We start from the raw sequence: 72,089 nt of genomic DNA, 5'->3' as shown, positions 1-72,089 counted from the left end.
TGCATTCCTAATCTATACATTCAAACATTTTCTTTGTATATCTGTTGTGAATCTCATAGTACAGAACATAAACCACACAATATAGCTGCAGTCATGGTCTCATTAGCGTTATACCATTAATCTTATGTACTGTGCATTTGATAAAGCCTGCTCAATTAGAAAACTTTTGGGATTTGCTGTTTTCTAACCTGCAATGGATCAAGATTACTTGAAATATTCTTCTTTGTTCTTTTATCTTCCAGGAAGAGTTTCAGCTGTTCCTCCAGCCTTCTCATTTTCTGCTCTCTGAATTTTTTCAGTTCATTGGCTGTGATGTTAGCTTCATCCACAAACTACAGAATGTATATAAGAAAAAAACAAAACAACAAACCACAAGATCCTGGTATTGTTCTGGAAAGAGCAATATTTGGAGAACAGAGTCCTTTGCACAGTAACAATAGCAATGAAAATTATTTAGCATTTTCTAAATAAAATTGCTAGGTAATATATTTTTAGTTTTACCTTCTCCTGGATGCAGCCTTTTAGGCTTCTGACTATTTCCTTAAACTGTGTCTCTCTCAGTTGTAACAATCTAACACTTTGTATAAATTCCAGCACTAAAAATATATACTCTGTGTTGTCCTTCAGGAGATGTGAAATGTCCCTGGTGTCATCATCAGTCAATAATTCCTGAAAGGTAGAATTGTCACATGAAATATAACATGAAATGAGCGACACTTCTTTGGTTATCTTACTTTCCATGCAATACATTGAGAACAGATTTAAGAGTCAGAGTGTTTGAAAGTGCCATCAAAGTTAGTGGAAGCTAGGTAACAGTATTTTGCAGTCCTATATATCCTTTATTGTTGTTGTTCATAAATATCCAAATAACAAAACGCAACTATAAAAAATAAATTTAAGGTGGTCAAAGGAGCCTTAAGTAAATCTATGTTAAGAAATGGATCTGAAGTGTCTGATCTTTAGTAGCTAAGCTCAAGATATTGTCAATTCTTTTTGGCATAAAAAACCCCAAACAGTATAATATACTGTTATCTGGAGTTAGCTGTCCCATTGCTATAAACAGGCACAATTCCTGAGAAGTTTGTAAACTTTAAAGTTTTGTAACAACACGCTGGAGGAGTTCCAGATTCTAAACCAAACTATCAAGAGATTTTTACTTCTACAAGTTGTTCCAGGCCAGTGCCGTCCTTTTGGGACCTCAAGGCAATCTTCTTGAGCTTGTAGCAATCTTGTAGCATAATGACTGTTTGCCGCAGGTGTCTCTGAGATAGGATGAAATATGCCACAAGATCGCCTATCTTCTTTCCTTTGGTCTCCTGGATGACCTGCATTTCTTTGGCTTGCATCTGGCAAGAAAACATTACACAGTCTTACAGATTACTTGTAGACTTGTGAAACTATGGAAGTATTCTAATTCTCACTGCAGGCTTTGAAATAGGAATCCAGAGGGGAAAAAATTAACTACCCTGAAGAACACAGAACCCATCAATTTTAAAAGGGACTTCTAAAAGTTTCCCTTGACAGCATGAATCAAATAGTTGTGAACCACATAAAACATTGCTGAACCTAAAATAACATGGCCAGACACTTCACTAGAGTCTTGTCCCTCTGTATAGCTGTTAGCAAATCACAATACCAATGTTTTAGATAATGTACCTTTTCCTCTGTCTGTGTTTGAAGTTCCAGTCTAAATTGTGCCTGCATGTTTCTCAGCTCAGCTTCTGATTCTTCCTTTAAACCTTTAAGCAAATCCCCTTCCTGATGATGCTTGTGAAGAAAAGCCACTGCTCTTGCTACTTGCTGTTTCTCTTTAGTCTGGGCAACCTCTCGGGCTACTTCTTCACCAGTATTTTTGTAGTCAAAACTGTTCAGAATCCTTGTCACACCTTCTGGGCAAGTCAGAATCTGAACGAGGTAAGCATAGTGATATGAGCAAATGAATTTTGTTTATAGAAGTGAACTTGTTTCCAGTGTTGGGTTTGTAGTGGGCATAATTGGCAGGGCTTTTGATAGCAGGGTTCTGCCAGCTTGACCTGTGTAGGAGGCTACTGTAACTGCACTTTGCTATGTGTCTGCACATATGCCCCAGCTTGTGTGCCCTGCACATCCTGTAGGTTGTCAGTCAGGATGGGCATCTGTATGTTTACAGGTTTTGTAAATTACCATGAGGCTCATGCAGGGAGGGGGAGGGGAGGCATGAAAAGCATGAAATGCCTCTACCTGAAGGTTGCTGTAGAGATCCAGGACTCTGTACAGACATGCTTGCCTCAGAGATTCCAGCTTTACTATCTTCACTGCTGAAACTTGTAGTATTTGAGTTAGAGAGTCTGGTGAATGCTTGACTTCCCAAGAATGTAGTTTCTATTAAACAAAAGAGAATAAAGAGTAGGGATTTTCTACACCAACAAATAGCTCTGTGGTCACCAGAACTAGTGAAGTCCAATTTCCTACAGAATTGTAATGGGAAGGGCAAGTCAGTTTGGAATAGTCTTTTCTCTAAGATTATAGAGGTTCCAAGGGAAACTTTTCCTACCTAGTAAGGCATGGAGTCACACTGCAGTTTTTCCTCAGAGGGGTTTGTAAAGTCTGTATTTATGCTCTACCTGCCTGTTTGTTTTCATAAAATTTGTAAGTGCTTTATTTTCCAAGTCCTCTATGCCCCTGCAAAGTTAAGTGAAATCAGGAAATGGATTAAAAAGTTTGGTATTAGCTTAATGACAGATAGGCAGACATCTGCTCCCGGAACATATTTATATAATCTGACTGTAGAATGACTCCCTGCCGTATTAAAAGCTGCCTGTATAAACAAGGTTATCTCAGAAGTGGAATTTACCCACAACAGAAGTACTTTCTATAACTTGCCTAAATACCTTTTAAGCTTTCTCTAGCAACATTTTCCTGTCAGACAGTAGCATGAGATCTGTGGGTATGTGGAGTGGTAAGAGCTAAAAGGCCCCACTATTGGTGGGCACTCATATTGCAGAAATGGCAGTGGACCCTTCTAAAAAGTGAACGAGTGTAAAGGAGATGTTAACTCAAAATATTTTGAGGAAAAATTGCTATTAGAAGAGTGAGCTTTTCTACTTTCAAAGCTTCAGTGGTTGTCTCTTAGCGTTACGCTCCAGCAAAACCCAGGACATGCTAGAGGAAAACCAGCATGTTATACTTGTAGATTCATCCTATCTAATAAAATCCTCAGATACTGGAGGACAGAATGAGGACCATTAAAGCACCGAAACCCAAAAGACAGGTTGTGAAGAGAAAAGAAAAACTACATTTAGGCATGTGAGCAAAAGAAATAAACATGGGCAGTAAACACAGTAAGCAGGCTTTTAAAAAAAAACAAAACCAAAACAAACAAAATACCCCTTCATACTGGTAATGTCACTTACTATTTTTTCTTGTGTAATGACAGTTTAAAACTTAGAGTTGGTTTTCTTTGATAAAGTGCTTTGCCACCTCTACTCAGGCGGTAAAATATATAGTCCAGTACAGGGAGACCTGAAACATTTAAGTTACACCTGTAGCTGCTCTGATAATACAGCCACCCATGTAATGCCTAAAGCTAGCGGGTATGTTTGTATCACCCAGTGAAGATTACATTCATTCTTACAAAGCAGTGAGGTGAAAATAGCAGGAGTAGCATAAGGAAAATGCCTTAAACTCACTTGCTGTTCAATGAAATTAGAATCTGGGGTTTGTAAGCCAAGAAGACAAATTGACAACTGATCTGGAATTTCTTCCAGAAAATGTAGGGTCTGTTTGGGCACTGTTAACTCTGGGATGAGGCCTGAAGGCTTGATTTCTTCCAGTTGTTTCTGACGGAGGGCTTGTTCAGTGTGGTGGTGGTGTTCTGACAGTTCTTTCAGAAGTGAATTTTTTGTGGTGGTTGCTTCTGTTCCTTTACTGGTTTTCATCCCCTGAAACTATAGACATACCAACTGAAACATCTTCATGATCAGGAGCATCAAAGGAATGAGAATTGAGTCATACTGAGCCCGAGATCTAAGAAACATAGCCAGAAACTAGACGTCCATGTTCATTTAAGTAACATAAGTAGCCTGATTTACTCTGGGATTAAGTACTCAAGAGTTACTGAAGATAAGGTCACTGCTTCTTGTGCCTTAACATTGAGAAAGGAAAACTAATTTAGTTTCTGTTTTACTTTGCAGTAGTCAGAATAGAAGACTTCTTTCTTCTTTAAAAAACTCCTTTTTGCTTCAATTTCCCTTTCTGAAATGATGTGGGAAAATTGAAAGGAATTCAAAAAGGAAACGGAAAACTTGCTTTTCCTATGTATCAGCTGAGAACTCTAAGCTGACGCAATGCCAGCCTTACCCAATTTCCTTTATGGTATTCCTTTTCCTTAGCCTTGGATGATTCATAAAAGGAAAAGATAGAGTTTATTTCTTCTGTCAGTAAGGACAGTTCCAGATGTGCCAGTTCACAAGCATGCTTCTCAAAGAAAAACCTACAACCAGATATCCATGAGACAGGAGTGAAGATAGATTGCTACTTTTTATATAGTCATTACTGAGGCATTTGTCATGTGCATACATACATATTCAGGAGAACAAGCAGTAGACTGTAACAGGTATCTTCTGTTGAGCCACACACAAACCCCAAATATAAGCCTTCTGGGCAGAAAACCTTCCAAACGTGCAAAGAAGATATTTTTGTAACTAAAAATGCAGAGGCAATTAAACAAGGCAGAACAAGGATTTCTTACCTTGTATGGATTTCTTGTTGTATGTGGCTGATCCTTTCTGAATGTGAAGTGGGTAGAACAGGTGATACTATGGAAGCTGAAGTGGTTTCCTGACTTGCTTCAGCCCTTAATGCCTCTGAATGAGCATTTAAAGTGCTCCTTGATGAGTAGCCTGTAGAAGAAACATGAGAGAATGTATTTATTGCTGAATCATTAATTTCAGGTACAGTCAAACCCTGTTACACACTTCTTAGGTCCCGTGTCCCCCCACCCCACCCCCCACCCCCCTTAACTCTACAGCATTCAGTAGTTAAAGTAGCAGTGTTTCTGGCTGGAAGGAAACCAAATGACCTTTTAAAAAGTCATTTATCAGTCCATTCTAGTTACATTTCCACAAAAGAGTGTTTTACCAGAACAGGATTATATTTTTAACAAAAAAGCGTGTTTTATCAATAATTCCTTGAGTCGTCTTGATCTGGATATGAGAATTCTGAAAGTGCTTATATTGCTTATTGAGAAAGGAAACCTGGTTTATACCACTTGTTCCTTTTCAGTTGCAAATAAACTTCAACAACAGAAAAATTTTAACTTGATAGAATCTTCTTGCTGCTTATCCAGACAGTCATTTCCACTGTAGAATCTGCCCCAAGCATAAATGAGTAGATGGAAAAAAACATAAGGGCATACCCACCAATTAATGTTTTGGTGCAGATAGATAAATTAAGAGGTGCCTGCAGTTGACATAGGAATTTTACAGGGGATTATTTTAGAGGAAAAAAGGTTGAAAGTGCACATCTCTATTCTGGTTAATTTAATTTTTGTTAGTAATCACCAATGCTAGTCTACTGGACTTAAAACTGATGATTTCATAAATCTTCTTGTACTGGAAATATTATAATGATAATGCCACCCTTAGTTATGCTGGAAATAGTCAAGTTGCAGGAGCTAAAATACTGTTTCTGAAATGAACGGCAATACTGCCTCAAAAAAAAAAAAAAAAAGGTTATTTAATTCTGTGTAAAATCAATTATTTTAATGCAGTCCTGCTGCTTAAATAGCCCCTAAAGTGCTGACAAATCTGCAGGCTTCTCAATTTAGCTAAATTCAACAATGTTTTCTAAAGGAACCAGTGGTGACAGAAAAATGGAAAAAGTAGTAGCAGCATCATGAAAATACTGTTACTTAATTCCTGATTCTCTGAAGTACTTGACAGTGATACAAGGCTATATGCTTAAAAACAAATACCCCATTTCCATTGTGCATATTTCCACTGGCAGTATGCATGCTGAATTTGTGTTTATCCACTGTGTATTTCCATGAAGACAGCAGTCTCCTGAGTTACATCACCACTAGATCTGATAATAATGAAGAGATCCTGTATGAAAAGATCTTTGAAGCACTAATGATTCAAAATCCAGCTGTACAGATAGTTGCCTTAGCAAAGACTGTGCCTGTTCAGTATGAAGAAGGAAATGCATTTTTTTGCAAGTAGTACTTTTGCTGGAACATCATCAAAGGAACTTCCCTGGAAATTCCACTGTGCTTTTTGTTTCTAGGGTTTCAGAAAAGCATACTTCATAATAACTGCATGTTTTTCATACTAAAATTTCTTCAGCAGTTGAACAGCTTGTATTTTTCACCTCCATTTGCTCATATATGGCAGGCAGATCTGTACATAACTAAAAGCCTGGTCACAATGTAACCTATACTTTTAATATTTTCAGCAGGGAAGTAAAAGCTTTGCTATTGATTTCCAGGTTTCTACTGCATTTTCTGTTGTCAAACTGAGGTTAGATTTTCCATTTTGCAGGACTAAAAACATGGAACTAGTTGTGGTGCATAAACACAATGCAATTTTTTATTTCCAAAGATTAAAGCATCATACTTAAGTTTTCCAGGTAAACCAGCTCAACTCTGATGCATAGAAAATGCAAGAATTCAAATTCTGTGTCACCCTTTTCTCAGTCTTCCCTTTGAATTTTAGCTGCCTTTCAGCTTATAACTAATTAGTCTAATGAAGTTGCATTTATACCTATAGGAACACTCTAAATGTGGAGAAAGACAATAACTGTTTTGCAAAATATACATTAACTTTTGTGAGGCCTGGCAAGAGAAACTTTGAGCCTTAGAAATGACTTCAGGGCTGATCCCACTCTGCAGAAAGTTTATGCAAATGATAAAGGACTTATTCATTAAGTCCCAGGAGATCTTTAATTCTTAAAAAATGGAACCAAAGTCTAATTTTCAGCTGTCAGATGGGAGAATCTCCTTCTAGATTTTCAAAGTTGAAAGGTTCCAACAAGGTGTTTTTCAAGGCCAGAATAAAATAAGGTAACTGACAGTACCTTTTTCTTCTCTCTTACCTGATGTCTCAGGTGATACACTATTGCTATTTTCCTCCAGCATCTGAACCGTAGACTTGAGTAGTGGGATCAGGTTTTGTTGGATGACCTTGCATGTACTATGTGAGATCCCATTAATGCCATAAAATTTGGTTGTCTGATAGTTTTCAAAACACTGTTGTGACCCAGAGAAAAGCATCTGAAACAGCAGCACAAAGCAGACAAAGGCCATTTCATGCCTGTCAAAAATATAATTGAAAAAAAGCATCCTGGCATTCTTTGCCTTCTCATGAAAACCTTATATTGTCAGTTCATACCCATCCTATGCAAATTGTCCAGTGACTCAATAAAATGGTACGGCACTTTGCCTCAGCAACTTAAAAGCCTTTTGCAATGGTTATGGTCCCACAGTTGTCCAGTCAGATTTTTCCACATCCTTCAAGCTGGTGTAAAATTTGTAAGATATGATTTGAACTGCATTTCTTGTATATAATGTCCTCAGTTTCTCTGGAATCCATTTGTAAGTGCCATACATGTGATAAAATGTTTTCTGTTCAACATTGTGGTCTAATAATCCTCATTTGGACTAATAAACTGAAATTTAGTTAATAGTGATAGTCTCATGGGAATGGAAAAGCAGAAGAGGAGGACAGAAACACCTCCCAGGGAACTTTAAAGGAAGGACACCGAAGAAAGGGGAAGAGGATTAGGAAAGTGCATTTATTTTAATCTTTTTATTGTAAGTAGTCCAAAATGGAATGTGGAAACCAGTTAATGTAAAGAGTAAGGATCAGATCCTGAGACCATTGAATTAATGGAAAGATTCACTGACTCTCTTGTCAAAAAGATTTGGATCTACAGTTCTTGAGACATTATAGATTGCGGGATTTGAAAGGTCCCTTTAAGAGAGGAGGACTTCTGATCCTCTGCACTTATGCATTTTTGAAAATCATTTTGCATCCAGAAAAAATGTTTGCAGGAGTTGTGCTGTGTCTAATATCTTGCTTCTTCCCTAGGAAGTACAGAACTTCAGGTGTCCCGCTGTTTAATATCTCTTTGCAAATAGACAAACTGACAATTTGGCAATTGCACTAGATGATTGTTGTAGGTCCCTTCTGAGTGACTATTCTATTCTATTCTATTCTATTTTCCTAACACTGCTGTTGAAAAACTGCCTTTTGAAGTGAAATTTAATTGAATTTCCAGGTGTCAAAGTCTTTGATATGTACTTTATAAATCAACTTCTACAATTCTCATTTAAGTTTTTTGTTATTTTACAGGGCTCTGACTTCTTGAGGCAGTGTTCTTGGATAAATAGTCTCAGAACATGGCAACTGCTTATGCTTTTGTTAGAAAGTAAGTAACATGATTGCTTTTTATTTGCCTTAAAGTGAAGTTGGTACCTTTGCCTGCTGCATCTGGATATTTGACAAGTCCCTCAAATATTCCAGTTTGGTGTATGCAGTCTCCACACTAGCTTGTTGTTTCAGTATACATTCCTGAGACTCAGAGGCTAGGGCAAGTATGACCTGGAAGAAATGATACAAAATGTAAGCCCACTTCAAATGAATTGCAAATCCTGGCTTTCATTTGCTTTCTTACACATAATCTGGCAAGTCACTAGCTACAGAGCCAGTGTAACTGTAACGGCTCTAGAGCACTAGTATCTAGGTAGCCCTTAAAGAAATAGTTATGAAAACTGCAAATGGTGTCTGGAAGGGCCAAAAAAAGCTTCCTGGCAATATATTTCAATAAAGTCTATCTGACGTCTGTTCAGTCAGTAAAAAGCTTTGTGTTTAGTTCAGCTGGTATTGCTTGGACAAAAACAGATGCATTCTTTATAGTACTAGGTAACAGTTATTTGGAGAAGCACTGATGATGTTTTCAAGGGCTGAATATGGATTTACCTGTGTGGGAGTCTTATAAATCTTTAGATCTTTCTTAGCATTCCCTGCAAGAAGGAAGAGTGTAGGAAGAGAAATTCAGCTATGCAAATACCCTATCTGGATTTCACCTGGATCCAGCCCTACAGGGGATATGAACTGCTTTTTGGCAGAATGGTACTTTCTGATCTCCTAGATCTGTTCCAGCTTTAACAGCTGTGATTTTATATGGTAGGTTGCATTTATTCTCTGTCAATGAATGCTCGGCTCCTGATATAAGGAGAATCTTCTCCCAGGAAAATAAAGGTCTCTTCTATAACTGCAAAGTTCAGCCTGTGTCCGCTCCTAGCTCAGCCACTGCTGTTCTACAATTCCATTGGAATTCTTTCCTTAATGAAATCCAGCTTCAATTACACAGTTCAATGAGACATTGTTGTTGCCAAAAGTCTATCATTAAATATCTGAGTGATGGGTGTCTAGGATGACTGGGGTTTTCACCATTTCTTTTTGTTGTTGTTCTTGATGTCTGTCTGTCTACTTTTTATTTCTTTTTTTTCTGATTGGGATTGAGAGAAGGCCGGGTGGGAATGGGGAAACTCTTTATAAATAGCAGTTCCTGGAACATTTTACAGTGCCTCTCAAAGGTAGATCAGAGTGTTCTGTGGACTGAGACCATGGATGTTCAGCCCAACCCAGCAGAGACCTCACCTTTCTGAGCTTCAAGTTTGTTACTGTCTCAATACTTGAGATGTGGCTCCTTTGCTTTTCTCTCTCTATCAGCTGCATGTATATTCGTTCTTCTTCTAGTTGCATCTTTTCAATGAACTCCATCAGATTCTCCAGTGCCTTTCTGATCTCCAACAGAACCTGTATTTCCTGTTCTTTTTCATCTCTGTCAGCTGTAAACAGCAAATATTAGCAGTAGCACCCATCTGATAATCTACTGGAAATTCAGAGAGCAAATCTGAAGTAATATGTCTTCTCAATGTGCTTCACCACATCTACATTCTTTATCTTTTAGAACAGCCCAATTTTTGGATCCTACCTTTGTATTGTCTTGCCTCAGGAGGACTTAAGTAGTTTGTAAGGCTTAAGCTAACATGTCAGAGGTAGCAAACATCACAGAAAATGATGTATGACTCTGCCTCCCTCTCTTCTGGTTGTAGCTACCCTTTTGTACCTTTGAATAGTAAGGATAGTTCGGTGGCCATCTGGCTACTGAAATATTTTGAAGTTTGTCTCTCAGCTTCCTGCACAGAGGACCCTTTAAGAAAATGGCACATTTCGTCAATGTCTTTTACTTTTTCCTTGTATTTTATCTGTAAGAAATGGAAGAGGAGAAGGAGTTTTAGATAATACACAAACTTGTGAGATACTGACCTGTTGTGATACTCTTTGCTCTGACAGATGAGAGCAAGAGGTCGTCTCATTTGATTACTGCTTTTTCTTAGCCTTTTAATTATTCTGATTGTGTAGAAACTGATTGCAACCCCCCTGTTACTGATACTACTATGAATTGTGTTGTCCTTGCTGTGTATAGACAGATGATGAATTTAAACTGTTGGTTATTCTGTTAGGGCACCTGACACCATTCCCTTATACTGGGAATGATTGCACTGAAGTCACAACATCTCCATCTACATTTTTTGGTTTGTACCGTACTGGGGCGATGAGTGACTTGGATTCAGAACACCACCATCCTGGGTGCAGGTTCAGTGATATTTGAATTTGATATGTGTGAACCACATATTCCTTAAGGAATTTTTAAAGAACCTTCCTGAAGCCAGCTGTAAAAAGAAGGCACCATACCTTCTGTGCCTTTCCCTCTTTTGCAGCATCAAGGACATGAAGAATTAGAGAGATCAGCTTTTTAAGAAGCCCTTCTTCCTTTTTTCTTCTGCAATTCCAGTATATATGCTTTGAATTTATTTCCTTTTCTAGAAAGTCCAGCTGTAAAGCAATGACAGACATAATAGCTCAGATTTGCAGGAAACTGAAGGAAGATTATAAACTTCATTGAAGCTAGCGATGAAATTTCCATTCAATGCTTTTGACAGCATATATCCAACTTTGCTACCGCAGGGAATGAATACTTAGCAGTCCTATGTCTGTGCATGTTATAATTCATGTCTGAGTGCAATGTGTGTTTCAGGGTAGGGGAAGGATATGAAGTAGAAGGTACAAAGATCAGCAGAAGAAGATACAGATAGAAGGGACAGAAAAAGCAGATAATGAAAAGAGGAGAGGTAAGTAAAATGACATACATATATTTCAGCTCATCTTGCACTGTAAAAGAATACTACTTGTGGGGCATAGAAAGTGAAATTTCCTCTCAGTAGCGGAAAAGCATCAGCGAAGAATTTCGCACAGATATCAAACCCATAAGTAAAGATAGTTTGCTGGAGCTCTAATTACCAGATCTGGATCTGTAGCTCTTCTTGGTAAAACTCCAAGAGACTGAACAGTAGGAATTACATTGTGTGTCCAGGGGTTGGTTTGAGCACCTATAACAGGCCCAATTTCACCTGTAATTGGACTTATGGTTCTGGCACCAATAGTGATGGGGACAAGGCCTGTGGATAAAGAAAAACTAAGTATAATGCTTAGAATTTAGATAATTACTTCCAGCCACAGCCCTAGTAAGCAGTTTTTATTAAAATTCAAAAGGAAATGACAATGTTTTCAAGTTGCCTAGTGAAAAACAAACTGAATTTTCCTGAGCTGTAAATGCTATGTACCAAGTGTTGGACCAGGGCACTGCAGAGCTACGCCTTCAGATAGCATCTATTTATGGCCCCATCACTGAGAAGAACATCAGAATAGTTCTCCTAAAGAGTATAGTAGATTTTTGAAGGGTTGAAAGCCACAGTATGATTTGATCTCAGTCCTAGCTCTTCTTCACCGTTATTTTGGTGTTGTTTGTTTTGAATGTATGCACCATGAAAATTGGTATTTTCCATTCAGTGTTGAGGTAGAAACTGGTCTGTTTTGGTAGGGTGATTTCCTCACTCTGAAAATAACATGTTCTTGTCTCTTTATTGTTTATATCACCCAATTGAATTTCCTACTCTACCTTTTCCGTTTCTGTCTTCCATCGTTCCTGCGAGTGGGGAAGGCTGCCTAGTGTTCCAGTCACAGTCTATTCCCAGAATTGGCACCATCAAACTGGACCCACCAGGATCTGGGATTTTCATTCCAAACACTGCAGGCATCCACATCTCTGTGCCAGGATATTTGATCATACCTAGTTTGTTCAAAAAAGATGAGAAACATAGATCATTAAATAGTTTTGTGATGAAAAGAACTGCTTTCACTTTCAGAGTCTTACAATGCTGTTATTTCTGCTACAGCTTCCAGATAATACCTGGCTGAGTTGATCATAATATTTGCTAGAGTGGCTATTTTGACAAAAAACTTCCTAGAAGTTTGAAGTGCAGATGTCTTGGCCAAATCCTGTGATGGAAATGTGTGCATTGCTGTAGCCTTCAGTGTAATGACACCTGCTTACTCCTTAAAATAGGCTGGTTGGTTTATACCTACCCAGTTTACCACCGTTACTCTTGAGACTTGAAGCTATTTCCCGTTTTTTCTCCAGGCTTTGCAAGCAATGTATTGCATGATAAAACCTAGTGGTGAAAGATTTCTTCATATCTTCTACTGAAGCCTTTAGTGCTGCTAATCTGTCTGCTGCTAGACAGTTATCTTCCAAAACTGATGCCTTAAACTGCTTTAGAGCATTCACCACATGGGTTTGTGATACCAGCCAGTCAGCTTCCAACACTGCTTGGTAACCTCCACCGTGGGGCAGCACCTCATCTTGCCAGAGGTGAGCTCCATGTACCCGGGCTGTTTTCCCACTCAGAGGTTCTGTGAAGGAATCTCCGAGAAGCATTAGGTTTCTGGAAGGATCCACAAGCCCACCTAGAGGTATAACTTCTCCTGCAGTCAAGGAATAGGAAATGAGTTTCAGAACATCACCTGGCAACTCATCATTCTGGTCCAGTCCTTCCCATTCAGAAAAAGGCACAATGATCATTTACTTCAATGGAAGCAGAAATAGGTCTAATAGGACACATGGAGTGGGGGGAGGTTTGAGGTTGTTTATATAATAATTTGGCTGACAAAACATGTTCTGCTTTAGAAGAAGATTAAGGTCCCCAGTCCTTTTTTTGGGTCTAGTATATCTTCGAACATGAGCGATAAAGAATATAGGTATGTGAAAATGCTTCTTAAAAATCTAGAACTTCAACCCCCCCAAGCCTCTAAATAATGCATTTCATACTACTTTTAATATTTTAGTAGAGCAATTGGACCATCTTTAAGAGTCAAATCAACTTCAGTAGTTTGTGTCATAGTTAATGAGTAATGACCTCAGATGTCTCTCACAGTTTCACTAGATGGTTTTATTGACCTTTGAAGTGATAAATTGTAAAATAAAACTATAGAAAAGAGAAGAATTACTGTCTGTAAAAGCTAAGTTGCACAACTGCTTCACAGTTGGCTCGACAGGAAAAGGCAAAGGTGTGAGGTGAACATAAACTTTTTAGGCTCATTCTGGCCTGTGCCTCAAATCAGTCAGGGGCAGGTTAAATGAACCACACTTATCATGAAGAGCATTCACCTACCAGTGTTACTATCCAAACCGACTCCGAGTATTGGAACAATCTTGCCTCCCTCTGGCTCAGTCATAGGACCCCCAATCTCCAGAGGTGTCAACATGCCAGTAAGAGGGTTAAGGTATGTCCCACCAACAGTCAGCTTTTGTCCGCTGTGAGGATGGATTGTAACCCCAAGCACTGGAACTTCTATTTCTGTCACTGGATCTAGCATGAGTCCTCCCATACCAAACATTTTTTCAGGACACAGGACTGGAAGTTTTGTCTTCACGGGTAGGCCAGTGTTGGGACAAACTGGGTAAGGAATGTAGGGAAATATGGGCACTTCAGGCTTATGACGCTTAGCACCTACATGTAGAACCAGAAGAAATTTAACATGGTTATGCAAACTAATGCTAATGGCAAGGAAACCTTAGAGCTCAGAATGGAGACTATGGAGCTTTCAGAGGATGCTGATAGTAAAGGTTTGCTGTCTTTAGGTCCAGAATTAAATGAATGCATGTAAGCCCTTTCTGACAATTGTATGGGGTTTTTTAAATTTAATTTTTTGCTTTGGCCATTCCCTTAAAGTTGCAAGTTTCTCAAGATATAATGGTTTTTATAGTTTAATGAACAGAGGGGCTGAAATCTGTCAGAAATGAGGAATACCTCAACGCTTCCTTGTATACAAGCCTTGTAACATCTAATACATCTTATCCACAGCAAGTCTTATATCTAGCTGAACACCACTATCTTCTAATGTCATGCTAATGAGAAGTTTTCTCAGATTTTCTTTAGGTTTTCTTATGGTGAAAGTACATGCGAGTACAGCAAGTTAAAGGGTTTTGTTTGATTGGTTTTTTGTTTTGTTTTAACCAGTACCTCCACTATAACTGTACTGCACAAATAGACAGATGGATCAATTGATTATTGCATTGTGGCACTTACCTGAAGCAGAATCAACAGCACAGACCAGCCTAGATCTGATGGGATCATAACCAACGTTACCAGCTACGTGAAGTACCTTTCCAGTCTCAGGATGCAGAAAATGATTGCTAGGTACCGGCCCAGGGCACTGACTGGTCAGCAGCATGGTGCAGTGTGGGTAGGGAGTTAACAATCCAGTGACAGGATCCACGCAGACAACATCAGGTGCTCGGGCAGTGCCATTTGAGTCTAAGAGCAGTTTACAATAGACAGGGATGGGGGAGAAGAAACAGCCTGTAAGCCTTGCAGAAGGAGGGTGGGGGATTGCTAGTTTTTCAGAAATCATATGTAAGGGCAGAGATGGAGTGAGAATAAACTGATCTTTCTACTGTCTTTTACAGAAGATGTCTGTGGGGAAAAGTCTATAGTACATGGCAATTTGATTATCTCTCTACCATGTCTGCATGAGTTTCATAACAGTGAGGAGACTGATGTTTCATGAATGTTCTTTCAGGAGTTTAGATTTCATTGCCTCAGTCTGCAACATTCATTTAAACATCCAAGGTCAGTTTCATTGTCCTTTTTTTGCTTCTGTTCCCTTTAGAAGGGTGAAAGCAAGAGGTGTCTTGGTGTCAGGGTACCTTTTACATTTTGTCATACCAAAACACATGCAACAATATTAGAAAGCAGACAAACACATAGGAGCAAATCAATTGAACTAATTGAGACTTGCCTACAGAAGAGTTCATTTCCCTCTCTGTTGCTAGCAGATAATTAGCAAGTACCCAGTCAAAGATCCTGATGAGTGCAAATCTGACATTCTTCCTAAGAAGCAATGTAGAAGAGTTCTACTGATGACTTTGCTTTTGTAACAACCCCTTAATTCACAAGTTGTTAGTGGGAACTCAGTGAGGACATAGTTTTCTATGTACAGTCTCTTTTGACTTTGCTATTAATTCTTTTGTGACCTAGCTATTTTTTGTGACCTATATTTTGTATATTTTGTGACTTATGCTACACCAGCCTGCCTACACTTCCTTACACACTAACAATTTTCAAACAAATTTCTAGAGGTTGTAGTTACCCACTAGCTCTTCCTTGGTAAGTATCCTGGTTTTAGCTTTGTTAAGAAGGTGAGCTCCTGTTCCTTCACCCAGTACTCCCCATGCTTTGAGGCGGTGACTCTCCTTTATTATTATGCTTGACATCTTGCTGCTTGCAGCCTCTATCTGGGCTAATAGGCTGGAATTCAAGAGATAAAGATGGTTACTCTACTTGACATCTGAAGATAAGGTAAAACAATGTAAAGGGACCAGTAAAAGAAGAATTTTGATGGACATGTAAATGATATCTGCACTTTGGCAATTAGAGAGCTTGATGAGTATTTGCTTTGGCTAATGCAGTAAAAAAGATCACTTTCCTGTTTCTCTGTTTTCTTGTTAATGACATCATTCTGATTCTGACAGTGATAAGACATGTCAGAGCATGGACGGCACACTGTCTAGAACTTGTCTAGAACTGTCTAGAACTTAGATATCCCAGAGCCAAATCAATTGGTAGCATGAGGAAGGACGCTCAAAATATTGTTGTCCCTAAGATTATGATGGGATTCTCTTCAGAGTTTATGTCTCTGTTTGAGATTTTCTAGGCTTGCTTTACATAAACATGAAAATTATGATCTACATCATCTGACCTTCTGGATCAAGAATCAGTTTTCAGCTTCCAGATATATGTACTGCCAACCACAAGACAACCTAATTGCTTGCCACAAATGCTTTCTAGCTAGCAAAAAGAAAGTTGTAGCAGAATTTTTCAGTATGTTTATTACCTTGCACAGTCTGGCTGAGACAGTGTTGTTTGGTTTTCTTTACAAGCCACCTTATTTGTCAGCATCTCTGCCAATCTCACCACCTCTCTCAAGGAAGAATTGAACATGACACAATGCTCTTCCTGACATTTCAGATCATGCTGTAATAAGTGCATCTGTTTGTTCACACTTTCCTCATATTCAGCAGCCAACTGTTTCCTTTGCTGCATCTCTTCTTCTGCCTGGGTGGGATATAAAATCTAAACATCTCTTCTGTTTGTTTAATCCAAATGTAAACAGAGATGGCAACTTTTCTGCCCTTTATTAAAGTGGCAAAGATTAGAAATTTAAAATAATTTTGATGTGTTCATTTGAATTTGAACATACACATGCTGACAACTCTAATATGCTGAATTACAATTATCTAGTGCATCAGTGATCAGCACGCATCCAGATCTGAGTAAGCTAATAACTTAGGGGTATCCTTTTAACAAGTGATGTTAAGTCCATAAGAAAGAATTAGCTTTTGCAACTCCTTACTGTGTAGCATACACATTTTCCCAAGTGAGACAATGAGTATATTTCTGTTTTCAAGACATGAAATCTATTGTTCTTATAACTTCTGTAACAATGTAAACAAGTACAGTTCTAATGTGGAAAAAGGAGTTGCAATACATGCTCAAACATGCAATTTATGTTGTTTTCAAAGCTGAAACCTCTGCTACCGAAGCAGAGAGACAAGAGCTCCCAGAAGAAGAGATGGGATGCATGGATGTATCAGATGATGAAAAGAGAAGAAAAAAAAATGAGTAATCTTTCGGAGATATGTTTCTGTGTTAGCACAAAGCAGTAACAGCAACTTTAAATGCTTTAAAGGCCCAGTGTAGCCTGTTGCTCACAGACATTACAATGTTAATTGTTTTGCAGCCTATGAAATGTCTACAATTCCAAAAGTGAGGTTTTACAGGACCATGCCTATAATTACGAAAAGAGAGTACTGAGAATTTAATTTGTTGCTCCATGTGTAAATGTTGCTGAACTGAGCTCTACCTGCTGTTTTGCTTTTAAGTAAGCCTCTGTCACTGTGCTCTCATAAGCCTCCATCTCTTCTGGGATACTCAGTGTCTTTATCCAAAGGTTCTTCAGTGAAGATATTTCACTTGTAAGTTTGCAATATATATTTTTCACCTGAGGTCCAAAAAAAAAAAAGAAAGAAAAAAATTATATATTAGGACTGTAAGAGATGGTTTCTAGATGGTGAAGTCTCTCTTCAAAATAGATGCCTCTTTATGTAATTAAAACACATGCTGGTGACTGAGTTTTCAGTACAAAACACATTAATGCTAGTTTGTCTCAGATTAGGGTTCGATGATTTCTCTACAATACTCATCTGTTAACTGTGTGCTGCAGTGCCAGCTCCCTTTACTGTCCTTTAAACCACAAATGAAGTTAGATGAGCATTACAGGTAGATTCATCATTACGGCTGTGAAATGCTATCCCATTGACTTCAGCTGAAAGATTATTATAAAATTCAAATAACAGAATGAGGGTCCATATCTGTGTTACTGTGTATTCATTTATTCATTTATATTACTCCTCAATTTAATCTGCAGCTCTCAAGTGTTTGACTAGGAAATCCATATTATTTTCATTTTACATGTGAAAAGTTGAAGCTGGAAGATGAAGTCACTTTCCAAAAATGGTATCAGTTCAGTTCAGAACCATAAGAAAACCAAAATGTTCTGCCTTAAGGTCACTACTCTTCCTACTATGTTACATGGTATACACAACATGCTTAAGAATATGGGTACATATTTGTGTTTCATGTTCTAATAAGATGAAAATTTAAATAAAGCATGTACCTAATAACCAAAGGCTAATGAAACAATGGTAACAGACAAAGTTACATGTTTTAGGCTCTTTCTACATAAATATGAGTAGACCCATAACACAATTTACCTCTTCTTTGAAATGGCCCAGTCTGGTTGTAACAGATAGTGACTGTCTCAGCAAAAGTTCAAAGAAAACATTGGTATTAAATGATTCAAGGTCTATCTGTTCTTCAGGCTCCCAAACATCACCTCTTTTCAGGAAGCAGGCTGAAACATGAATATTCACTTATTAGTGTTGTTTTTTTTTTCATTTAAGACTGTTTTTTGAACAAAGGATGCTTGTAAATCACTGAACTTAGCAGCCATTGCACATTGCTAAACATGGGATTCTGGCTCCGTTATATGCAAGTAACCAGGTAGACCCACTGTTGTTTAGCCTTTTTGTTATCTGACCTGTTCCACCAGTGTTGCAAGAGTCATCATCCATACTGCCTTTGTTCTGCAGTGAGGGGTGACATTTTTTAATGGAAAAGACTGTTGATACATTCGAGGAATAGCTGTCCAGATTATACTTCAGCTGCTGCCTTCGAAATGGAGGGCAGGTAGTGCCTTTCTGCGACCAGCTAAGTCCCTGACAAAGAAGCTGCAAAAGACAACAAAATTAAACAAATAAATTCCTTTTCTTATTTTGACATGTTGTATTAATGTGATTCACACCTTATTCACTCAACAAGCAGAATGCATCATCAGCTGTTAGGCAAAGACCCTGAGAGTCTGTTTTCTAAGTACCTCATTAAAGTAATCTGTTCTAAAACAGAAGAATAGCAATCCCAGCAGATAAGGCTGAAACCAAGGGGAGGGAAGTATAGTTATCTGTTGTTTGGACCTGCTGGATGAATAAATCATATTTTCTATCATTACCTCTGTAGTCTGGTTACAGAAAAAGCCGGTTGATTTCAGAACATGCTAGAAACATAAAGGAATGGCTGTCTGGGGGATTAACAATCTGAAGAGCCATCCTGGTTTTTAATTGTGAAAAAGCACATCTGATTGCAGGTATGCTGTGGTTACTGGGACTTTTGTCTGAATAAGGAGTACAAAACTGAATGTCACATGAATGACCATTGGAGAAACTTGTTCATGACTGACAGTTCTTCATACTAGCTTTCCAGGACTTATCTATGTCTTCTTTATTTTGAGGCAGGCTTGGTCAGATGTTAAAGAAAAAATAATTATCCTCTCATTGATGATCTCATTCCTTCCCGAAGAGATGTGGGTTGTGAAGAACTTTATTATGGTTTGATCTAATGAATCAGAAAATAGGAATTAAATTCACCTATACCTTGAGTGTCTCAAAGTGGCCTATGTAACAGGTAAATATACTGGGGCTTTGGTGGTGCTGGATCAATTCATAGGGATGAATTTTACCCCATATATAAAACATGAGGTTGAGTTACAATTTATTCTCATTTTCAGCTTTATAGGTGATGCCTAAGGGAATAGAGAACTTGCAGGTTCATTGCCCAAAATCTTGTAATATCCTTTAAAAACAAGTTTTGTGTAACTATTACTTACTGCCAATACCACAGAGGCAATAAGCGATATGAGAAGTCCTGTGATTACTCCAGTAATTGCTGTCCAGTCAGGTTTCAGTAGGAGGTCTCGGTTTTTTGCAATGCCCACCTGTACAGCATATCTGGGTGTTGTGGGGAAGAATGGTCCCTCTTCATAACACTGTCCTCCAAGTGGCATGACCCTAACATACTTAATGAAATGAGCATAAATAGAAAGGCCAGTCACATATCATTGCATCTGCTTTAAATATGCATGCTGATTTAAATATGAAGTGTTATTTTGTCTGTTACACTCAGTCAAAGCTTTGCAGCAGTTGCACCATTTTCAGCTCATACACATAGCACACATGCATGCAAACTCACCTATTTATTGCTGTACTCACCTGTACAGTATCATGTAAAAAATGAAAAGATGCTCACTATTATTTTTAAAATTTCCTGTGTTTCCAAACATTCATATGGAACAAGAAATGCTTTACTAAGAGGGACATTGTAAATGCAAAGACAAAATTCCTTAATACAAACCATTCTTTTGTGCCTATTGCTACTCAGCTGTAGCACGTAGGTACCAGGGTACTGGAACTGGAAAAGGAAGAAGAAAAATTTTTGGGAGGCCTCTCTTACTTCCTCTCTGAGGCTTCGAAGGTCTCCCCAGTCAAATTCAGCATTTGTGTTGTACAGGTTGTTTCTAGAAGCAAAAGTACAAAAGTTAGTTCTTGTCACTACCCCCTTTTTTTTTTTTTTTGTGTAGGCTCATAATTACAGCAGAGGTTTACTAAGGCATAGTTGTCACTCAAGATTCATCAACACCACTAAATAACTGAGGATCAGTGTGAGTTTAGGCACTGAACCTCTAATTGCCCACACAGCTCTACTGTTTACTCACCCCCCCGCTTAGTTTTGGGCTGCTCCAATTAGTTCTCTCCAAAACGAATGTGAAGTAGCAGGAATTAACCCTAAGCAGCATGGACATTTATTTAGCAGTGAAGAAATATGCACTGGACCCCTTACAGGTGTTTAATCACCACAGATGTCAACATGGAGAACATGGAAACCACGTGTAGTTTTTATTATTGATTACCTGTCCCTGGTTTTATTTGTATGCTTTGAAACTGGTTGAATGACAGAGTTGAAATAAAAACAGGCCATAGGGGAAGAAACCCACAAAACCACCCACACAAATAAAAGCCACAAAGGGAGAGCTCCTAAGGCTTTCAGTGCAGTAGGAACAACTTGTTCCCATTTGGGCTAGTTTACCAAAACCTAAATCTTAGCTCCATTAAGATCCTAAAACTCAATAACTACAAGAAAGGAAAGAGAACTTAAGGTCAGCTAGGGGGACTATACAGCATAAGTCAATGAGAAGTCAAGTTGCAAAGAGTGTGAACACAGGTCAGAAATAGCATCAGCAAGACATCAGGAACAGTATGTATCTATTTAATTTTGCTTATTTTAATAAGTGAATGTTATTCTCTTAACAACTTACATGTTGTTTCCTACTGTGCCACAATGTCTTTTCTGTCAAAAAGACACTGAAGTATGTTTAATAACAAGATTTCTACTTTTCCTAGTCATGTTTTCTCTTAATTCTATGTTGAAGAAAGTGAAAGCTTCAGCCTTGTTTCCTAGCTTAAGTGCATTAGCTAAGTTCTTCTACATTCAGCATTTGTACTTACACATCATAAACTGGGTAGTGCTCCTTGGAGACAATGAACATGATGGTAACATTAACATTAATGCACGTGGTAGGATTTAAGATGCCAGTAAATATGATTTTTGATGTGGAGTTTGAAGGTCTCAGGCTTTGTACCCGGGAAGGCCTGCGTTCTTCATGGCCAGACTTAACTGTAAAAGCACAGACCTCGTTAGGTTTGGATCATTACTGATCATTTTCTCTCTACAGAACAACTGCAGAATATAGCATTTCCCTTTCATTTTTATGACTAAGCTTTATACATGCACATTTGGTTTCTAGAATAAGGTTTACTGTCAAGACAGCATGCAAACATGCCACTGGCATTTTCCTGACATTGAATAATTGTGCATCACGTTTTCTTGTCTTTTTGCAACAGCTCTGGTGAGGTGCATCTGGTAAAGCAGCAGCACTTCTTGCAAAATCGGCAGCCTTTATAAGGGATCTGTCCCTTTATGCCTATAGATTTGATGGTATCTCTGCAGCCACTAAAGGAGGACTCAAGTCCTGCTCTCCAAGAGGAATGCAAATGGAAGGAATAATAATTGATCTGACGTGCCCAAAGCTAAGGAGAGGATGGTGTAAATTAGAACTGAAGAATGGAGCTAGTCTGCAGATCAGGACTACTAAGCAAAAGGAGAGATGTGGGAGGAAATGAGGGAAGTTCAGCTCTGGTAGTTGCTCCTGGGCTCTGTGCTCCCTGCATACCTGTGGACATGATGGTGGTAGCAGTGTTAGCAGGCTGTGTGCCAGGTCATGTGCACACCCAGGTGGAGGCATTCAATAGTTGCCCACACAGTTGTTCCTCATTGCCTGGGGAAAAGGCAGGGGGCTCGAGGGAAGCATTCTGTTGACCAGTGGGTTTGGGCTGTGATTGTAGAGGTTCTGACTTGTGGTTGTAGAGAAGGTAAAGCTTTTTGTCTGACTTCACTATGCTTAGTGTGAACAGCTTCTCCAGGAATTCAAACATGGTGAGGTCTGTTTAATTTAACTGTTGTTATTTCCTATTTAGGTTAGCACTGGAGATGGTTGATATGGCAAAGGGCAATTAAGTCTTAGAGAAGCTGTAGTAAATACATGCTTTGGAGCTTTACAGGAGAACTTACCTGGAGCTGTTGCTGAAGAACGCCTATCTTTGTGGCGTGATGAAGCTTCATTTAGCATGATGAAGTTGTGAAATAGTTGCGGGTCAGGATTATATACCCCTAAAAATCCTTTCCCTGAAGTTGTATAAAAAAACATTGGTCACTTCTGGTTTTCAGTATGTTGGACTTTGCTTTTCCTTCTAGTTCATAGAGTATCCGCTCACCAAAGACCCCAAGTAAGACTTACAAAATCTAAACCCAAACGGTATACTTTTTAGTACATTCCTCTTACTCTAGGGCAATGCTTTAAAATGCTTGGGCCTTACTCAAAGCCTTTAGGGTTTGTTTGGTGTTGCAAGACTTGCTCCTTAAGTAGCAACTGGTTTAATTCGGCTGAAGTCAAGGAAACAGTGCAAAGGTACCATGGGCAAATGATTCTATCCTATTGTTATTACTAAATTTTCACGTTTGTGCAAATAGTGCTCTTGGCCTATGGCTTGGTTCTGGAATCCTGGGGAAAAAAATGTACCTACTTCTAATTCTACTTGGTAAAAACACATTAAAATCTGAAGCCCAAGAGAAAATCTGTACAGATAAAGGACCTGGGAAGGGAGTCCTTTGACAGGCAAAGATACTCTTCATCTCCGTTTATCATTATTTAGGGAATGGGAGGAAATGTCTGAATATCTGTCCTTTCCTGTAATACTGGAAATATGCAGATTTCAGATGAATATTCTGGGATTGAGTGAGATGAATTTTGCATGGAACGATGAATTTGTATTGCTGCATGCTATCAGGATATAAGCATCGAGATTTCTTATTGTTTGTGTTATAAATATCATGGAAAGGCTTGTTACGTATAAAAGCCATTTAATACCCAAATATTACTATAGCTCTTGTTATTCTTTCCCTTACCACTCATTTTCACGATGTATGTTGGATGGGTATATTTGCTTTGTTCTGAAGTGCAGATGCCTTTTAAAGAGAAATATGGTCTTAGTAGAACTGTCCTTAATTCTTCTAAGAAAACAGCAGTCTAGTAGAAAAAGAGTTCAGAAATTTTTTTTACATTATTTTTTCACACAGTTGTAATATAAGAGCAGGTACAAAAATACACTATGCATATAATAGAATAGTGTCTGGGTGTTTTTTTTGTTGCTTTCTATAATTTCCTAAGAAAAAAGGGATGAGGGTGTTCTTTGTTTAAAAGACTACTAAAAGTCTAGAAAGCCTAGCAAAAATAGGTAGATTGTGAAAATAACCACAGCTTTTACCTTGTTCCCATTTCTGTAAGTGATAAAAAGCTGAACAATTTTCTCTGCACAAGTGACCTGCAGAGTATCTCTTTGTTGTCTTCTACACTGAGAATTACACACACTCTCCAGACTGTCAGTTTGACAAATGCAGAGGCCAAGGCCCTTGTCATAGCCTTGATAATCTCTGGGGACAGTACAAACCTGTGGGAGGAAAAAAAAGGAATTAAATAGCAGTACAAGTAATGTCCAGGTGTTCCTGAAGTGAGCAGGGAAATCTGGGCTTTCTATTTCAGGCTGGAGAAGAGGCAAAACCTCCTGTGAAAACACTAATAACACTTGTTTGCCATGCTGTCTGTGCCTTCTGAAGGAAGAGCTTGGGAGTTTGCTTTTAGGGCAGTTTCTGCACGGTCTTTGGATTTAATTTATGCAAAAAATTGAAATACCTTCTCCGAGCAATAATGAACCCATTCTTTCTTGGTTAAACACTGTCCTTCCTGATTTCGGGAGGCTGAATCTCGACAAATATCATATGCTTGTCTAACACAGTGTCTTCCATCACCTAAGGACCTCTGATAACCTGGAGGGCATGTGCAGCGAGCATCACGGGGCTGGAAGAAAAAAACAGGTATTTGTTTAGGAACCTATAGTCTCATGCAAATACTGTTCTGTACCTTGCTGCATTAAGCATTACACCTTATCTAACGAAGGTCAGATGGAACTTGATGTCCATACACATACCCTTTACCTTCCAGCAAAGGGGGAGAATTGATGTAGCCCTGAAGAAACTCAGAACATATATAAATCTGGTGTCCCCCTCCCCCTCCCTCTGGTCTGTGTAGTTGGAAATGAGGTGTAGGACTGAAGGCTGTCAATGCTAAAGAAAGAGACTGAATAGGGCAGTGCAGCTGAGGTAAAGAGAATGAAGAACAAAGTGTGAAGTAATATTGATGTGTGTAAAGACTGAACAGCTTTCACTGGGCCTGCTCCTGTACCTGAAACACCTGCCCTTTCCCAAGACAGATGCACGTCTCTTGCCCTTCTGCAGGCTGCACTGCCTCTGAGCCACATGGAAGACATGCTTTTTGGCCAGGCATGGGATTAAAGAAATCCACTGGGCATGTCAAGCAGCTGTGTGATATCAATGCTGCTCCTTCTGAACGAAAAGTTCCTGGGGGACACGGAACTGGTGTGATGCTTCCTTCAGGGCAGAAAAACCCTTTGAACAGCAATAACAAAAATTCTTGTCAATTTTTCTTACATAATGCAGCTGTATTATGTAGATGGATGAGTTAGTGTCTTTCCAGTTTAAATATCGAAGCTTATTTATGTCATAACACTCAAATCAGTTCAATTAATCCTGCTTCAACAAAAATATTCCCTCATTTCCACATTATTTTACCATGCAGTACAGAAAGGAAGTCTTCTGATAAGCAAATCTTATTAGAATAAAATTGAATGCTCTATACTTGCTGTTTAAGCTTACTTAGCTTTTACAATATGAATTTCAGCAAGCCCAATTGATTATCTAAGGGCTCCTGTAGCATTCAGTAAAATTAAAGTCTGACAGCATTTTTATTGAGCAGTATGTGTTTGAGAAGCATTCTAAAGAAGCTAATAATCTGTGGTAAATTATCTACAAATACCTGCTGGACAAATTGGCACATTCTGTTCTCTTCTTTTGCAGTAAATTCCACTTGGACAGTCCTCATCTTTTTGAAGTTGTAGTTCCCCATTGTCACAAGGCAAGCTTGAAAAAATATAGAAAATAAAGAGGAAGAAGGCCATTTCTCTATCACACTGAATAGCTTGAATTGCCAAATGTGGGTAAGTATCAGACATGCATAAGGAGAGCTTTCCTTTCAGCCACTGAATATTTAATGGTCAGTGAAAGTTAAAACATGCTAATGTATCGATGTAAAATATTCATGGAAGTTACTTGAGCCTATTGTACTCCCCTACAGGTCATATAACAGAAGCTGTACTCTGTCCAGTCTAAAAAATTTACATCCGAAATATTACTGTTGTAGCACAGATAAGTGCTTATTTATAACTATAGACAATTTGCTACTGTACCTTGTAATCTGAAGTTTTCATGGTCCCTACAGCAGTCATGATTTTTCCAAGTCTATGAATCCTTATTTACCACAAGGGATCATCTGTTAGTATGGGATATGCTAGGTTTTATGTTGGGGATAGGCTGCATAGTTTGTGACGAGCATAAAACAACAAAAAAAAAAACCTGTTAAGCAATTTGTGTCTTTTTGGTGTTTACTATAGCAACTGTAATTATTCATGGCAGTTTTGTCCCCTCTGTTTTTCAAGACCTGCGGCAAATCCTTGAACACAGTTCGGGGCCCTGCTTTTGAACGCTCTCCACTTTTTCCGTTCTTCGGGGGCTTTAAAGGTGGCAAACCCAGCAAGTGCTTCTAAATCCGCTCCCCAGCAGAGCCAGGCTCTTGTCCTGGCAGCCGAGCACCTTTTCCCACGGCAGAGGGCAGCCGGGCTTCTCGCCAGGGCCGGGGAAGCCGCCGCTGGCTCCGCAGCCCTGCGGTCCCCGGCACCCGGCAGCCGCTGCCTTGGGCTAGGCACCTCCAGGCACTAGCAAAAGAGTCGGGGTGCTTCCTTCTCCTTCAGTTGCGCATAAAATGCGTTGCGCTCTTCTCGACGTGGACAAGGAAGTGATAAATTTCTCGGTCAGGTGAGAAAGCGTAATGAGATGTGGGTAAAGGGAGTTAATGTCACGTCTTATGTTGCTGGGCGTTTGAGGCGCTTCTGAAACCTTTGCCCTTGTAATGAAAGGCAGCTATCCCAGGCCCCTACCTGCACGTGTCATGAAGGGTGTGTCATATATCTGGCAAATACTTCTGTTTTCTTGTGAAGTAAGTGATCAAGAGCGTTTCTGGATGACCTTTCCCATTGCTATTCTCTGTTTGTACCTTCTGTGGCACTAGTAAATGCACATAGGTTTCTTAAAGAACTTTCACACAACTATTAGTTCAAAGACCTGTAGTTGGGTGGACTTTCTAGGGACACAATAAATCAGTGGTTTCTAGATGTATTTTGAATGTCAGTCATTATTCCTCTGGCTAGTCAGCCTGGGAAGAAAGAGAGGGGTGTTCAAAGAGAGGAGGTGTTTATTTATCTTTTTGCAAAAGTTAGGACTGCATCTTAAGTGGCAATATGCAGGTTGCCAGAAATTGTTGATGGCCCTTTGGCAAATCTTTGATTTCACAGTGAAGGGTTAGTTGGTATACCTTTTTTTATTATTATTTTATTTTATTTTATATATATGTATATATGCAGTAATGGCTGGAGTCCCTAGCCAAAGTTGTGCTTTATAGGGGAATGTGCAAAACACTAAAACAGTTTGGTTCCTAAAGTAGGATTTAGATCTGAGTTACCTGCACTTTAAATTACAATCCAAAACATTCCCACTTGGTGGCTGTCTAATGCTGGAAGTGCCTAAACTCACCTCCCTGTTTGAGTTTGCATTCCCCAAGCATAGAGATCTGTGTCTCTGAGCATGCCTGGAATTGCCTCCATTGGAGAAATCCTGTGCATAGGTCCTGCCTAAAAGAGATTGGAATGCAGGAACTAGCTGTTGATTCTGCCTATTCTCCTGTCCCCTGCAGGGCTTTGCTTTGGTGTCTAGTCTCAGAGCACACCTAGTAAGTTCTGGTAATTGCAAATTAAGGGCAACCATTTCTTCTTCTTCTTTGTCGTTGGTGTTGTTTTTTTGTTTGTTTGGATTTGTTTTTTGGGGTTTTTTTGCGGGGTGGTGGTGGTGTGGTGTATTACAGATAAAGCCAGAGCCATCTGCCAGTCAACATCCATGGAGCTGAAACACTCACACAGAAATGCACTTTCAATTCCTTTCTCTCCCAGACAGGTTTCAATCCACATCTCATAAAGTCATTATCTCATAAGCTAGTGCCTTGCTGCCAGTCAGTATCTGTGAGCAGAGGGAAGAGAGCAAAAGGGAGATCATAGGGGAATGACTGCCTAATCTAGTTGCTCTGTTCAGCTTGAGCTGTGCAGTTGCTAATGTCATAGTCTAGAGAAAGCAGTGAGTAGTTCTGTGGTTGTATTCAGCTCCTTCCCTCCAGCAGTGCATCTGTATTTCAGCCAGCTGCTGTGAGGCTCTGGATCCACTGTACGGCTAGAAATTCTGGTGCTGCAATCCCCCCCCACTGGAAAGATTAGGCTGGGCAAGCCTCCCAGTCCTGGGTCTGATAGAGTTCAGCCTTTGGGAATGCAGCATGCATAGCATTGTGGAAATGACCCCAGAGATTTCCCCAAGGCGTTAGGTTTTGTAGGCAAAGAATATGTGAGGAAGTTAGTAGCTTCCCTTCATATAGGAAGTATTTTATAGTCATGTATCTGACTGCTATTTGCTACACAAACCAGTGTCCAGTGGCGATGGGCCTAGAATAAAGAAATAGCTTGTGATAAAATTTTCCCTGTTGACTCTTAGGTTAGTGATTGCTCACTGTTGTGAGCAGATACACAACTTCCTTTTTCCACAAAATTGATATACAATGTTGCTGTGTGTGTCAAGCTGTCATTTTCCTGGCAGGGACTGGAGTTTAATATCCCCACAAAAAGTTTCGTGTCTGTAATCAAGACCAAGAATTAGTGCCTGAGTCATTCTCAAAGGCCTGGCTGACATGGTGACCCTTTAGTCATTACCTATCTTAACTTTTCAGTCTGGCAAAAGGACAGAAAAAAGAAGAGGAGGGCAAGTACAACAAAATCCAGTTTTTCTATTTAATTTTTAAAGAAGATGGAAAAATGAGCAAGCTATTGGATAAATCACCTCTAAAAGCACCATATTATTGACCACAGAAATTGGAGATTTCACACCTTCTCAAACAGCTCCTGAAGAGAGCAACGCTGTCTCCTGCTGTTCTTCTCTTCTATGGAACTTGTAAAAGCATCCCTGATGCACATACAGTTTTTTAACTCATGTAATTATTGTGGCTAGGAGTGCTATTTCCGCGCCCCCCCCCCCCCCCCTCGAACTTAATCACTGGTGTTTTCAGTCTATGCTACACCAAATTCATGTTACAAACTGCATGTTATTGTTAGGTATTTTTCTTCCTGGGCATTGGAGTTTGAGAATTATCTGTTATTGTAATTACGCTGTATCTGAATAAGTAGGTGCCAATATGTTTGTAAGGCCCATAGTGAGGCAGTCAAGCAAAATTTTGGTCTTATTTCTCTGTAAAATTGAATAAAGGGTTCTAAACAAAGGGAAGGCTGTTTTCACACAGCCACAGGTGGTGTATGTCCTGCAAATACTTGACCAACCTACTCCATAGTTATATCATGTTATTATTTTTTCCACATAAACTTTATTCTCCAGATAATGTTTACAGTAACCTTTGACTCTGCTAAAGAAGGCCAATTACTTTTAGATAATGTTTGGTTTACAACCATATGAGTTTTCTGAAGAGAAGCTTATGCAAATGCTGAAATAGTTTTAAAGACTTCCAGTGAAAGGCTGGGCTGTGACAGTTGGGACAAAGCCAAGGTAATTTTGATGGTTTTAGGTGGCATTACCCACAGTGACTCTCAGAGGACTTACTACTCTAAAAACTGCAACTTACCTTGAACCCTTCCACCTTGCTCCAGGGTGAGGACATTATGACAAATTTGGAGTATTCGTTGTGCTCCCTTTGTTTCACAGTTGGCTGAATTGGGAGGGGAGGCTGAAGTTAGTTTTATGCCCCCAATCTGAGAAAAAAATCAGAAGACTAGCAGCTAGTTCCTGCAGACCTACTGCCTGTTTGAAGAAGTAGGAATTGCAACATACAATGTGTATTTATTTTCCTGTGCTTGGGTTTTCTTTGTTTCGGCAGGGGGGTGGGGGTTGGGTGCATTTTGGTTTTTTGTTTGGTGGTTTTGGCGTTGTTTTTCTTTGGTCTGAAATGTACTTAATCCCTGCAAAAGAGGAAGGAATCTTTCTCCGCATAAAATACAAGTGTGGGACAGCACAACCTGGAGCTTTGCAGGGTTATTTGTCATCTTCAGAAAAACAAACACCACCCATTAAATTGGAGTGGTGAAAGTGATCCAACATGTGAAAGATTCTCGTTTTATTTTCCTTCCTCTTTCCGTGCCTTCTCTGATGTATTTCTTTATTCTTCACTGTTTACAACTCTTCTAGTTTGTTCTTTTTAAGGAATCAAATGAGCATAAGGCTTCTGGCACTTGGGACTTGATTGTTGTGTTGGAAAACAGAGAAACCTGAAGACAGGTTATTCTAAGATAATACTGAAAAGTCAGCTGAATCATAGTTTAAATCTAAACAGATGAGGATATAGGCCAAAGAGAGCTCAGATTTTTTTTCAGGTCCAAGGGACAATGCAGAGACTGGAAGTTGCTAGTTTTTTTTGCTTTGACTTTGTAGTTGTATTTTTGCGATAGCATTGTTTTATAGCTAGAAAGATTAAAACCTTGGAGGACATAAATTAACACCTCTGCAGCTCAGCTCTGATTCTGGAAGAGGAGGTAATGTGGGGAACATAACGGTGCATGGCTCTCACTTCCTCAGAGAATTAAACCCCAAAATTTTACTTAAACTGTAAGAGCTGAGGTTTTTGTTTTACAATAGACAAGTATTTTTTTGGAATTAGGCTGCTGTGAACATAAAAAATAAAAATCCAGTATTAAAATGACCTCTATTACATATATAAATGTCATCAGGGTGGACTCTAATAGTGTACGTGCTTCACCTTAGCAAACACTCTATTTGGCTGTGAACTTGAAGAACTACTGGGTTCTGCAGAAGCTTATCTTTTTTCACATCAGAAAAGGGATTGCCATTGTGTGTGAGTAATAATTCCAGTGAAAGGGAAAGGTCATGCTAACTAGGAGTCAAAACATGTACACCTGGAAACATTAGAAAATTAAATCAGAAACTGTCCGACTACTTAAAGTCCTATTAGATTAATTTCTGTTCACTGGTGTTTCCTAGAGTCTTTTTAGCAGGCAGATATTTCTTGCTTAATTGAAATGTGATTTCATCACAGCCTGAGCAGAGGTGTAAACATAACTTTTAGTCCTGCTCTCTAAAGAAGCTTTATGGAAGGAGCAGAAAGAGATGCATAAGAGTCTGGTGAAGAAAATGAAAACAGAAGTTTTAAGGGGGCTGTGCTTGGTGAACTCTAAAATGCTTTGTTAAGTCTCAGGGTTTGTGAGAATGGAAGTCCTTTTGGGCCTTTGTGTAGACCTTTGAAGGCAGGTTATTTTGTGTTTCTGTGCCGCTAGCGACCAATTAGCTGTGAATACCTTTCTAGAGGTAATTGTGAACAATTCAAAAACTGGTTACTCATCAGTAGCAAAGGGATACGGAAGATTTTATTTAAAACAAAGCAAAACCAAGCCAATCTTAATATTTAAAATTTGCCAGTAGACTTCTGTATTAATTCATGCTGCATGCTTTCCTTTAGATCTGAAGTGAGTACTCTGGGTTACACAGTAACCCTCTGGTTACTGAGGTAATGGTGTTATGATTTCTGCATGTACTTATCACACCATATGCATTTCAGTATTTGTGTTTGGAGACCTTGTTATGTTTGAAAAAAATGAGACTTCTGTAAACTTATTTGGCTAGTGATGATAGAGACAACAAATAGAGATAATTAAGAGCTGGGACCTATCCAGACAGGCTTCTCATGGGTGTAGCAGTGAAGTATGGCCAAACATGGAGCAGAGCAGTGCCTGGGGCCTTCCTGATATCAACTGGTTAAAATCTTCTTGGGTTTTTATATCTGAGAAGTGATGTTTTATCCACTGGAGCCTAAACTCTTGCTGCTAAACCAAGTGAACCCACAAACTGTGCCACTGAAGTAAAGGTGAAGTGGCTTCAAAGCAGATGACAAATAAAATACTGTAACCTGGAAATCCAGGGAAGAAGGAATAAGCATTGTTTCCTGGGCATTGCAGGAAGGTCAACAAGAAACCCCTTCCCCTCAACTCTTTCTTCAGGAAAAACATATCCTGGTAAACTCAGTTTAAACTTTCCTCCTCCTAGAAACCATATAGAATGAGGGATGGGGAAAAAAGACAGGAAAATGATGATGTGCTACCTTGGAGTACAGGTGCCATGTGACCAGCTCCTCATGGTTGTAAGTAACCAGGGCAGATAGGGATGCCTGAAACTCCAGCCCACTTAGACTGTGTCAAGAGAGAAGGGGCTTGTTTAGGGCTGATCCTGCAACCTCCACATGCTAAGCTACTCAGCATGCTTATCCTCAGGGCAAGTGAAACTTCTGGGTAAACACATTGATGAAGTGTGCAGCAACTGAACTGCAGCTCCTGGCTTGTGTGCATATGTGGCTGGGGCAGTCTGGGTCATAGTGATTGCTACAGCTTAAGAGCTCTGCTGTCCAGGTTGAGTGGGAGCCAGTGTCCTGTCCTCTTTCCCTTTCTTACCTCTCCCTACCATGATCCCTCTTCAAAGTGCCCGAGACACTCAATTTTTCAGTTAGTGTGACTCCATTCTCTAAATTTATTTCATCTGTCCTGTTCAGCACAGCTGCAGAAACATGTCTTGTTTCAGACTGAATCATTTGGTTTCCAAGTTTCTCTAGCCACAAAGAAAGCAGGAAAAATAAAACTTGATGGGTGAGACTGTTCTAAAAGAATCTGAATCAGCCAAGAACTCAGCCTCTCCCTCTTGCTTGGCTCAGAAACTTGGCTCCTCCAGCTCTGCTTGCAATTCAGCCTGGCTGTCATGACGTGGAGAGAGATGTGGAGTTATGGGAAATGGGATGCAGAGTGGCATAGAGGAAATGTCAATGTTTATTCTTGAATGGCAGCTGTTGATACATATTCTCAAAAGGCCTGTGGAGGGTTTTCTTCAATGTTCAGCCCCCCCCCAACTCTTTTCTTGGTTCCTCATCTAAAAGATTGAATTTGTTTTGTTTGTGTGTTAGAAGGAATTTATTTTCTTGTATGTGTTTTACTTACAGTCATGGTAGTGTTCTCTGTTTAACATTATCTATTTTAGGGGGCAACAGTTCATATGCTTCTCAGTTAAGTTTTTTGGGATCTGGGAGATGACAGCTTGTTTAAGCAAAATCCAGCAGCCTTAGGGAGTCTTTGATACAATAAATGTGGATATGGAGCAAAGCGTGATTTCAAGAACACATTTTGGAGAATAAAGACAAAATGGGAGGTGGATTTTCTGCTGTGGTCAGTCTTGGTGTGGTACCAGGCTGGGGTGACAGGGTTGGAAAGCTGTTGGATCCCTCCAGATTAGGATACCCTTCTGCCAAAAAGAATTTGTGTCCTGTTGTTCCATTTGGCATAAGTAGTGGGAAAGGACAACACTGGAGCATTTTGGCCATTATGAGCTACTGAAAGGAGCTCCCAGAGGTGCTGTTTTCTTAAGACACCTTCCATAGTTAACGGTCTGTTCCTGCCTGCAGAATTTTATGCCACTGTAAATCTGGGCCAGAATCTCTCTGCTCTCATTCTTGTGTTGTTTCTACTCTTTCAATTTATGTAACGCCTGGAAGAGCTTCTGTGTGTCCGTCATGCAGTTTCTTGTTAATCCATAGAATATCTTCCCTAATCTTTTAATCTTTTGCAATGCTGTTTGTCACCTCTGCAATTTATTCTGTGTGTGTTTCATATATACAGATGGGTTGCTAAGTGGCAACGTTTGTACTTTGTTTTTCACAGCATTTCGTAGTAGACTATACTAAGTAGTTGTGTTACTGATAACAAACATCTGAAAGCTAGTGGAAATACATCTGTGTGCACCAGAAAAGCTGTTCAGTAGAGCTCAATGACTTAGCATTGAAGGCTTTTGTTCTCAGGACTTGCTGCACTTGTGACTATAATAACAGCATCTAAACATCTCTGACAATGTCCTGTTTCCCTCTACAAACTTAAGATGTTGTTTTCGTAGGAGAAAGATCTAATACTCAGCCAAAGTCCTAGTGAGGTAACACCTAGGATAGAGTTCCTGTTCCTTTGCCTCAAGCTGTTTTAACAGATATATTTGTTCATCCCCTGGCTGGAACTTGCAACTTGTCTTCTGGGTAACTTCAGTTTTTAGGGCTCTGATACTTCTTTTCATGCAACTCTGAATGGAAAGACTTAGTGAGGAAAGCCTAGAAAACTGGCATGAATACTTTAGGATTCTGTACATCCATTGAAGACCACGGTTACTTTGTCATTCACTTTATGTACGGGGTCTGTGGCCTTGTGACTATCACTGATCATACATATATGCAGTGTCCATCAGACAGCCCTGCCAGGAAAGTAAAGCTTCTGTCCTTGCCAGGGCCTTCTTCAAGCCATTACAAATCTGCAACAGGTATCTTGTGAGTTTCCTCTTTCCTGATGAGGATCATCCCCGAGGACTGCTGGAAGCGCTGGATCTGATCTATTTATTTATTTTTATTTTTATTTGTTGAATTGCTACTAATTCAGTGGTAAAGCTTTTACATTGCTCTTAAAAATAATAATGCATGCCAATGCTCATATATCTTCAAAGGAGCAGGGAACCTAAGCAACCATGTAAGCCAGTGAACGACACTCATTTTGTAATATGGGGCGAGAAATGAGGTAAAGAAGGAAAGCACCTTCTCTACGTATGGCCTGTGCCGCCGTTCAAAGGCATGACTATAGCCTGTGGGAGCACACGTGATCTGGTTTAAAAAGAATTAGCTGCAGGAGTCATACCACAAATACTAGCCTGGTCACCATAACTGGTACTTGGGTGTCAGAAGCACAGCACTTGGTCCCAGGCATGCCACAGTCTAGCTGTGCGCCTTGTACCTTATGCTGCTGTGGCTGCTGCTTTTGAAAAGGGCCCAGGGGTAGCGAGTTTTGAGCAAAACTGATAACGTCAATGCAGCTTAGAATAGGTCTGACCTCTGCTCTGTGCTAGATGGATTTTGTGCTGGGGATGCTTCTGCCATGCCCTGCTGCAAGTGCAGAATGGTAACTCATCTCCCTCTGCTACAGGCATGGTAGTAACCTGTGTGCACAGAACATGTCTTGATGTCAAGAGGTTGCTCCTTGGACTTCAGTGATCTGAAATCTTGTCAAAAACAGGACTGAACGTGAAAGACAGTTTCTATAATTAATGTGAAAGGATTTCATGGGAACACAGGAGTACTTCCAGAACAGTAGGCTGGTGTTCATGTGTATGTATTCAAAACTTCAGTTTAAAGACTGTTGTGGGCAAAGCTATTGAGTTAATTTTGAGTATTGTAAAACCTTCTGCTAAGATCCTGTTACCGCTGCTAAGTGAGCAGGTTTGAGCTGGGACTGTCTAAAAAGATCTGTGGGCAGACTTGTAGAGTGTGTGTGGGGCTGAAGGAAGTAAAGCTAATGATTCAGTAAATGCTATCCTTTTCTTTGAGACAGTCCTGAATTAGTAACGGGCCTACGTTAAAGAGCTGCCTTTCCAGGGGAGGTTTTCCTTTCATGATGAGAAGCGAAACAAAAGCCTTTAATCTGAACCATCAAGATCACTAGGCCTATCTAGTACTGTACATACAGGTCAGAGTTAATTTCAGTGCCACCCTGCCCAAATTGTTATCTTATACTGGGCTAGAAAACCTCTCCCCAGAACTTACTTGAATTTTTTTTTTTTTTTTCAGCCCAGCTGTTGAGAACAGTTGTCTCTAAAGAGCTGTTGTATCACTTGCAGTAGCAATCACATTAGGAGCAGGGAATATGCAGTGCTTGCAAAGCCTCTATCTAAATGCTAACAGGTCTCTTTTCTTGCAAAAAGAAAAAAATTGTTAGAAAAAAATCTTGCTGTAAAAATGCAAGTTACTTTTATGGAGGATAATTCCTATTTGAAGGAATATCTCTTATCTTTTGGTATGGAATAGTTTGTTGCAGTTTGCCACAGTGAATGGCTGAAAAGCTACAGCTTTTTCAGTGAACTCTTATATTACTTAATCTCTTTAGGTCCATGGATTATTTTTTCTAGTCTGAGATTAGTTAGTTGTAGGGAAAAATTTTAGTGCTGAAAAAATGTTGAGAATTAGTTTTATAGTTCATTGAAAGAATAGTTGTCTAGCTCCTAGTTAGAGGTAGTGGGTTGATGAATGTGCCTTGAAAAGGAGGACATGTTTGGGTTTTAAAAATTTTTTTAAATAAATCACCTTCCCACACACCTTTTTGTGGTAATGCTGGTGCTTCTGCACAGGCACCACTGTACTCTTAAAAAACAAAACAACAACAAAAACCCCTTACGTACTTGTCAGCTTTTAAAGTCTGCTTAATTTGTTCATTTCATGATAGTCACTTCTGTTGTGAGGGTAGTATGGCTATACCAGTACATAAAAATCAGTGTTACATACTGCATGAAATAATGTATTTATTGACAGGAAGGAACAATGAAACAATGTAAAGCGTATCTACTAATGTCAATGCAATTAATGTATAACTGTTGTAGAATATACTTTTACAAGGTAGTTCAGCTTTGAGTATATTGAATAAAAGATAAATATTAATAGCTTAAGTTTCCTGTCCTTTCATCTGAATGGTTTCCATGTGACTAAAAACTTGATTAATATTGTATTCTTATATGATAGTTTTCTACACTTTTTTTTTTTTTAAAGAGATCCTGTAAGCAATTAATTTTTCTTCACTGAGAATGCTTATTGATGCACTTCTCTATTTGTTCACCATACTGCTTCATTCTTGGTTCTGTATGTGATGCAGAATTTCTTGGTCAGTATTCACTGAAAATAAGGAGTCTTTAATTTCAGTGGGTGTTGGATCTGATCCTTAAATCACAGGAATGGAAGCTGAGTAACCTAGAAGATCCTCATTAATTCTCTTCAAATGAATAAAAAGTTCTGTGAGAACAGATGTGAGTTAAAATGCAAACATGAAGGAAGAATGAGTGGTGATGGGGGGGACAGAGAAAAATCATCAGAGAGGAAAATATTTGTGTTTCCAAGTAAAACCTGGGACAAAAAGGGAAAAAGAAAAGACTTCACATGATTAAAGCATGAGGGATGCCTATGGAAGGAGGTGGATGACTATTCCATAGTGTTATACAACTCATCATGTGAATAACAAATTTTTTTTTTTAATTTTATAAAATAATTAAAAATTTTGAATTATCATGTCTCATCCAGAGAAAATACAGAAGAGTACTATTTAGCTGTTCAGGGCATAAGAGACATAGGATATGATCCAAATAGCAGTTGGAATTAACTTAAACACTGACATTTTTCAATAAAACTTAATTCATGTTGTGCAACAGAGCTCTTGGAGCTTAACACTTAAGGATATCCAATAAGAGGAAAGTAACCATTTTTACAAGAAGAAAATGCAAAGACTTAATTAAAAAAATATTCCCCAAACATGCTGAGTACTTAACACTGGATCCTGCAATTGTTACACGTGAAAAATCTCCCATTTACTTCAATACGTGTTGATTGCTGGATCAGTCATTTTGTAGGTTATGTAAATGTAGATTGCTCCATATGTAGCAAACAAGGAAGTTTCATAGAAACCAGCTAATTCACAATCAGAAGTTAAAATAAAATGATACTAAGTCTGGGAAGAGAATTTTTTTTTTTTTTGGACAATAATTATCTAACTTATAGGAATTCTACTGAATACTTGGATATCTGGCAGCACAGAACATAATAAGCTCCTTGTTATCCTTCTAACTTGCAAAATTGTTTACTATAAAAAAATGATCCTTGTAAAGTGTTGTTATATACTTAAGTTTTATAAAGGTCTGCTCCTCTGTTAGGTCACCCAGAGTGAAAGGAACTGATTCAAAACACTTTCTGTCCCAGACTTCACCTAAAACCCATTACTGGTGGCAAATTCTGATTGCATAAATAAAGAGCTCGATTTTTGTTGAAAAACATGCTCAGTAACAGTGTGGGGGTATGTTTTATTTTGGAGTTTGTTGTTTTTTTGTTGTCGTCCCCCCCCCCCCCCCCCCCCCCCAATAGGACTGCCTTGAAGTGTGACAACTCCAGCCTTGGTCAAACTCAGAGCCAGACTGCAGAAAGTATTAAATATAGCCCATCAGATTCTGAGTTCCCATAGCTCATGTTTAAAATTACATATTGTCTGAAATTTTCAACACATCCGAACATTAAGTTCGGACTGTAGAGACTAATCTTACACTGGTACCCTCAAGACTAGGCTCTGAGAGGCTAAAATTGAAGGATTTTTTTTTTTTTCTTAAGCTAGGCACCTGCATTAAAAAATTGTCAGAACTTCAAAATGTAGAACACCTACAACTCAAACGGACTTCAAAAGAGAAGTCAAAGTGCTCAGCTTTGTGAGAAAATTAAGACCTATTCTTTTACCAGAGCATATAACACTGAACGCCTAATACTGTTGAAACCTAGCTTGAGGGTTTTCCACATTTATTAGTTTACTCTTTAATTCTGGGTACTGAGGAGGTATTTTCAACAGTCAGTTCAAGCTATAATACATTTGAAGACTTTTACTGTCTGTTCTCTGTCTATTCTTCAGCAACAGTTGCAGCACGTGGACCGTGAGATGCAGATAATGACCCTTATCAGCATTTCCCTGGAAGGCAATAAACCAACAAACATTCAGTTTAATCTATGTGCTAAGTGTTCCTTCTAGTGCCACATATTTATTGCCTTATTTTCTATTGGTTTTGGATGAGTAAGGAGTTCTGCAAGCAGAAGAGATTCTGTGCAAAACTCTGGAGTTAATCTGAAATCTATTATAAGTCGTTGGGCATTTTTCCATTAGTTCCACATGAACTGATGATTAATTGTTATATAGCAATGCAGGGAAGGTACTGGAGCTAGCTACTATATTACAGCTGTTGAGTTACAAAGACCCTGACTAGGTAAAATTAATTTCCTACCACAAAATACCTTTAAGAGTGATGTAAAATTGGTCCGAAGATGACATGGAAAAAAGTTCAGAAAATCTATCTGGTGATGAGGGACTGGGCATTCTTCTTGGAACATCCAACAAACTGTAACTCTATACAAGTGAAGAAACCAGAACAGTAAATTTCCAGCATTAACAGTGATGCAGGCTTTGTGTCAAGAACTTGTTCTGGTTTTGAGATGCAAAGTCTAGATTCTTCCCCTTACCATGAGATTGGAGAAGGTGGCATGCTTAACAGTTCAGTCAGTAATAAGCTGCATTGAAATTATTTTTTTCCTGTGTTTTATCTCCTACAGAGCATAACTGTTAAGAAGTCAGGTTCCTAAATGACTTGAAAAGTGGCTTTAAGTTTGTATTTCTAATTGAAGTCTTATTATATTATTGGTTTCTGTACATGTACACTGGTGGAAACTCTTACCTGACAGAGTCAAAAAAGACCATAGAAAAGGTAAAAGGGCAATAACATTTAAGCACTGAATATTTGCTCAATCTTGGACAAGAATACTGGAATCTGTGGCGGATATTGCATTATTTCAATAGAGCAGAATTTCACATTAGAAACTTAGTACTCTGTTATGCACTCAAGCTTCTGCTTTTCAGTTTTGGTGTCTTGTTTCCTGCACCAAAAATTTAGCAAGAGGTGGGGGTAACCACTGGAAAATCTGGTTATCTTTTGGCCCAGTAAGGTAGTTTTTGGTGTTAAATATGTATGCTAAGGGACATCAAGAAGCTGCTGAAGGTAACTGAATATAGTGGCAATACTTGGGCCTGCAGCATTCCTTTATCAGCAGAGGAAGCCCTGGTGTTGCTTCAGAGATACCTCCATCTGTTCTGGTGTGCTGTAAAATGTTGGAAATGAAGGCATTGTTGCTAGGAAGAGTTTGGAATGGGGACAGTTGTGAGCAGTATGCTGGCAGCACCTGCATGCAACTGGACTGCTCCAAACTATAGTAAATATAGCAGTCCTTAGAGCTGGGATGGGACCAAGCGTGGTAAGAGCTCAGACAGTGCTTTTTTCCCTGAAAAGGGGATTTTCTGTCCTATGCAAGATAGGGCAAGGCTGTAAGCATCATCTACTGTGTTTACAAGATGGTACAGCTCACGTTACTGCATTTAGTTTCTTGGATATGAATGCTAGACCCTCTGTAAAAGTAGCTATAGATAGTTACCTTTTGAAGAATGTTCTGTCCTTTAGGTTTGTGATTCTGAAGCAAACACATGAGTTCTGTGTTCTCCTCAATTTTTAAAGAGGCAGTGGTAATTTGACATGAATTTAGTACCTGTAAATGACAGTGAAACCTGTGATTGCAAAGAATAACAAAACCTAAGGCCACAGTAAACAGCCTGCTGCTGATCCTCACCTGCAACTCAGGCTTTCCTCCCATTTGTAATAAGCAGTTAATTCCCTCAAGAATTTGATCTTTGCGTAGTCTGAGAAACTTTCCCATGTCAGTATCGATGTCAGTTTTTTGAGATTCTGTAACTAAAACAGTGTGGGCAAGAGCAGCACAGTGTAGCGGTGTTAAACCTGAACAGAACAAACCACAGAAAAGTCAAACAAATCCAGTGCTTGAATAACTTGCTCGAGTCAACCATCCCACACTTCGCTAATCCTAAGGAGGTCTTCTATTAAGACTGATTGGTTCTCCTTCTAGACCTTTTAGTTTTAAACATGAAACGGAACATTCTTTGGCCTAGATTAAATCTGTAGTCTGAAACTTTTGGAGTCTACACTAAACAGCTATGTGATTAAGTTTTTCCTCTTACCGTAGTGGTCAGTCAGATTCACTTCCACATGCATGCCATTGTTTTTGCAGTTTTTCAAAACCTGAAATGGAGAAGATTGAGATAAGTGCTGATTTTTGGCAGTGCCAAAATACCCCCTCCTCCCCTAACTCCATCTTACTTTAACCACATCAGACTAAAGCTAATTTTCAGGTGTGGAAAACCCTTGTATATTTTAAACAAAAGAGCATGCATTTGTTGTCTTTGCTCTACCCTTGCACATGTCTTTGTACAACATAAATGGTCAATTTACCTCTAAAACTCTCAAGTATCCATTCTCTGCACACAAGTGGAGTGGAGTTTTCCCCAAACTGTCTTGTTCATTGACATTAGCTCCTAGGGATATCAGGTCACTCACCATCAGATGTTGGTTCTTTTCTGCAGCAAGATGTAATGCAGTCTAAGAAGAGAAGAATGGGAGAAACTCGTTGTGAAAGGCAAAAATAGTTTTAAAACAACAGTGCTTGTTAGAGAATGAAGTGGGGAGTTGGGACTCTGGGTTCTGTTCCCAGTTGTGCTAATACTTGCTCTATGCAAATCACTTTCTCCCTGTTCCTGTTTTCCCCTCTTTGCAAAGACAGTAGCCACACCTTGTCTGAAAGCATGCTTGCTGCTTGACTGGGGTTTGAAAGATGTTTGCATGTGATAGGAAATGGCCCTATTCTTGGCAAGTTAGCATCCTACCCGTTTCTCTGCATCCTTCTCGTTGATCTTATTTAGGGATGCAAATCTCTGTGCAAGTGCGTAAGTCAGAGCTCTTCTTCCCTGAGCAACAGCCTTGTGCAGCAGCCTGAAATAGAACACAGTTTTAAACAATTAGAAGACAAAGCAGTTGTTAAAATACTCAAAAGTAACAGTGAGAATGTATTTTAAAGCATGAAATGTTAAGGTTCACAAATGCTGAAATCTTGGGATATTTAAGCGTTTAAATTATTTAGTCTCTATATTAATAATAGAGTTGTTGATTTTGTCTGCCAGGATTTCTTGGTCCTCCCTTCTCGCTATTATGCCATTCCTCTCCTCTCTACAAGCTATTCCATGATTCCTTTTTGCTAACAATCTATTTCCTCCTCCTTTTTTAAAGAGTCCTTCAGTACAGGAAAAAGACTGTATGATACCTAAAAATCGAGAGAAGGGGAACCCTCCTCTTGCACTTAAAAGAAAAGAAGTATTTCCAAATTGTAATTCAGTCCTGTGGAGGAAGAGAGCTCAATTTCTTCTGTCTATTCAGTCTCACTGAAGTACTCAAAATAGTACAAGTGTTTCTCCTGAATTTCATCCTGAAAAAGACTTTTTTTTTTTTCCTTGTAAATTTGGTCATGTCTTCCTTTTCTCCTGGAGGCAAAAGTAATGCAGGCATTGATTTTATTTATTTATTTACCCCTTGTCTTGTAGCATGATATCCTTAAAGATGTCTGAACAACTCTGACACTTATTGCTGTTTCTGTTCTTTCTTTCTTTTCTTTTTTTTTTTTTGACACAGTAACTATTATTGTTCACCATTCAGTAAGACTCAGAGTTACCTTATTTGATGTGTAGTCCCGCCTTTGTATGTTCTTTTGAGCATATAATCTGATGATTAAATACTTCATAGAGGTAAGCGGCCTGCTGGAAATTTTAGCTTGTGAATTTTACATAAACATGGTAGTAGAAATGTCTTAATTTCTTAATTGTAATTAATTTTGTTCATGCGTGGGAATTTTTTCTGTACTGTTTAAAAATATGCAGGAAATATGGTAGTGGGAGGCTTATTGTAACTCCGTTACAGTTATATTATTGCTGAAAAGTGAAGCCTGTAATTTTATTATTGCACTGAAGATCAATATTCTGAATGGAACATGGTACCTTGTGGAAGAGGCTACTGCTGTGTTTAGTTTTCCTTGCATGGATTATAAATACTTTAAATTGGGAACAGGATTGCCTATATGAACAGGAATTAATCTCTTTCCCATGAAGACTAGGACAGTTTATCAGTTATGTCACGCTTTCTGTCAATCTGACTTGATACCAGCTTCCCTAAACTTGCTGAACTGTATGGAACCTAATAAGAGATTTTAATATATTTTTTTTTATAAACAACTATTTTCTCTATAAGCATGCCATTCTAGGGAAAATGGGATCAGTAAAACCTTTGTTTTCATTTCATTTCTAACAAAACAGCCACTCCCAGTTCTTTGGAAGCCTGTGCTCTAGACTAGCAGTGTATGTATGTTTTGGTGTAATCCTCCCACCCATTTTTATTACCAACTAATAATACAAGTAATTATCCTGAGAGTGTCTGCAGCATGGAAAAGATCTTTTGCATATCTTTTTTTTTTTCCATAGCAATTACTTGTTTTGCTTGATTTTAATTTTCTTGTGAATACCTACATATACAACTCAGTCTTTAATATTGATAACGCTCTGAATTTGTCCTGATGTCAGCTGTATTTTGGCAATACTACTGCAAATGTGGAATCTTTCTGTTTTTACTATCTGCCTAAAACAGTGTGTACTGAGGCAAGTTTGAGCTTCCCATTGAGCAAGGAAGCCTTTGCTACAGGTGTGCCCAAAACTAGCAGTTGAAGTTAGAGCAAAGCCTCAGGACAACTGATGCCCCAGAAAATAGAAGTCAATATATTTCAATAGAAAAATTGGAGACCTGTTGCCGTTTTCGTCAGGTGCAAGCAGCTTATCTGCTGGGATATTTCTCAGTAAACTTTCTTCCCTGTGTAGTTGGAACTGGAAGAAAGAGATGGCAGAGAGATCCTGCTGTGTGAAAGAAATTGGGGTCAACTTCAAATGTCCTTCAAAGTCTGGAGAGCCTGTATTAGCTTCCAGAAGGATCTCTGAACAGCTTCCTGATGGGTTGAAGTGTGCAGATGTGTTCTGTGAAGAATGCCTTGGGAAATCTTTCTGGGTACTTGTACATTCATCCTGTAACCACCAGCTACTCTCTTTCTCACTTGTCCTTGAGAATATTCCTGGTGAGCTGGACTCTTGCATATTTTTCTGATCATCGTGAAAAGAAGGCTCTACCTCTCCTCGCAATACTGAGTTGAAATCTTTAAAATAGCGGTATGAACGCAACTTGGTTAAGCTGTGGCATCTTTCCTGCAGGCCACCAGCTGCCTGCTTGCTTCCTCCAGTTTCCCACCGAGAGGCTTGCAGATCTGTGGAGAAGCCCTGCCAAAAGCCATCTGGCACAGAATGCAGAGACTCCTTCTTCAACTGGCTTTTGTTCAAATCTTCCTGCAGTACCTCCACCAGGATATCAAGGTCCTCTAAGCCTTTTAGTGTTTGCCCAATGTTCTGCTTGCTCTGAAACAGCAACAAAAACGGGGAGGGTGAAAGATGGGGGAGGGAAATCAGACATGAAGTGTCCTGTTCTCACTCAGTGATATAACATGAAATATGCCTGAGGAGGCTGGCAGCACAGAGTTGAAGGTTTTATGCATACCTGTCTAAGCTGTTTCTCTGTATAAGGGTGAACTCTTCTCTTTTCTGTTGGAAAGAAAGAAAGAAAGAAGCTATTTTGATTCGGGGAGGGGGGAGACACATACAGAAGATATTCTCATCAGAAATATTGCCCCAGAAAACAGATAGGTAACACATACATGGTGGCGATGCACAGCTGGCTTTCTGTAATTTAAGGAGAGCTAGGAACCATCATGGGTCACTGGTCATAGGAGAGAAGTGGTCCAGCTCTTTGGGTACCTAACAGTGATGATCCTACTAGAAAAGGAGGCTCTCTTACCAAGAGATGATTTTCCTACCTGTTTTTCCTGAGGATCCTTTGGTTACCATCTTCATTAATGAGGCTTCCTGAGGAGACAAAAACACCCAACTCAATTTAAGATGCTTGCACATAAAAGAAACAGTGGCAAATACTGTAACACGAACAAAGTAAATTGTGTCCTGTGTTATGTACTTTGCACAGCAGAGGCTGCAGGTGAATAAATTTCCATGAGTGGGTAATTCATGGCAACCTCATAGAGATCTTTACAACAGACCAGGTATCTGGGAGTCTAGTAGCTTCTCAGGCTGTTTTTGCAGGTTGATCAGAAATCTGGGTTGCTCTAGCAAATGTTATTGGTTCTTGGGCCATCTTTGGCTTGATTGCATGATGTATAGTATCCAGGGCACAAACGGATTCTTGCTGTCACTGTCTTAGAAATGTTCCTAGCACAGGCCCTCAGCCTGTTTCAAATTTGGTATATTCTCCACCTTCATCAAAAGCATTAATCTGGTGGATGGAAGAGGCAGCAGCTGTAGGTGTAACCTCTCCAGAACACTGGCAGAGTGGGAGTGTGATGTGTGTGCACCAGGGTGCTACACCTCTGGGAACAACCTTTCTGAATTCAAGAAGAGTCCTCACCTTGCTGTGAGCTGGGTCCAGGCCTTTGGAAAGCCGAATTTTTCTCAATAATTCCCGTACCGGCATCTTTACTCTCACACCCATGTAGCGCTTCTGTGGGGTATCAGAGCTAAGTCCAGAGTCTGGAAAAGTCATAATGTGATGCTTAAAGTGACATAATTGTCTGAGCTATCATAGCATAGTGGGAGGATGAGGTTACCCTGAGAGATGGCCTATGATTCCCACAATTGATGAATATCAGAAATCTCCACATCACCCTACATGTTCCTTAGCTCTGCCTACTTCCTGCTTAACTACTTCAATGCATTACTTCTCCGGCTTCAACAGACTGTGGGGCCTCACAAAGGGAATTATTTTCTTAAGAAACAAAACAAAAATAAATCCCAAAGCTGGCTGTAGGATCTTCAGTCTGAGGGCATAAGCAGAGAGCTGAGTTAACCTGCAAATTCCCACATGAAGGCTGTTGTCAAACTTCTGTGTGCAGGGATCATTTCAGTTTTGAGTGAAGGAAGAAGAGAGACTGGCCCAAGTGTAATGTGCCACTGAAGCTGGAAAGAGGACAATAGGGACAGCGTAGCAATGCAGAAGGAAATTTGGATGGATGGTTGGGAAAAAGAAGGAAAAGAAGTCCGAATGTTTCTAGTTTAGAGATTTCAGTCATGCAGAAATAAATGTACTATCTTGAGACTTGGCCCTGGGCAGTTTTTCTTGGTGCCTTTCAGCTCAGGGGTGCCATACTGATTTATAGCACATGATTGCTTTTGGGGAATATGTCAACACTGTTTAGATTACTGCCCCTCTTAGTCATGTTCTAATTTTCATCTGTTGCAGTAAATCTGTCTTTGCAGTTTCCTGTCCTGTGGTTTGTTACATTGATACCAGAGCAACAATAAGGAACAGAATTGTTTTGGAAATGAGATAGTGGTACTAGGTCCAATGTCTTTCTCCAATGGTTCTTGGTGTGTTTGGAAGTCAGTGTGGTGTGATTCAAAGGGAAGCAATGAATGAAATAGTTATTTGAGAATATATATGGTTGTCCAAACAAGCTTGTCTTCGTCAAAACAAGCTGCTCTGTAATTGCTTCTGTTAGGTCTTCTTGCACCTTGTACTTGAATCCCCAAACTTGAAAGACTTGCCCAGATTAGGAGCTTAAATGTGTTGCTTTTGAAATACCCTTTATGTAACACTGTGTCCCACCCCCCCGCCCCCTTGAGAATGATCTTTGTACAGAATGCATTCAGTAACAGCTATTGTCATTATAAAACAATAGCTTTATTGCATTATTTCAGGGTCTTCCCAGTTGGTTAGCACATAAAATATACCATATAGAAGGCCACTGTTCCAAAGAACCCCAAGTGTGGGAGTCAGAGTGTGGGCTACTGAGAATAAGGAGTCATCCAGCAGCAATACTTGCTGAAGCAGAGAGAAGCTTCTCCTCCTAGTGCAGCTCATGGCATGAGGAATGAGAACAGCACTTGTGATTAAAACACACTTATGATTAAGCAACACAGCAGCCTAAAATGAAAAAGGTGTATGCAGCTTGGGCAAGCAGTTCCTGTTACAGGAGCAGTCAGCGTTAAGTAAAACATGAGGTGCCTGTACCGATGTTCCTCTTGACCAAACTCTGGGTGTGTGCTCTGTAGCAGCTGCTGGAATCTGGCTGGCTAAGTCCTATGGAGGAGCTCAACGGATGGGAATGGTGCACATCCCCAAACTTGGGATGTCTCAGAGCAGGCAATATTGGCATGGAAACCAGCCACAAGATGTGGTTTCTAGTTGCGTGATATCGTTGCTCTTCCCTGCTCCAGGCAATGAGAGACTGACACCCCTTCAGTAGGAGGGTGTTGAATCCCAAGTAGCAAATGGTGCATTTTGAATAGACATTGAATTGTCGTTTTGTGCTAAGATTTCCAGCATTTCTGAATGTTTAACTTATTGCTGAATAATTAAAACATTGGGACCTCAAAAAATGTAGTTTATTTCTCAGACTGCTCTAGAAATGGGAATAATTCCTTTTTTAGACTGGTGTTTTGACAATGAATTATTTACTCTTTGTAGAGTATTTTAAAGGCCTCTCTGAAAAGCTTTACAAAAAACCCCACGCCCTAAATTGCTAATATATTATTATCTTTCAAGCTATTTTACAATAAAAATGCTATATGATGGATCAGATTACATGCCCGGATGTGTCCTTGAAATTGAAGAACTCAGCAAAGGCAATGAGGCAATGATTCACCAAACACACTTTCATATGACTTGGTAATGTTAATAACTCAGAAGGTCATATCTATTACCTTGCTGTTAGATTCAGAACCAAACTTGCAATTCAGAATGTAAATGAGTAGCAAAATGCTAGAGATAGACAGAAATGATGGAATATTGAGCATCCTTTACAAAACAGTAATTTCTGACTTCAGCAGCAGACCACAACAAAATAAAAACAAGACGCGAGTAGGAGAGTGTGCCGTACATCTTCAATATTATTGCCACAGAAGCTTAATATGTGCTACTGTTAGCGCAGCTCTCTATTAGCACAAAAGGAGTGGCAAGTCAGTGTACTTTATCGCTTTGCAAAAGAAGCATAATAGTGTTGCATAAAATAGAAAATGTGAATAAAGATTTGATCTTACCAGTGGGAGCAGTCATTTCTTGAAGTTTACATGGAGGAAGAGGGTACATCTTGGGACTTGCAGCATTAAATTCAGTTAATCCAGAGTCTGGCAACGATGGGCTCTGTTGAAAATAATTTTTGGGACTAGCAGTTTCTCCAGGCAGTGGAGATCCCTGGCCTGGACTATAGCCACAGATTTCATTTTTGCTGATGTTTTGATTGACCAGTAGTTCAGGACTCATGCAGACTGTTTGCAACATTACCCCTGTGTGTATAGAAAAAGAAGAGGGGAAGAAAAAAGCTTATTGGGTTGTGTTTAAAAAAAAAAATAATTCAATCCAGTTTCACATTGAGAACACGGTAATTGTATTTAATTCTCCAACGTAATTAGCCACTATGAGCTTGGTCCAGCTTTCCTCTTCTCTTTTTAGCAGCAAGTTATAGCAGTTGCAGAATAAAGCCAGCCTTGGAATCCCAGCAGTCACTGGAAACAGCTTTTGAGAGTTTCTTGGCTGCAATTCTCCCTTGTTCTTTATACTCAGGTATGGCTCGAAGGACGTCAGCCTGGGAAGGCTCCGCCCTCTTTCCTAACAATCTGCAGCACCTGAAGAAGAAATTACTTTTCGCAGGAAGAGATTAAGTACAAGTTTAAAAATATTTTTCCTTAGGTATGAAACAGAGAAATTAAACTCTGGTTGATTTACTGCAAATGGCATGAGTAGGGAAAAGCAATCTCTGACTTAATTAGACTAGTTGACAGGATTCTGCAAACAAGTAACTGATCCTGAAGTAAATGTTTTGTGAGTTCTTTTCTTAAAAAAAAAAAAAAAAAAAAAAAAAGGCAGTTCTTCATTCTTCCAAGGCTGTGTAAAAAGACCTATTGCTCACAGCCTTCATGAAGCAAAAGTAAATGATCTTCCCTTAAACATGAAATTTCAGCTAAGGAAAGACATCTCCTACAATCTGTGTAGCTTTGAATCTGTGAAAAGAGAGAAGTGCTATGTGCTCCATTAAGGATAATATTGTTTCTATTTGTGTGGGGGTTTGGAGTTGGTTGGTTGGTTAGCAAGGAAGGATTCTTAAATATTGTGACAGGTGCAACTATTAAAACTCAATAGGATTAAGAATCTCTTTGGATGGGTACTCTTCTTATAGGAAGTCTATTTCCTTGTCATGGGGAACCTTCAGTACCAGATTTAAACTCCATTCTCATGTCCCTGGGAAATATAGTTCATTGTACAATCCTACTTGTGGGCTATGCTATTTCAACTCAACAAGAAGACATTTCTCTCAAGTACCTAGTTTGGAAAAAAAATTACAATGCTTATCAAATGCAGCAGCTTCCTTAGCTGTATCTTGGAAAGCATTCCAGCTTTATTTCTAAGCAGAATCATTTTATATATCAGTCTGAGCAGAATGCAGCCAGACTTTATGGAGCAAGTTAAAAGAACAATGTTACATATGTGTTTTAGTTTAAACTGGGTAATGACTCCTCTCTACAGCCCTGCACAATCTTCTGTCTCCCACTTGCTCTGTACTGAGTGTAGTAACTTCAGTCTCAGGGATGTTGTAAGAATTATTTAGGTATTGATCAAAGCCAGGAGATTTGATGCTTGTAGAACAAGCATAGAATCAGGAACCAATATGCATTGCAGTAGCACTGGGAAGGCTATTGCCTGGCTCCCTGCCCCACAGGTCTTACTATCTAGTAACGTTAATACATTTGGATCTGAAAAACATGAATGGGTAGGGTGTAGGCATAGCTAATGCATCCACATCTTTGCATGGCTGCCCATGATTACAACTAACAAGGCTAAGACAGCTCTCTCTTATTCCTGTAAAATCCACAGGGCTCTGTAGGTCATGTTCAGGGATTAAGGGCATGTAGTGACCAAATAGTCCAGTTTCTTCCTTAGTGGATTGTAACCAGTTTGCTTAAGGGAAGTGATTTGTTAAAGGCTATTTCAGAAGTTAAAGGTTATTTATCTTTCCGACATTGAGACAGCCACAAAGCTTTTTTAACTGCAGATACATTCTGCTCTGCTTTGGTAAATATTTTGCTTCTGTTTCACCTACTTTGCCTTGTCGACTGTATGAGTCTAGGACAAGTTGGAGCCAGGGTCCAGTTCCTTAGCGACATGAAACAATATGTTATTCTCTAAATGGTACCATTCAAATCAGTAGGATGAGGCATCATTTAAGGAGCTACTGAACACTTGTATAGGTGGGAGAATTTGGCCTACTGCAAACAGGAAATTACTGTGGTGAATCATTGCATTTATTGGTCAGTAAATCACACCGGAGATTTCTCATCTTTCTATTCTCTTCCACACTCCAGCCCATATGTTGAATAGTTTTCACTGCTTGTTTATAATAAGCTATTACATTCACAGTGAAAGCAGGAATTAGCCTGGTTCTATGGTACAGAAAGGACCAAAATGCATCCCTAAGAAGAGAAGCAAAGCTAGAAAACCAGCAACAAAAACCTTGGAATGTGGCCACTACAAGAAATGGTCTGCAAGGATTTGTATTTATTTAACTGGGAATCTTGTGGTTCTCCTGCTTCCAACTTCAATAGGTACCTGATATTTTAAGCAAATACTTTGTTACTCTAGTTTCAAATAGCTTTTATGAGCCTTATTTTATAAACAAGTACTACTGGAAATGAGCTGTCCATTTACAGCTTCTCTGTCTTTCCAATAGCAATGTTAAATTTGGACCCGCTAATAATGCTACATCACGTTCTCCTATATACATCGTGGCAAGGCAAGTTTCAGCATGAACAGCAAGCAGAGAGATTGCAAATACGGCTTTCTAGGATCTGTAGATACTGCTTCAGGTAGTAACTTTTGATTCCTGCAGCTATGGACAGAACTATTTAGCTTATTGACCAGTGAAACCTGGGCTGGGAGAAGTATTTTCTACCCAGGGGCATTGAATATTTTCATTATCTTCCACAGTTTTAGTTATTTCTGCTCTTCTAACCTACGCTGTACTATCTATTCTAAGAAAAGGAGAAAATTTCAGGCCTTGAACTTGTAAGAAATGAGGATACAAGTATGAACTTTTGGGTAAAGGTCTTCAGTGACAGTCATCTGGGGAAGGGGATCAAGTCAAAACACAGGTTTGGTCATAAACAGGGCTGTCCGAGCCTTTAGGAAAGACTGGTTTGCACTTCCCGTCTTCTGTTCATGCTCCTCTGTAGGAAAAATTGCATGCCAGATCTTTGTTTTGGGGGATTTTTTTCTCTTCCTTTTTAGGTATAGTGATATAATTATTGATATACTGATTTAGGTGTTCTGGTTACTGGTGCAATATTTTCATCAAAAATGGCTGTCACCATCTGGAAGTTCCTAGTGGGTAACTGTAATTAAAGCAATTGCTTTCTAACTGATTTGTGATGGGCAGCTCTGCAAATCTCTGTGTAAATTTTCAGGTTATGCTGCCAGTGGGTAGACCTCCTTTTATATCTTTGGATGTAGGACGAACGCTCTCTAACTTCCTTTATCCCTTGTTGCTACATGTTTCTTTAGTGCACACACCCACTTTAACGGCATTTGCTGGGTTAGGTGTTTGTCTGTCTTTCCCTTTAGATGCTCTTGTTTTGCCAACTGTTAACTCACCTGACTGTGAAATCCTTTGTTGCAAAGGTTTCCTTTATTAATGTTCTCTTTCACATATTTAGGGATCAGAAGATGGTGGGCTTAATTTGCACTAATGTAGAAAGCAAGCATAAGGCTTTCCCCTGCACATGCTTTCAATGTCTGATTACAACACAAATAAAATATCAACCGTATGCATATAATTATCTTTAAAGATGAACATTGTACTGTGTAAATGGGTCTTGAACTAATTGGATGACTAGTAACTTAAAAGGTACTCACTGAATAGTGAAGCTGTATAAAATTCAGAACTACTGCAAAATTTGCATGGATTTTTCCTTCTTCTGAGTATCTCTCCTGAAATGCAGTGCTCTGTTGCAGAGGTTCCATTTGCATGCCCTCAATGGAAAGCTTAAATTATGCTGTACTCTATATGTGCATACTTCTAACAGCTTGCATCCATGCTTGCAATGAAATGGGGTTGTGACATTGCTATCGAGTTTGTCTCACATTTTCATAGTAAACAGGAATACCTAATTAGCTATGCTGAGACAGGCATCTGTGATGTCTGCTGACAGTGGCCTATATATGATGCTTCAGAAAGAAACAAACTATAATGATAGATGTCAGTGCTGAGCAAGTGAACCTGAGCAGCTCTTAGTCATTTCGATGACCGTGAAATATGAACCTCTGCTACCTCTTGCTGCAGTACAAAACTGTGCTGCAAGACAAAATTAATTTCTCTTACCAGTCACAGTCATTCAGATCTCCTTAGCATATCTGTTCTGGTAACTGATGTCCTGCTTTCCTATGGCTTTGAAGTCTTTTGATTTGTTAGGTGAAAGACATATTTTCATTTAGTGGTAATTATATTCTTTCAGTAACCATTCGTGCTCTGCTATGCTCTTAGATGACAGAAATAGAACGACACGGACAAGGTCAGTTTTCATGTGTTGTGCCTTCTAAATGTGTTCTGCCTTTCCTTAGGGGTGCTATATCACGTCATCTCATCTATACCTTCCCTTGTAATGACCATCTTTCCTGAGAAAAGAGGGTATCGGAAGGATTCCTGTTTATTTGCACAATTCTAACAGAACTTATTTCTGTCCTGAAGCAGGCATGCTACTTGCTTTGTACCGATAGCTGTGTTTCTCCGCCCACTTCACACAGCCATGTATCTGAGGGCTAAAGGCACCAGAGCTTGTGAAATTATCTGAAGTCTGGAGAATGATCTTCACTGTAGAAGATGAAAATATATAAGGCAGGAGAGTAAGAGTGGTTGCAGCTGTAATGAAGGTGTAATTGGCAATATCGTTGTAACTTTTTGCATGGCTTTTATTGTAAATTTCCAAGAATTGTCTGCCACTGACTCATCTTTAATGATGATTCGTGGTTACTTCTAAATGTTTTCCTTGGATTCAGAGCTCCCTAGTGATGACAAAGATGGCATGTTCAGACTATTTTTGCCTACCTGAAATACCTTTTACTCAACAGTGATGAAATTTCTCTCGTGTCAGACTGCCGTTTTAACTCAGCCCCCCCCCGCCCCCCCAGGTATGAACAAAGAAATTTTCCAGACTGTTTGCACCTCTTCAGACCATGAGAAGTAAAGCCGGTTCTCCTGTGTGACATTAGTTTCTAATGCCATTGTATGTAGTGATCAGATGCAGTTAATTGTTGACAGCATTCAGTTCTCTTCTAAGGTATGTGGTCAGGTCTTGAAGAATTGCAGACTATCAAGGGTTAAGAAACTATATTGATTTGCCTGTTTTCAATGCCTTAAGGCATCTGGAGATGTGATTTGGTTTCCTCTTGATGCAGCTCTGAGCAGTATCAGTCTCCACTCAAAAGTATGTGATTGTATGCTCGCTTTTTGGTGTATTTCTGGAAAAGGTAATTAAGGAGAGAAACTCTGAGCTACTAGAGAGAAAGTGGTTCGGTGGTGTTCCTGATTCGAACTGTGCTGTTAACTAAATCTGGCACATCTGATCCATTCTATGGAGCAACAGTGACCTCGCATGGGCACAGATGAGCTGTCAGAGGTGTATGTTTCTATTTCACTGATTTGACAAATCCATTATGGAATTGATCACCTAATCCCAGACTGTATGCAAGATATCTCAGCTTTCCAAATAACTAGCCAGGCACGGTACTAACTTTGTTTTGTCATCTGTTTCCTGGCATAGATTTTCACCAGCCTATACCTGTCACAAATATCCAGCAAAGCTGAAGGCAAAAGTTTAAATTTAGGGGCCTAACATGCACACAAATACAAAAGGGGAAAATCTTCTTATTTGGAGAATTGTGATGGGTCTTCCTTTGGGTGCTTCTCACTTTAACCTGTTTTTCAGTAAAAAAGTTTTTTATTCAGACAGAGCTTGGAAAGATGTTGCAAGAAAAAATTTGCAGATGTTTCTTTTTTTGTTCTGTTTTGTTTTGTTTTGTTTTCCCCTCTCTCTTCTGTTTTATTTGCCAAAGCAAACCTTAGGAGCTATAGAGAATGGATCTGTACTCTGAAACCTGGTTTCAAAGGTGGCTTGTCTGTGCTTTCTCAGCTGAAAAATACTAGCAGATGCTGGTTTGTTAACATAATATAGCTGTTTTCCCAGAGGATCTAAAAAGGGGGCTAGAGAGTAAAATATATCATAGTCTGCTGTTACATGTAGCTGATGAAGTAAAACATGCTTGTGATTGACAGTAAGCCCGTTGCTGAGCTCGGGAGAGGAATGATTCATCTTATGTGCTGTTGGAGTGGGCTGATGGAAGTTAGCAAAAATCAGTCTGCATTTGCAGGCACAAGCAGGTTTGTAGACTCATGTCTTATAGACTAGTTAGTTTTATTGTATTTTTAATGTGTTGGGACCATCCTGGCATACTGTGGGACAGGGAATCAGTTCATAGTGCTCTTCCATTTCCCCTCTATTTTCTTGAGCTCTGCATTCTTTCCAAACAGCTGAGTCATCATGACTGCAGGTGGGGAAGAGCATTTCCTCATGCTTGAAGAAGTAGGGATGTCTCTGATGATAAAATTGACCTTCTTCCTCCACAACTGCCTGTAGTTACTGTTGGAAATCACAGGGTCAGGCTTTTTGTATGTGCCTTATTACCTCAGTCATTTGGAAATCTGAATATTTAGTGGGCCAAGCAAAATCATTTTTAGAAACTAGGGAGGAAACAAAGTGTTTTAAGATATTTCTTTTTACTCAGTCATTGGGCCATGTTCTTGTTACACTTTTAATAGGACTGTACAGTTATACCTACTGAGAACAGAGCTCTTAGATGTTTGTTCTTGGTGTTATTTTTTATACCTTCATCATGAGCTCCAAAGCCTTTAGAAACAATGTACATTTATCTCTTGGGTTCAGACATAAGTGACGATTGAGGAACAATGGGTTACTGTGCCTCAGTTAGGCTGGACTAACTGAATGTAGAAAGACCCTCTTTGAACTGTGAACCAAGCCTATGGGGCTTCTGGGGGCTTTGCTTCTAAAATGAAAACCAGGTATTTTTGCTTGTGCAGAGGAATTGGCACAGGGAGGCAGAAACCATCGACATACACAACCATTTGTGCATACATTCAATGGCAAAGTAAATTTTAATATTATATTTGCAAACTGGCCATGCTCTGAAATCCACAGATGGTTCATCTTTCAAACAAGTAATTTTCGGATTATGGAGTACCAGCATCTATTGGTAGCTACAGGGTTCCAGTGTGAAGCAATTTCAAAGTAGGGCTCAGCACTTTCTATTCCTTGTTAAATGCAGATTTAGGCTGCATAAACTGTTTTGTAAGTTTCTGTACAGTTATTTTAGCTGACGGAGATTTGAGCAGAAAGCACAGGAAAAAAGCAAGTACTTAGGTTTGACTTTTTAAGAAACATTTCAAAGTATTTTTTTAATAAAAGTGAAATTGAATTTTAAGAACATATTAAAAAAAATTAAAAATCCCCAAATTCAATAAAGCATTTAGACCTGACCCAATGACAAATCTTCAGTGACTTCAACATTCTTGGTGCAACTAGGGAACCAAAACAGTAAGTTGGTCTCCATGTATACTGTTTCACTTTCACTCACTCACTCACTGAGAATCTATTTGTAGTTATTTTTTTAATCATCCTTTTAATTTGCAACAACTAAAAACCAAAACCGAGCCAAGAAAATCGAGAGTGAGTGCTATAAAATTTTGTTCCTGGTATCCCAAGTTCTGTCACTAGATGGTGCTGTGAATTAGAGTGTAGGAAACCCTCACTCGCAAACAAAACACATCAGAGAAAAAGAGATCCGCAAGTGTGTTGAAATCTCACGTTGAAACAAATCTGATATACGAGGATTTCCCTGTGTTCCCCAATGTTTTAAAATGTACATCAGTGAGGAATATGGCAGAAATACCATTTTTATTACTTTTCCCTCCCTGTAAAATTGGTGACTCAAACTTGTCAAATATTTGTGTTAAGTTTCTGAACTAGGTGACAGTTTCATTGTGAGCTGTAACTAGAATTCAGGGTGAAAGGGACAGTGCACTTTCAAAAATGCAGCTGGTCTTAGGTACTAAGTCAGAACAGCCCAGGTGGAAGCTCGGGTAAAATTATTAATCTCAAAGAATTCATAGAAGGTAGCCTTTAAATGTGAGTATTGTAGAACACAGGGACTATGTGGTACAGATTCTGTCATGCGAGCGATGGCTTGATTCATGTGCCTAGACATCTTGTTATTTTAGATAAGCTGGGTGTCCCACAGCCCCTTGAACAGTGCAGGTCTTCTGTGAGTGCTGTGTCACACCTGTCAGCTCCCTGCAGAGGTCTTGGGTACCCCAAGGCATCTCAGCAAGCAGAAGATGCACCTAATAAGGCAGCTGGCTCTCACTCTGAATGTCTTTATAATGTATTGCTATAAATAGTACACCTAATCCTCATATTTTTACCACCTCTATGTTCCTGAATCTCAAGATTGAGCTATTCTGCTTCCTAGCATTCCTGCCTTTGAAAATGTCCCTTTTTGTGTCCCTGTAGTTTACAGGGCTTGTTACTGGGTGTGAATTTAACTTAGACCTGTACATCCATACCAAAACAATGCTTCAGTTAAATAGAGGCCTTTTGCTGGCTCTGCAGAGGATAGACTTAATTTAAAGATGCACAGTTAGGGTTAATATTTTGTGTCCATGAGCTACAGCCACAAACACGTATTCTTTCCGAGACTGGATACTTAAGCAGTCTTCTCTATTTACAGTCTTTTTTTTTCTTTTTTTCTTTTTCTTTTTTTTTCTTTCTTTTTTTTTTTTTTTAAAAGGATCATTTATCTGCTTAGTTATTAAAGTACAATGACATGGCTGGCAGCCAGTCAAAATACTTGGTTTCTCCAACTCTTTCGCAATATTGTCTCTCTCACGTTTTAAGTCCTGTCCCCGACAGACACAAGCACATGGGATCTGCTGTTCTTCTGCTGGGACACTGTTGCTACTCGAACAGTTTTGTTTGCTTACGTTGAGAAGTGAGTTATTCCATGTGAACAAAGGTGGGGAAGTTGAGCCCCAAACCCCTAAATTTTTAGATTATTTTCATACAGTTCTTTTATTTGCAAATCCTTTCTCGTCGTCCTTGTCCTATCTTGACTGAGATGGCTATAAAATGCTTGATGAACTGTTTTCATTCTTTTTCTGCTTAATCTCAGACTTGATGGTGATCTAGTGGAGAATGTCACTTAAGGATACAAGGTTGCTCTGTGCCATGTTTTATCTTGTAGTTGTCTTTGGTCTGGCTTTTCTGGCAGGGATTCAGTAAAGCACTCTAAGTCAGGAAGTTGAGTGCTAGCCTGACATTAACCATAAGCATGTGCTATTTGAATTGGGGCCCTTGCACTTTTTTGTTTATGGTAGTTAAATATTCCATGAAGTTCCTTGGTGCACCAGTTTTGACATCAAGCTAGGCATGTCTACCGAGGTATCGAGTTTGCTCTTCAAAGACATGTGATGCCTGAATAACTGAGTACATCTGGCTGGGCTTGATAAGGACTCAGTTCTGGCAAGCACAAAGAAAGTTTGGAGATTCTCCACTGGATTGCTTACAGGGCAGCAATCAGTGAGGGGAGAAACCACTAAAATGCAAATTGTACAGGTAGCTGTGAGATTTTCATGCATATAATGCACTGCATCAGTCAAAACTCTTTCAGTGGCTACATGAACTCTGTGTGTGAAAGGGTGACATGGGGACACAATCCTGCAGGTGATTCCTGATATCCTATACGCTGCTCAGCCTGGTATGTTTTCAGACTCCAAATCTTCTGGGTCTCTGATTGTCTGTGGCATATCAGAAGACTTGTTTTCAAATGCATCTCTGTATAAAGAGCAAGGGCTGTTTCAAATCCTGCTTATACTCCCTGTAGGAGGTAAGGTTCAAGGTGCCTGTATTAGAGCAGAACTTCTCACAGTAGACTGTGAGGCAAACACCACTTCTATTAGCACACAACTCTTTCTTTCATCTCTTGATGTTGAATTTCTACCACTTTTGAAAGGAATTCCAACAACTTCTAACATTCACTGAAGTTATTTGCCAGAAACTTTATGCTTCCACAAACAAATCCTCAGAGAAACTCTCATCTCAAAAAAAATCCACATAAACATTGTTCCTTAATATCTGCATGAAGGGGAGTCTGGAGAGAGAGAGGCAGCCTATTAGTCATTCAGCAAGCCAGAGGAGCTGAATGAAACAAGGATGAAGATGGAACAAATTGCAAATGCTCTCCTATTAACTGCAAGTTAGCTACATAAAAATTTGCTTATTTAGGGTTAATAATTATAGTAATACATAAGCGTGGATAAGAAAATAAAGGCCCTAAATCCATTTTTTCCCTTCTGAACAAATACATTGAAAGTCACAAACAACAATGGTTTGTAATCTGGGGTCAAGTTTCAGAGCCTTTTTCCCATACACTGATATTGTATTTCACTCCCAACGGCCTTCATCCAAATTTGTTCAGCATCAGGGAAATGACTCCCACTGAGGTCAGTTAATGCAGAGGACCATGGCTACATAAGAAAAGAGAGAAGTGATTTCATACAGACCTAAAAATGCTACTTACTCTGTGTATGCTTGGGCATGGTTCTGCCTAGACTATGTAACAAGGTTAGAGCCACTGAGCACAGCAATTTGCACTGTAGGTGGGTCAGGTGTGGGAAAGAACAGGCAAGTGTCCCCTAACTTGCTCCTGCAGAGATGGGCGGGTCAGCATGTCACTTTGCTCTTTGGCAGTTACTTGAAATGTGATGTGGGATCTTTACTGATTAGTTTAGACCTGTTAGGCTCCTTGAGACTTCATGTCATTTATGCTGGTTGTGTCTAAAATGTATCACACTTTTCTGAGATACACCAAAAAATCCTACCCTGAGCATGCATATAATACTGGGTCTTTACAGCCAACAGTAGGGAAGATCACAGATGCTGGAGCTATTGTCATTGTTTGTAGTATTATCGCACCTTTGCTGAAGCAGGAGTAAAAATACAGTTAGCCCCTACTCTTGACCTAAAGCAGTGACTTTTCAAATGGGGAAATAGTTTTGATTTAAAAAACAAAACCAAACAAAACCAAAAACATTTCCTGTAGAAATGGAAGGCAGGAATTTAATAAGATTCTGGCTGGCCTGAGAGGACGTAGCAAATAAAACCCCTCTTATGGTGGCTAATCAAGTTGATGATATCTGAAGTTAACATTTAATTATGAAATTCGATCCAGACAATGCTATGCTAATCTCTGCATAATAATACAATGAATAAGAGCAGAACCCTGAAAAAACCTCTGTAAAATTGCCAAGATTACTGAACTACTTTATTTGTTCAATGTTGTGTATAGTATTGCTTTTTGATTTTATTTAATAATTATGACATCTGGTATTTATTTAAAAATAAGGAAGTACACCTTATTAGTCAACAAGGCTAAGAAATGTATTTAGCAGCATTCAGTTCCTTTGTGGTAGAATAAACGAATCTCTGAGTTTTATGTATGCACAGATCTGTTGTGGCATAGTTTTAATAACCCAGCCTTTATGTTCCATTAAGCTTAGGCACAAAGTTTAAGGTCAAATATCACAACAAGATGGGGATGTATGAGGGATCTCACAGGGGCCAAAGACTGGTGAGTTGTACAGGATGGTAAAGTGAATATTAGTCTCAGTTTAGAACTTTAAGAGAACTCTTGCTGATCTTCCTGTTGTTACAGCTGAGCATGTGCTTAAGCAGTTTACTGAACTGAGACTTAGGCAAAACACAGTTCTGGGAGTATTTAAAGTGTATTAATCAGCTACAGTTCTTGGTGGAGGGGAGAAAATGTGCTAAGTATTCAATTATAGCTTCCCCCTTATATTCTAGAACTTCATTCCCTTTTCATTGGAATCAAGGAACGCCTAAATGTAGCCAGAAATGGTGGCAGTAACCATAGCCTAAGAAAAACACAGTGTGCTGAATGCACGCCAAGTGCCCTTGCATGCAGCTTGTAAAGCATTTGGTATCTCTATTTCAAAGGTGGATGTGTTGCTCAAGCAGTTGTATAGCTTTGAACTATTGAATCCTCACAGCAACTATTGAATGGCTACACAGCAACAGCTTGACAACGTCTGGCCACAGTTGTTAAACAGGCAGAAATGTGGAGTGGGTTTCCAAAGCTTTTGTGTTATAGTGCAGAACAAGCCAAATATGGCAACCCTGTGCTCATTCCTCCAGGCACCTGTGTTCAGACTTTCTTCCCAGAAAATTGAAACCTCTCTGTTTCAGATATGAGCTCCTTGAGAAATTCTCCATTTCAGAGCAGCTTTTGCCATCTACAATTGCTTGTGTTCAATAAGCTTTCTCAAGTAACGCATGCCACACACTGCAGATGAGGAAATAACATGTATCTCATAGCCCTCCAATAACAGTCTGTGAATAAATCTTCATTCTGTGCAACTGATGTCTCTGGAAGTCTGTCTAAGCAGATGTATGAGAAAATTGCTACTCTTGAGTAGGTATATTTTATGGAAATATATTTATTGGTGATAGGAGAGATTTACTTAGGGTTGTTCTTGCTATAGTTCATATCATTTACTTGAGCTATGAATAAATAAATGTTTGCTATGTCAGCTTTTGATGATCAGACTCTCTGACCAAACTAGTCTAACCTGGTGATTGTTTGCATTGGTTTCTTGCCACGTGTATTTTTTTTCTTGAGCAGTAAGTTCCCATGAAAGTGCCAACATATTCCCCCTTTTTGTGAGTTAATATTTCATTAGCATAAATCATTTCATGTCTTATGGAGTCTGACCTAATTTCTCCATGAGTACAGATCTGCATCTAATGCTTCTTTGTCATTTGTATTGCTCAGTAAATTCCAGTAGCACTTCCTTATGCTACAGCTACTGCCCCTACAATTTCTGCTCTTAAAATATTTCATTCTTTAGTCTCAGAGCTCCTGTCTCTGTCAGCAAGACCTTCTTTCACCTAAGGATTACACAGACACAGCATAAATGGAAACACCAAACAACTCCACAGTGTGATACCTAGGGGGTTTTAGGGCCATATGGGTACTCGCTTGGAGGCAAGAATGTTAATGTCTCTCTCTTCAGACCACAGTCTTATCTACTTTAAATTGGGGAAGTTCCACTGACTCCAGCAAGGCTTTGCTAACTGGGCCTGTGCGCACAGCATGAGTGCTATATTCCTATTGTAAACTGCATCATGTCCCAAAAAACTACACTTATCAAGGAACAGAGGTGAAAGATGATGCAACTTTCTAGGATATGTAACTGACTGAGGGTAGGTTTGTGTAGGGAAATAAGAAAATGCAAAAATACAGGTGGTGCTTGGAATTTGCTCCTCTTTATCCAGGGTTAAGAGGCTAATGGAAGCACAATGAACACAAGGAGGTCTTGCTAAAAAAAAAAAGGGGGGAAAGAAAAAAGAATTAAATATTTACCTAGTAAAAGAAATGCCAATTGACAGATTAAATATGCAGGTTCTTTGTTATCATTCCAATAATTCCAGAACAAAAAGTCAGAGCTGAAGGAGGAGCAAATAACTGGTACAAACCTTACACCTGTGCAAAGCAAGGAAAGAATTGCCACCTGCAGTTCTCTGAAGAACAGTGACTCCCTAGAAACATTGTGATTGTTTCTCAGTTCTGCATCCTTCTGCACCTCAGGTGCATTTTTTTACCCTCTTGCCACTTTTATATACTAAAGGAATTAATGAGAAGAACCAAGCTATCTAATCTGTTGGGGTAATTTCTGCATTGAAATAAACGAAGCCAACATGGCTAAATTGATTTTGAGGGACCTAGACAGATTCATGCCCCTGATGATGTGGTCACTGGTGTGTCATGTGAACAGACATTTCTGATGCTTTTGTTGTTAGCTTTGGCCTGATCCAGGAACTACAGGTCCAGCTTTTTGTGGGATATATGCCTAAGAACCACAGAAGTTCAAGTTTTTTCCAGTAGTGAATGTGCTTGAGCTTCAGCGAGTGGTGGATGCTCTAAATTTTGTGCTGAATGAAACTTTCTGAAAGAAAGTTACCCTGTAGTTTCAGCCCTTCTCAGATCTGTGGCTATTGTTTCAATCTCTGGGTAACTCACAAGTCCTGTTCTTTAGCTACTAGAAGTGACAGAACCTGGTATTCAATGAAAAGAGGCTAGACATGGCCCCAAACATTTTGGTTTGGGCTTTTTTTCTACTTAAGACCATGGTGACTTAGTGCTGTTAGCTGAGCTGTATCCCTTGATTGGGTGACAGTTTTTCACAATTGTGCAAATTAAATGCATTCATGTAAATAGTCTTTATGGAGAAAGTGCTATATGGATACATGTTTTAATTTGCATTTCCACTTAGTAAAGAGCAAGGAAATTAAGTCAACAGAATTCAGTGAGTGAATTGCTGTTCCATTTGTGAGTGTCCAAACCTACCCTGATTTTAAGATTATAGAGCAATGTTTCCATAGGCTTTATAGTCTACTGTGCAGGGATGAGAGGTACCCTTTTAAGGGTACCAGTACAATACATGGACCAGGACTCAACAAGCTGCTTCAGACTTCTGCAAGGCCCAGGGGCTTAGCTTCCAAGTATTTCACAGTGTAGTACCTGTATAACCATTCTAAACGTTCAGAAAATGCTTTATTTTGTTGCTAATATTGGAAAGCTTGAAAGTTAGCCTGTGCAGTGGAAAGAAATTCTTTAGTCTCAGACTCAGTCCCTCTCTTAGGATCATGTTAAACCAAGTATTTAAATAATCTTTTTAGAGCACCAAAAAGGGTTTCTTCCTTTATTTTTCTGGCATGCTTAGCTTGTTTATAATCTTTCTTTTTTGATAGAAATGTGTCAGGAGCATAGGCAGTATTATGCAAACAAACTGCAGGTGCATTAGTAGCCCAGTAAACAACAAGAGCCAGAGACACGTGCTGGATGAAACACACAGGGAATATGCAATATGCACATCAGATGGCACTGGCAGCTTTTCAGTCAGAATAAGAGAACTATTTGTTTAGCATCATTAGCTAGACATTTGATATTCAATGCATCAACATGAAAGGGAGAACTTTTGTGCTCAGCAGATTAGACTAGAATCTGCTGAGAAACCCTTTTGAATTCACAACAGTTTTGTTGTTCTGTAATATTGTGCATGCAAATTAGCAGCTCCTCCTTTAGTGAAGTTTCACTGGGAATCAGGTATCAAATATGGTTTTTACTAATTAGCCTCACTTTTGGCAGGCTGGCTCCCACTGCTGAAGTGGTGAGCATGTGGGAGAAGATGACTGTTGAGACTTCTCTTGCTGAGTGCCTTCATAGCTAGTGGTGAGATACTTGTTACAGCTGAGGTTGTTAGATGTAGTTGCAAATAAGCTAACAATTTCACTTCTTTTTCTTTTGTGTGCAAATGTCTAGCTGTGGAAGTAAGCACTCTGGTGCTTTATGGGGCACTAGTGGCAAGCAGGGAGGTTACAGAGGCCAGAATGCAAAGTGCCAGTCAAGGCTTAGCCTAAAACCTTGCCTGTAAAATGGGAATGATACTCACATCTTTTCTCCATCCTGTTTTGGTTTAGGTTGTAAATTCTTTGGCACAGAAATTCAGTTGCTCAATGTGTATATAGAGTACCCAGTAAAACAAGACTGATGTCTTCTGTGGCGTTTAGGTAATACTGAGATAAAAATTAGTAGCAAACTGTTTGAGAGGGGCAGATCAGCAAATCTTTGGATTTGGCTCTGATATGTGCAGTATGAAGTGTCCTGCCCCAAACCAGATAAAGCCATTCAGATATGGGAACCACCCAAGGTATGGTCAGCGATGACCATCTAATTCATTGCAGGACTGAATTTTAGAGCGTGACATGGAGACATGACTCTTGTCCCCTGTTCTGTATGGAGCTGGTGGGTGGAAAATTTCTTTCTCCCTTGAAAAAATATAACATGAGTCCTAGCTGCATGGAGAATGACTACTTGTAGGTAAAGAGGACTTCAGTTTGTATGGCTTATGCCCTCTTTGTTGAGGGTGCAAATAGAGGGCAAATGAATGCTAGTGTGCATGGCAGGCTTTAAGAGGCAGATGTTTTTCTGCTAAAACTTAAGCTAAGAATGTTAGTGTCAGTGAGGCGCTGGAGTAACACTACACCTCTCAGTAACAGTGAGCTTCATCCAATACCTCATTGGACTCTGTGCCTTTCTGTACCTACTGCTTTCCCTCAGGACAAATTGTTTTTGTTACAGCAAGCTGAATGGCAGCTGATATAATCAGTAAAACTCAGAGTGATAATTCTGCAGGGCTGTAACTTGCATTGGCTGCTGTGTTTGTTCTTCCCAGGGAGAGAAGGGTTTAACAAAGAAATGGACAATGCTGTACATATTGCTCAATAGGATAACTTCTGCGCACATTTTACAGACAGAAAACCAAGCATATACGATACCATCAAACTGCTTCATTCCAAAATCTGCTGCTCCTTAAAATGTCTGATCTCTAACCTTCAGACACTATTCTAAGTTATTTGAATCTTTGCATTCCTGGGGATGCTGCTAGGCCCAGCTGTGCTTTAGGGAAATGGGGGTGCTGTTCCCTTGGTCACTCTCTCCTGTGGGAGAAACCCACTAGAGGAGGAATGATGTCTGTGTGCTGTTTTGCACGCTGCTGAAAGCTCTTTCTGTTTGTGCTCAGGAAGGGCTGTGTATATGCAGGAGTTAAACTAATCCACCCTGCTAAGAGAGCTTGTGCTTGGTGCAAGGCCAATTGAGTCACTATAGCTCTGGCTGGTACAGGACCCAGGAAGGCTTGTTTCTGTCTACTTGCAAAGACCCACCTAGCTGTGATCTGGGGGAGTGGGTTTGTCTGATGTTGGATTCATAGCTCTGATATTGGCACTACGTGAACTTGAAGAAAGGTCTTTGATCCCCATGGTTGAATTTCGTCTGCCTTAAAGTCGGTATCTATAAGCTAGACATGGGAATCTCAGCTGGTCATCTAAGTTCCATTTACAGTCAAGAAAGAAACAGGCATCCTGGAGGATTCGCCTTAAGTCAGATGGGTTGCATGAATTACCTGGAAGCTGTGTTTTGATGGACTAGCAATGGGATATGTAAGCACTTAACTGTGTTTCTCTTCACTCAGTGTGATGGGTATGTTAATACTTCTCATCTCAAGGTTTTTTTCCCTGTTTGTGAGCAACTGAAGACATTCATATTGTTTCTATGGTCTATGCCCAGGGCAGTATGGTTTGAAGCATCTCGCCTCTGCTACAAGAGAAGCATCAGCATGTTAATACTTTCTGCTGGCCTATGTGTTCCAATTGATCTGAGCCTTTCTTTGCTATTTAGAAGCATAAGCTCCTAAGATACACCTTGGAGTTTGTCTGCATTTGCTAGAATGGTTTCACCATGGGACCTTTACCTCAGCTATCTGGATGCTGTGCACCATTATCTGAACCAAAGCATGCAACAAGAGTGGTCTTAATATGACAAACATCTAAAGAAATGTGTGCTGCATCTGTGAATTGCTGTGGAACCAGGTATAGGGTAGATTTCCATGGGTAAAGAAGAGTCAGAAACTTGATGAAGGTGTTACTAATGAAACAATGAAACAGAAACGACTGTTGAAAAGAGTAATTTCCTTGGGAGCTTGCTTAGTCACTCTACCTAAAAGGGAAGGTGGCTGGCACAGATCTATTCCAGTGACTGTGCTAAGTGTTTGTGTACTTGAGCCTCACTCATGTGACAGCTTTGACTCATGTTCCTCTGTAAGCCCCAAGGTAGACCCTGGTAACCTTTCATGTCCTCTCGCTTACTCAATGTGTTGTTCTGCTCTCTCATAACCTGATCCTCATCTCATGTTTCTGTTGCTTTTTCAATTTCCAGCTATATCTGATAGACAAGGAGGTGGCCTTGTGGATCATGACAGGTAGAAAGGAAGGATTAGTGATGAAATAACATTATTTTAGGACCAAAAAAAAAATCCCTCTTCTTAATCCAGAGCTGGTTTTGACTTGAGCGGTTGTGAGAAAGAGTAGGTACATAGCAGGTTATGTGCAGAGATGACATCCTTCCTGAATGCACAGAATGAGGTATTGATATCCCTAGAGAAATGGGGGTTGAACTGTACCTTACAGTGGAGCTTGTCTTTAAACATCACTCAGATTGCTGGGAATTCCCACCTTCAATCTATTTATGGTCCTAACCTTCAGTTATACTGAGTGTCACTCATGTGAGGAGCTGTCCCTGAACTGGGTGGCAGCCAGCCCTTGAGAAATCTCCCCTGAATACACATCTTGTTTTGGGGTTTTGTGTTTTGGTTTTTTTGTTTGTTTTTTTGGGGGGGACTTTTTGTTGTTGTTGGGTTTGGTTTTGTTTTTTTTTATTAACTGAGTTCTGCTGCCCCTCAGGTGTCATAGATGAGTCTGCTGTGCATGTACCTGGTTCTGACCTCAAAGGGAGATGCTGGAAATCAAGAATATTTCTGGAGTAGATGGAGTACTTTGAGCCTCTATTCACATACTCTGCCCCAGGCCCAACACTGGAACAAAATGTCTAGACTTGGGCTATGCATTTCTGGAGATGAAAGACTGGCTTCTGGAATGAGGGGAAGAGGATGCGGTGTGGAAGAACAAGCTTATTTGTGATTACAAGCCTGCTGCTGCCACAACACATACACACTTGTGCAGTGAATATTTCACTGCCAGGTATTTCAGGGGAATTATAAGCCAGAAACAAAAAAATATTATATAAAATGGCAGGGATGACAGAAAAACAGTCTTAGAGCACCCACACTTTGTCCAGAGGTCTCTGTAAATCAATGACAGAAGGATTAGCTGCCCTCCTCTCCTCTTCCATGTGCTGTCAGACTTATCATAGCTTGGGAGTAGCTCAAGAGTTTTGTTTTTTCCTCTCTGAGGCTAGCTGCCTTTTTGCTTGTTCCCAGGGATTATGTTTGCATTGCCATTGGATCCTTTTCCTCCTCCTGCTGTTGTGCTGTGAGCTAGATGCTATTATAATGCTATTATTCCAGCTCCAATAGCCAGCAAGAGTCAGAGCCTGTGGACGCTAATGACAAGATTTCAGGTGGTTTTACCACCTTCAGAGGAGTGTATCCAGCTCTTGTGCCTGTCACTAGCCTTAAATACTCAAAAATCCCCAATCTGATCCTCAAAACCATTAAGAATGACTTGAGATTAACAAGTTTAAATAAATGGCAGTGTTTTCATATTTGCAGTTTATTCTTGAATCTTAAACATGCTTAGGCTCACATTTGCAAATAGTTGTCTGCAGATTAAGTCCCTGGGATTGGCCTTTCTTAATTAAATGGAGACACACTCTTAACCACTTGATTCCAGGTGCTGGTTCTTTAAGATAAATGTCAAATGTTGCAAATTTTAAAATAAACCAGAACAGTTGGAAGGGAAAAAAGTGAAAAAACTTGGCACCTCAGACCTGGCAATGAAGTACCACAAGAGGCATTTTACTTGCTCATATTGTTTCATCCACTTCTCTCAAAGACTTGCCAATTTGCTCCTGAGATATTGAGCAAATCTTACTCTTCCTGAGGACAAGTGGTCATTTTCAGCATGAGTCAACAACAGTAAGCTGCACTTCATTAGGCTGCTCATGCCTTTAGCCAAACCCAAGCAGTCAGAAAAATGTAATGGTCCCCATAAAACATGTTGCAGTCAGAAAAATGCAATGGTCCCTATAAAACATGTTGTGTCCTGCCTTACTGTGCTTCTAGTGCAAAATTCCTAGCTGCTGACCGTCATCTTTCTAGGTAGAATGGAAAAGGAATAATCAAGAAATTTTGGGCAGTGGGTTTCGCGCCTCCTGCAGGAGAGAGGCCCAGCTGATGTGAATGTGAAAACAGCATTAGAAAGTGACTGGATTTATCTTTGCCAAGCCTTGACGATATCCAGAGTGGGGGACATAAGTGGGGCGTTAACCTCAAGTATGGCTGGGTGAAGAGGAACTCTGCTACTACACTATTGTGAGCTGGCCCTTCCTCTGTGCACAGTCTGTTCTCGGGCTCTTCTCCTCCCCACCTCGCTTATTTTCTGTTGTCAGCAGCTGGGTTTCCTTTGGCTTTTAATGCCTAGAGATACCTAGAACACGTTGCACGCTTTGCTGCAGTGGTTTGTGCTTTAGTAATTCCAGAAGCAGAAGTCAGTGGAGATCTTTGAGCCGGAATAGACACAGGTCCTGGAAACCAGGGGCAAACAGCAAGCCTTATTAGGCTGTGTTAACTACCAGCAAGATCCTCATCTGCTAAGGTGACGAGTGTTATTGCAAAAGCTCTACAATAGATTATTTTGTGTGGCCCTGTGACCAGTGTCAATATTATTGGAGATCTGATGCAATCTTCTCCTGCAGAACATACATGAAACAGCAAAAGTCTCCCCTTATTTGGTAGCCGATGCTTGAGAGAAATTCCAGGTAGGAGGAAAGTGGCAACAGGTGGTACGGTAGAGCTTTTGACCAAGTCAGGGAGAAGTAAACTAACTTTAGTTAGTAAACTAACTTCCTCCTGAATAGAGAGATTTCCTAGGTGCAGCCATACCGGGCTCTCTTTTTTTTTCCCAAAGCTTATTTTCCTGGAAAGTTCTTCTTTTCAGTTTTCTCCCAAAGTAGTAAGGGCAGGATATAAACCAGAAATTCCTGTTGGTTACAGAGGATGGAGAGCAGTATAAGCTTATGGAGACCAGGACTTAAAAATTATCGGAGGTACATTCCAATCTGCTAATGGGATTGTCTAATGAAGAGGAGCTTTCTGCAACTATGTTTGTGAAATGGTTATGATTGCATATGGCTAAAATCCCTGCGTGACTGCAGTCAAATGACTTAAACCACAACCAGCCATCATCAAAGCATACACTTAACACTATGGACCAGTGTATACTTTCATCCCAGCTAACATATTACATACTTGAAATTAAGCACAAATTTAATGGTAATGCAATAGAGTATTTAGTACCTTCATCTTTCAATCTTTCAGTTCCTATAATCATTTAGGGAGGAAAGCAGCAGTAGTGAATTTTCAAGCTCATGAAGAATTACAAGATGTAATTTGTTGTCAACAGTGTTAAAAAGTGCAGTATCACAACAAAACATTACTGCGATGACTGAGATCTCTGTGGAAAGGGATCATGTATGTCACGAGCAGCTTAGGTTAGTAAGCTAGTTTTTAAAAGTTTAGGTATTTTATTGTATATTGTTGTTATATGAGTAAATAATTTCAGGACATGGTTTAGTGGGCATGGTGGTGTTGGGTTGATGGTTGGACTTAATGGTCTTAAAGGTCTTTTCCAACATAAATGATTCTATGATTCTATGATTCAGGGGTACTTGTTTTCTAGTATCTTAAAAGGAATTGATTTTCACAAAAAGGAGAATGCTTGTCCCATAAGTACTGGGACTTGTCTGAGAGTGTTAAGCTGGATGACAGAAATTTGAAAAAATGCATATATCTAACAATTTTCAAAAAGCATCTTTCACTAAGGGTGGCAACAGAATGCAACCCTCCTGGGGGCCCTTCCTACTGGAATCCTGAACTTCCTGAACTTGATACTCTGCATATGTGAATTTGGGTTTGGGTTGGATGTGTTGTGTTGGGGGTTTTTTTTGTTTGTTTTTGTTTGTTTGTTTGTTTGGTGTTGGTTTTTGTTTGTTTGTTTGTTTGTTTTTTTTTTTTTTTTTTTTTAAATACAGGCCATAAAAAAGCTCATTCAGTTTCTGAGTATTCAGTGATTAAATGACAGGTCAGGATTTACTGTTGTGCTTTGGGTCTCTATGCCTTAGTCAAAGGGCTGAAATCTTCCATTTGTTACAGCTGTTAGAAAATACATTTAGTTCTGACTAAATTGAGCATTGACAAAGCTTGGAAGAGAAACTGAAAACAATGCTTTTCCCTATACGAAAATATTTAGCATCTCAGTTCAGTTCATTTGGGTATTTGTTAATTTGTTTCAAATGTTTCATTTACATGTTACAAAGTTAAAAGAAACAAATCAGAATAATTGAGTCATAGTATTTTCACAATATTGAGATGTTTAGCTGGGAAAGTCCAAGTTTACGTCACTGTAGCAACTTATAATTGGAACAGTATGATCTGATTTGTTTTGGTTTTCTGTTATGTTATCAGATAGAACAGAAAACTTTATGCAAATTCTGGAGAGCCTTAAACACCACGAGCATAATGCAGATATTTGTGCCCTGCATGCTGGACTTGTGCCTTTTAAAGGCTGGTTTCTGCTGCTGGCTACAGAGAAATTATTTCTTGGTAAAAATACACAAAGTTCCTTTTTCTGTCTGTCAAGGTCCAGTGAATGTTTTCCTTTTCCATGGCACAGGATTGACTGCGATAAACGCGCAAAATGAGTTGGCTGGGGAGCCAGGTGTTCACCTTCCTACCTGTTCCTTTGCAAAGGGCAGCTGGGGGAGCATGTGTGCGTGCCGGGTGCAAGTGGAAAGGCTGCTGTAATTTGTCCACTCGGCTCTGCAGGCGAGCGGCAGTGCTGAGATCATGATTTTTGCCAAGAATGGAGAGGAAGACAGGCATAGAAAATGGGTGATCTATAGCCAAGTGTTTCCCATAGTTTTCAGGTCAGCATTGGCAACTTCTACCTGAAAGCTATGAATTTATTCACCTGGCCATAGCATGCCTGCATTTGGCACACTTCTGTGCAATGCACTTGAACTCCAGCAGACCCAGGCTTTGTGCCCTCACTACCTGCAATTGTAAAGGAATAAATGATTTTAACATTGTTTAATGTGTAATCCAAACCATGTGGATCTCTGTGCAATACGAAAATTCTGCCCTTCTGTAAATATAAAAGCAACTTTAAATTCTTTCTTTGGAAATCACCTGGCTTGTCTAATCTGAAAAAAAGCTCCCACAACTGACCCTGTTAATATTTGGGTTTAGGTCTCCCAAATGGTTACAATCGCAGTTTCAACTAGTGCTGGTGCAAAAGTGGACAGATCACACCATAATCCAAAGAGGATTAACAAGAGAGAACCTGTATGCCAGTCAATATCTGGTGTTTTAATTGCATGTTGGAACTTTTCAGTGACCTAAGTGCATGAAGTTGCAAAGGAAAAAAAGCCTTAATTTTAATGCATGCAGAAGTTATTTCCACTTTTGACTATATGCATTGTAATTTCTCCTTGTATTCTTGCCATGCTGATATCCCTGGTAAGTCTGACACATTACAGAGCACAGAAAGACAGAAGTAGGGACATCCTGCAACTGGTGTTTCTCCACTATAAGTGATGTTTTCTAGAGGGGAAAAAAACCAAAAGTAATTTAAACTAGGTTTGTTACAGTCTTGTTTTATTTTTTTACTTATTCAGCATTTCGCAGACTGATTGTGTGAGGGGAAATCCCCAAATTCTTTTTGCAGAACTTGTGCAAATGTATACCACTTTGGATTTATGTTGGCTGGAAGAAAAGCTGTTCCTCTGAGCCCAGCTTGAATGCATCTCCATTCATTAATCATAAACAATCTTTGCATGGCCCTTTGCCAGGTGGGGGTGCACAGTAACCCATCACTGAATCACTCGGGCCAAATAGATGTCTAGGAAGTGTATGGTCATTATGGGAGGGGAAATGCAGCTCCCAGAATCTTTGATATAAGCAGTTTTTTCCAGAGTGACTTTGGCTAATATTTTCAAAACTAGTTGTGCATTTTACTGTTACCCAGGGATCACACTCAGAAACATACATTTCTGGCTGTATTTGCCTCCTTATTTTGATAAAATATTATTCTCAGCAAACAAATGCAACTAAGAGTGCAAATGAGTATGTAACTGTGATAGTCATAACACTTGAGGTTTCTATATCTCACACTAAGAGTATAATCATTGAAGTTTATCAGATTTTGTCAGGCTTCAGCTGGAGCTCCTAAAAGGCATTGAAAGTTCCTCTGTAGAAGCCAGCTGTAAAAGCTAGATGAAATTGTAGTAACTGCAGTGTCTTACTGAAGAGATGCTGGGGCATACAGTAACTGGTTAAAGGACTGGCGTTACAGAAGAGAGTATGAGTTGAACGAATTGTGATAGCCGAGCCTCACATTACAGGTGAGGATTCCTGAGGCCTGAGTTTCTTGCATGGTAAACTCTCAACATTAGTCTTTCCCTGGCTCAAAGTACCTTAAGAGGTGAAATTGTGTGGAAAATAAGCTAAACTGTAGAGTGTGCAAAACTGTTGACAGGTAAACAAGAGAAACAAAGGAGTGGGTTAAATGGAAAATTAAGTGCCTTCATTGGTACTTGCACCAGAATCATCAAGTAACAATAATAGCCGGTTTCCATACCTGCATTTAATACAATAAAAGATCATTCAGTGAGAGTTCCAGTCACTGAAAGAAAAAAGCAGGGAGTTTTCACAACTGAGTCCTGCAAAAGGAAAGCCCCTAAATTTCCAGGGAACTGTCAATGTTAATCAAATGCTTTCTGTGCATCTGGAGTGAAAGAAAATATCCTTATCTTTCTGCAGTGCAATAGGTTGAGAGAGGGATTACTCAAAAATATGTAGCATAGATGGTTAAACAGCAGTCAATAGTGTATTTTAAATGAGAATGTCTGGTTTGAGCATTCTCAGATGCATTCTTTGCCTGCTGCTGCTGTTACTCACATGACTCATGCTGATGAAACTTTATCAGCTATATTTTAA

At 39.5% G+C, this 72,089-nt stretch overlaps 1 protein-coding gene across 1 annotated transcript; it reads right to left on the bottom strand.

The window, feature by feature from the left end:
- Positions 1-38,254: 38,254 nt before the first annotated feature.
- Positions 38,255-47,843, bottom strand: LOC142034905 (uncharacterized). The gene is made up of 11 exons (XM_075036733.1): positions 47,362-47,843; positions 44,732-44,853; positions 44,130-44,178; positions 43,814-43,857; positions 43,016-43,674; positions 41,059-41,164; positions 40,628-40,774; positions 40,357-40,417; positions 39,951-40,117; positions 39,759-39,869; positions 38,255-38,682 (listed from the first exon to the last, which is right to left on the bottom strand). Exons 1-11 carry the CDS (start codon positions 47,600-47,602, stop codon positions 38,557-38,559), a joined length of 1,833 nt encoding a protein of 610 aa, XP_074892834.1. The 5' UTR covers positions 47,603-47,843; the 3' UTR covers positions 38,255-38,556.
- Positions 47,844-72,089: the final 24,246 nt, after the last annotated feature.

This window comes from Buteo buteo, chromosome 9, assembly GCF_964188355.1.
Source record: "Buteo buteo chromosome 9, bButBut1.hap1.1, whole genome shotgun sequence".
In the NCBI taxonomy this organism is placed as follows: domain Eukaryota; kingdom Metazoa; phylum Chordata; class Aves; order Accipitriformes; family Accipitridae; genus Buteo; species Buteo buteo.
This window is presented reverse-complemented; position numbering and strand designations above follow the sequence as displayed.

Excerpts from the sequence above, each read along its gene's own strand:
- LOC142034905 (XM_075036733.1), bottom strand. The coding sequence starts at position 47,602 with ATGTTGCAAACAGTCTGCATGAGTCCTGAACTACTGGTCAATCAAAAC. Across the intron at positions 44,179-44,731 it reads TGGACCCAGCTCACAGCAAG|GAAGCCTCATTAATGAAGAT; the intron begins GTGAGGACTCTT and ends TTGTCTCCTCAG. Across the intron at positions 38,683-39,758 it reads GACAGAACATTCTTCAAAAG|AGTTACAGTTTGTTGGATGT; the intron begins GTAACTATCTAT and ends TCACTTGTATAG.